Genomic DNA, 72,089 nt, shown 5'->3' on the forward strand with positions numbered 1-72,089 from the left:
CTATTTTTAGAGATTCTGATCTTTGGGGTTACTTGTGCTTGGTTAGATATTTGGGAGATACATTTAGGTACATGACTTGTATCGGAGTAGAAATGACTGATTAGCCGTATACCATTGTTGGCTTAGTCAATCTATAGAGGATTGATGTATCCTATTCTATGGGGACTTGATCATGGACTGTCTGTACCTAGTGGGATGACTGAGAAGGTACATTCGGATAGGATCCCCCACGGTATGGAAAGTTGAAGTTAGCTGCTTAACCTTTATGTGACCCGATACCACGTGAAGGAAGAAGCAGAGAATGCTTTTTGGAGATCAGGTCATCACTTAGTGATTTCCTTGAGGTGTTTGGAGAGAGAGTAGTTCTCTACTTCTTTCGGTAGCTTGATGGTTTATAAGGCGATGACTAGTAGACTCGCCTAACGCTGTTCCATGGGAGATCCTGACTCATGGAACTATTGGATATGATTAGATATCCTTGATGTACCTAGTGATCTATGACCTGTAATGATACGGAGGTAGTGGTATTAGTTAAGTAATACCTAGGAGTTCCGATCATAACTAGGTATAATTTCAGATGATGATCTTCGAAGGGTAGAGCGTCGATTGACAGATATTTTGATCAGCTATTTAGTTATAGCATTCCTCTATCTTTGTGTTTATTGCTCGATACTGGAGGTTTCTGAACCTCAGGGTGGAGCAATCACAGTATGATGAGGTACAAGACAATGATTAGATGACTCAGCTAACATTGTCTTTATCAGGTGGCTCAAGACCTTGACCATGTGATCATTTTACCAGATCTTGTAGTCTATATCTCAGATTAGAGAGTTCGACCTTTTATCGATATTTGTCGAGGGACATTTATAGGATGATTATGAGGGTTGTAGAGATATCTTCTTGATGGATAGGCTCTTAGTTAGCAGGTTGTGTGACCCTTTGACTTTGGATTGACATTCCTTTACTGTATATATTTGATTATCAGAAAGGATGAGATGATGAGATTTGACAGACTTTATGGATACATTTAGTTTGTTGGCAGTAGGTGTTGAGGGTTGGATGCTTTCATTTTTCTCTATCATTGTTTAGGAGACTATCTGGTATGATTGATTGATGTTGAGGATGATTGGAGATTGGTGGATATTGGGAGATCAGGTGTGGTGATAGGTTATTTGTTGATGATCTATTGGTGGATATTTGACTTGATGATCTATTATTTGGTGTTTGATGTTGATAATGACATGGAGTGTGGTATGTCTGTGATATATATGGATTTGTTGATTTGTAGTGCGTGATCAGATCACAGGTTTGTCGAGGATCTTACGGTTGGATCTGCCTGTTATACGGATATTATGAGGCTATGGTTTTATCATTTAGGCATACCCTGCCCTAGATGTTTTTATGGTCTCGATATATTTGGTATTCCTAGGGTGTTTGGATCAGTTTCATTGTCTTCATTGACGATGTTGTGATCTATTCCTGATCCGAGGTGGATCACGTGCACTATCTTCACATAGTTCTAGAGATGTTTCGACGGGAACGTCTATATATGAAGTTCAGTAGTGCGTATTTTGATTGTCTTCTGCGAGATTTCTGGGACGCGTTGTCTTTAGTAGAGAGATATTAGTGGATCCATGGGAGTTAGAAGTTGTTATCAGCTGGAAGTAGTCGTAGTCTATACCGGAGACTCGCAGCTTCCTTGGTCGGGCGGGATATTATCGGAGATTAGTTGAGGGTTTTCTCCAGCATTTATGCTGTTGACTGGACTGTTCAGGATGAGTATGGAATTTTCCTGGATAGACGCTTACGAGTTCAGTTTCAGGAGTTGAAACGAAAAGCTGATAACCGCACCCGTCTAGTGTAGACGGATTTGTACTTTACACAGATGTATCATACCCGAGGTTTGGTGCAGTTCTGATGTAGTATGAGCGGAGTAGTCACGTGCCATTAGTTTGAATTCTCATGAAATAAGAATTTGATTTTTATTTCTATGGGAGATTGTGTGTGTTTTCGAGTCACTTCTTATCTGGAAGGAGTTATTGCAGGAAACACATTGATATGGATTTACGATACATTCGGGTGACACCTGATGTATGGAGACTTGGAGGGTTCTTATTGGTGGAATGATATGAAGAAAGACATCGCAGATTTTGTAGCTTGATGTCTAGCATGTCAGCAAGTGAAGGTTGTACATCAGAGAATAGTTGGATAGTCTCCGTTGATTTGGATACTAGAGCGGAGTTGGGAGTATGTTCTGACGGATTTTGTTGTGGGATTATCAATGGACATGGAGAGGATATGATGCTTTGGGTAATCATTGCTGAGTTGACAGATTTACTCTTTAGTTATCGATTCGTAGGACGGATTCTTTGGATCGAGTAGCAGGATTACACTGCAGAGAGATTACCGGACCTTATGGTATATCTCTGAGTGCTGTATTGGATAGAGGTCGGTGATTTTTTCATCATGGTTTTGATTGTGGTTACAGTAGACTCTGGATTAGGAGCTTCGCTTTAGTATAGATTTTTACCTCGGACCGATGGATAGTTTGAGCGTCTTATACAGATGTAGGAGGATCTGATGATAGTGGATTTTGGTTTTCGGAGGTAGTTGATTTATCCCGTAGTTGGCTAGATTGCAGGGTGGAGCAGTGGATGAGGATGTTGTTTGGTTATTATACTTGGAGTGAGTGGTATATGAGTATGTGGTTTGGATGTTACCCTTGGATGAGGATCCCTGAGTTGACCAGTAAATTTGGGGACCAAATTTTTATTAGTGGGGGAGAATGTAAGATATCACAAAATTAAATAATAAATATTATTGGACGAAAAATCTTATTGGATTTTTCCAGAATTTTTAGAAATTTTCTGGAAATTTTTCGGAGCTCGTACGGAGGGTTATGAGGGGATCGATCGGCGGGCGCGGATAAAGCCTCTTTGGGTTACCCCATTTAAGTGAGGAAATGTTTTAATTATAAAATTCATTTTCTTTTAATTTTCTCTCTTTATCGCCGAAAACCCCCTCACCCGATTCCCTTTTTCCCCGATCTCCTCTCCCGAGCTCTCTCGCGCGATCTCTTTTCCCCGATGCCAGCGCTTTTCTTCCCCGACGATGGTAACGTTCAACGCACCGCCGGCCGAGCCTTCCTCCTCCCTCTTCCTCTCGCAGAGATGCCTCCGTCACACCTTCGTCGCTGATTAGCAGAGCACCCGTTGGCGCAGATCTAGTCGCTAATGGCTCTTATTCGGCCTCCGGTGAGAGCACTCGACTTCCCTTTGTGCGCCACCACCCGACGAGTAGATCGGCGCCAGCCCTAGTCATGGACATCCGGTGCTTGCCGGAAGTTGTGCGCGCGACAAGGGTAGGTTTCTTGGGCCTCTTTTCTGAATTATCTCTTTACTTGTGCTGGTGATGACTAATGAGCCCTAATGCCGACAGTTGCTAGCTCCGATCGCTGTGGTTAGCCGTCGCCCTCTTCCTTACGCACCTGGGCCCGAGATCAGACCTTTCCACTCCGGCCAACTGGTGCCGGTGATTGTGGCCTTACTCCAATTGTTCTCCCCTCGTCAAGAAGTTGTCTACAGATAGGTTTTGGCTACTTGTGGCTTGTTGCTTGCTGACATCTACTTTGACCATCAACCTATTCAAGATTCAGTATTGGACATCATTTGCTGGTTCTGGTATGAAGTTGCTGGGCATCTTCCAGACATCATCGTTTTGGCAAGAAATTAGGGTTCAACAGAGGGTAAGTTGGTTAGTTTCAGTTGATGGATTGAGGTTTAAATCTAATACTCATATGTTGAGATTTTGGTTATGTTTTAGGATAATTGTTTGGGAGTTCAGCAACCTCACCTTGCCCTAGCTTCCAATTTTCAGCAGCTACAATCGAAGGTTGGTGAACCTTGTGGTGGTGAGGGCAGCTGGACAAAACGAAGCTTTGTGCCCTAGTGTGGAGGTAACAAACAGTAATCGTTTTTCCATTTTTGTATTAGTATTTGATTAAGGGAGATCTTATTCCTTGGATGTAATGGATGGATCATTTTCTGAATTAGAGAAGTGTCCGTCTTGGAGTTTGTATTATGTTGTGGGTTGATTAATTAGGGGTTGGTTGCATTTGATGAGTTCATGATTATTATTAAGGATCATTGGATTGATTGTGATATAGTAGTCATTATGAATGTGAATTGGCAGAGGAAGGGGAGGTGAATAGTAGTATTGTGGTGATGGAGAATTGATTTTATGATAGGTTATTGTGGTTGATATCTTTATGTGATGGATTGTAGGAATTTAAAGTAGGTTGTATTGGACTGATTAGTGGATTTAGAAGGATTTATGATGAGTTTGGATTTAAGATGTGTTGATTAATAAGTTTTGGATTGATTAATAGATTATGGATTACGTTGGGGTCTAGAAGGAATGTGATAAAGGATTATTTGGAGGATTAATCAGATATCAGATTTGAGTGGAGTTATCCTAATTGGGTAGGGATTTTATTTAGCTATTTTAATTCATATGAATTTAGCTAAATAATATATATATATATATATATATATATATATATATATATATATATATATATATATATATATTGATTGATGTAGGACCTTGATATGGGATGATTATCACGACGTGGGATTTATTCTGGACACGATCTACGTATCAAGGCGGGTATTTCTTCCTTGACTCAATGTAGATTTTATTGAGCTTAGTGCATGGTTTTTTGTGATGGATTAGGCTGCTTTTCCTTATATCATATTTGTTGGTTGCCTTCCTGCTTGATACTTATGCTTGATCTTTGAGATGTCCTAGTTGTATCATATACAGTCTCTACTCCTGATTTCTACTCTGCTGTGATTACGCGTGTAGAGTATGTATTGTAGGGATTGTCGAGTGGTTGGATTTACCATGCTGATTTTGCATATAATGTGGACTGTACGTAGCTTGGTATGTGTTCTAGGAGATATCATGTTGACCATACATTTGCATGTTGTATGTACACACGTGTTTGGTTATGTACTTTTGGAGGAGTTATGTTGATTGTATGCTTGTGGTTTATACATATGTCTGATGTGTTTATTATTGGAGGATACATGTTGATTGTATTTACGATCTGTGCATATGTGTCCAGGGGGATTATTGGAGATTTTTGGTTGATTATACGTGTGTAGTTGTGTACATGTGTTCGGTGGAATGTGTAGATTTATCATGACGATTATATTCATGTTGTGGAGTGCTTATATGGAGTTAGAGTTTGCATGGATGATGACGGTGTCTGTATCATGATTATATATATATATCATGTTCATCATTCATTGCATAATGACGACTATCGTCTCCTTTGTAGTTGAGAGGGTTGTCAGTTTTTATAGCTGTCCACTCTACCGCTGATGGAGAGTAGTAGCTGGGAGTGGAGCTATGTCCTGTTGCGCTCATTCAGCCGCTCGTTGTTCTGTCAGCCTCGACCACTCTGGAGTAGTGGGTATTGAGGGTACAGTAGTCAGAGGGTTTGTCTTATGAGTGGTCAGGGACCCTTAGCTATGTAGTTATATAACTACTTAGCTGACCGTCCGCTTCGGCCGCCTATAGCGGTGCATGTACTGGAGGCTAGTACAGTTTGTCACGGACCCAAGCCTCTCGGCCATACAGGGGTCGTGGTGTCTAGAGAGGTGGCGGGGGTGACCATGGAGCATGCATGCACATTTGCATTTGATGCGCGGTGCATCATTGGAGATATATTTGCATACATGCCTAGTAGATACTAGTTGCATGTGTTTGTGGTATGTTGCATTTGTTTGCGATATGATTGTTGCATATGGTTGTCATACTGCATACATGTCATTTATTTTACATGTATTTGCAGTCGTATTTATATTGCACAGGTGTCACGAGTAGGTTTGTTGCAGATAAGGTGAGTTTACCGATCATTGTACCAGGTGTTGATTCCAGATTGGGTATGTATCTATCATTATGTCGGTTGTGGTTTGTATAGTATGTATGTCAGGTTAGTAGGTCTGATATGTTCAGATGCATTGCTTATGATAGTAGGATCATATTCTTTGATTCCCTACTGAGACTGTATACCTTTGATCTCTATGTTTATGTATAGACCATGCACTATCTTTTCTATTACCCGCTGAGTTACCTATACTCACCACCGCATGTATATCTTTATGTTTTCAGGTAGATGGTTGGAGTGTCGCTCGGAGTATCCTGTCTGCCAGGTCCTACGTCACATCCGAAGGTCGTTTCTGGTTTTGTATATGTTTTATTTATATTTGTTGTATTTGGTGGGTTGTTGTATTTGTTGTTGTGGTTGTTGTATAAAGCCTAGCCGGCTAGCAGTGTGTTGATTGTGTTGTATTGGGCTTTCCGTTTTCGTTTATCCGCTGTGTTGGTTTTTAGTACAGTCATGTGGGCTGTTTTATATATAACTGCGTGATTGTGATTGTTTCATTCCAGTCGTGTGAGCTGTTATTATAACTGCGTGGTTGTGTATATAAATATTCCAGCCGCATGTGGCTGATGTATTTTGCTTGTATTGATGCTTCAGATTGTCACCAGTACAGGGGAGATGCTTCCGGATTTTTGTCTGGCAGAGACTCCTTTGGGGGCGTGACAACTCACAGCCTCTATCTTACTGTAGTCTACCATAATACCATCCTTGGAGATGATGTGACCCAGAAAAGATACCTGGTCGAGCCAAAATTCACATTTCGTGAACTTGGCGTGCAATTGGTTCTGCTGAAGGGTCTGCAGTACTATCTTCAGATGTTCTGTGTGTTCTTCCTGAGTTCTGGAATAGATAAGAATATCATCGATGAACACGATAACAAACTTATCTATGTATTCTCTGAATACCCTATTTCTGAGGTCCATGAAAGTTGCTGTAGCTTTTGTCACGCTAAAGGGCATGACTACGAACTCATAATGTCCGTATCTGGTCCTGAAAGCCATCTTGGGTATATCACCTTCTTTAACTCTAACCTGGTGATATCCCGATCTGAGGTCTATTTTAAAGAACACTGCTGCTCCCTTTAACTGACCAAACATGTCATCTATCCTGGGAAGAGGATACTTGTTCTTAATTGTGACCTGGTTTAATGCTCGGTAGTCTATACACAGGCGCATGCTCCCGTCCTTCTTCTTCACGAACAATACAGGCGCTCCCCATGGTGAGTGACTAGAGCGTATGAAGCCCTTGTCAAGCAGCTCCTATAGTTGCTCCTGGAGTTCCTTCAGTTCTGCTGGAGCCATGCGGTATGGTGCTTTGGAGATGGGATTCGTACCAGGGATGAGCTCTATCTCAAATTCAGTCTCCCTGTCTGGTGCTAGACCTGGTAACTCCTCAGGGAAGACTGCTGGGTAGTCACATACAACTCAGACCTCTTCTAGCTTTTGGTCCTTGTTCTGATTGGTACTGACTACATGTGCTAAGAATCCCGTACATCCGGTATCAAGTAGTTTCTGTGCTTTCAGAGCTGAGAGAAACTTCTTGATTTTTCTCTTTGGTTCTCCGATGTAACCAAACTGCACTCCTGCTTCAGGTTGGAATACAACTTTCTGTTTACGGCACTCTATGGAGGCACCGTACTTGATCAGAAAATCTATTTCCAAAATGACATCGTAGTCAGTCATATCTAGCATTATCAGATCCCCAAAAAGCTCTCTGCCTGCTATAATGACTGGCACTGCTTGGAGCCAGTGCGTGGATGCCATGATCTCTCCTGAAGGTAATGTTGTCAAAAACTAACCACTAAGTGCATCTGGAGTTATTGCTACTTTTCAGCAAATGTCCTGGATATATAAGAATGGGTTGCCCTAGTATCGAACAAAACAGTTGCACTTTGTTGTAAAATACTAATCTGACCTGTAACAACTGTCGAGGCATTCGCTACATCCTCCCTGGTGAGTGAGTAGATCCTCGCGTTTGTTGTGGCTGAGGGGGCTTCTAGTCTGCCTTGACTAATGTGTGGACCATCTATAGCAGCCTACATCCAGTGTAGCTGTGCTGGTTTATCTCCATACTGAATCGGCTGTGGTGGAGGATTGTTGGTTTTGTTCGGGCATTGCTTAGCCATATGCCCTTCCTGGCCACATTCGAAACATCCTCGTGTGCCCTTGCGACAAACTCCGGGGTGGAATTTCCCACAAGTGGAACATTTGGGATAACTAGGCTGTTTACTAGCTGGTCCTCCTTTTGAGTAGCTCCCTGGCTTACGTTTATGGCTGGGGTTCCCTTTCCAGTTAGAGTTGTGGCCCTGGTGTTTCTGAATACCTGAGCCTCCTTGGCCTTTAGACTCTGGGAAGGCTTGCTTCTGTTGTTTGATGCTGTTCTGGTAATGTTCGATGGTCAGAGCACTGCTTACTAGTTCTTCTGTAGTTTGTGGCCTATGAATGCCGCTGGCCACGTTCATTGTTATCTCTGGCCTTAGCATTTTGAGCATCAACCGAACTCGTTCTATTTCATTGCTGACTAGTTCAGGGCATAAACGAGCCAGTCTGTTGAATTTCTTCACGGCTTCCTCTACTGTAAGGTTGCCCTGACGAAATTCAGTGAACTCGTCATAGTAGCGGTTTGTGACCCGCATGTGAAAGAACTCTTCAAAGAATTCTCTCTCGAAGTCAGCCCATGTCATCTGGTTCACTGGGCTCTTCGCTTTAATTCTCTCCCACCACATACGTGCGTCTCCTGTCAGGCAGAATGAGGCGCATTTCACCTTTTCAAACTCTGGCCAGTCCAGAAGCTCCATCGTACTCTCCAGTGTTTTGAACCAGGCTTGAGCATCCCATGGTTCACTAGTGCCCGAGAAATTCACTAGCTTGATTTTCTGCCACTGGATCATATAGGCTTCTCTTCTTGCCCCTGCTTCTGGGGCTACTGGTGCTGTAGGCTGGACTGGTGGAACCTCTATCACCACTGGGGTTGTTAAGTTAGGTTCTGGAGTGACAGTGGGAGTGTTCTGTTGGTTAACCCTTAGGGTGGCTATCTCCTGTTGCTGTTCAGCTAGCTGCTTCTGTAACTGAGCCACTACTGCTGTAAGGTCTAGAGGAGGCACTGAGCTACCTGCCTCATGCTGGGGCTCAGTAGCTGGTGTCTTTCTAGCTGGGCGCCCTCGTACTATTTTCTAGAGAAATAAAGGACATACATAACTGATACAATCATATATATCTAACTACTATTATCATATTAGATGTTATCATATATAACAAGCTTTAGTTACCTATGAACATGAAAGCAAAAACATAAATAAAGTGAGAGGTATTCTTACTTGGAAGCTACAGGTTCAATGCTGATGTGTGTGTGTAGGAAGTATGGCTCAGTAGCTGGTGCCCTCTTAGCTGGGTGTCCTCATACCATATTCTAAAGAAATAGAGGACATACATAACTAATACAATCATGCTTTCATAACTACTACTATCACATTAAATGCTATCATTTATCAACATGCTTTAATCATCTATAAATATGAAAGCAAGAAACATAAATAAAGTGAGAGGTATTCTTACTGGGAAGCTGCAGGTTCAATGCTGATGTGTGTGTAGGAAGTATGGAACTTTGCTCTGATACCACTCTGTAACGACCCTCCTCCTACTGATACTAGGCTACGAGGCCGGATCGTCACATTATGTTGCTGCTAAACTATTCTTAATGTGCAAAAAATTGATCTAATTTAAAATTTCTTTATGCTAATGCAATTTCTTTGTTCTACATGTGCTAAGGGATGGGATCTAAGGTATACATGACATATCTTTCATCCCCCATGGTCAAGGAGCTACAACTAAAGGTTTCTAGTCAAAATCCAGCTTCCCGATCGATTGAGCTTATCACTCAATCGATTGGAGCTATTGGATCGATCCACTGATCGATTCAGCTTGCTACTGTGCACGGAGGTCCCGTCTGGATCGATCGGCTGATCGATCCAGTCTGGCCAATCGATCCAGTGATCGATTCCAGAGCTCTCTGTTCGCGACAGAACGCTACCGGATCGATTGGCTGATCGATCCAGGAGCTTACTGTTTGCGGAACAAGTTGCCCAATCGATCAGCTGATCGATTGAGGAGCCTCCAATCGATCGGCTGATCGATTGGGGTTTCTGATTTCGTATCAGAAGTCTGATTTCGGCACTGTTTCGTGCTCAAATCACATATATCAACTCTATAAGCAAAAACAAATTTACCAGACCTATCATTACTCATGGATAGCTAACTAAGATCATGACAATCAGTAATCTAAGCATAACTATCGCAATTCAAGACACTTAATTAACTAAAAGTGCAGAAAAGTAACACTACAAGAAATACTAAGTTCTTAAGTTGCTAGTTTCTCCAAAGATCTTTATTCCAAGTTCCTATCCACACACATCTTCATTGCATTGTCCTCCAGCCTCTGCTAATCCATCTTTCCTTTACTTTTATCTGCAGTATAAGGAAAAAAGTATCTGTAAACTTGGGAGCTTAGTAAGAAACCATCTGCCTCACAAAAATATGCACACGATGAAAACATGTTTTTTTTAAGAATGCTATTTAAAACATATGCTGAACATGTTAAAGCATGGCATACTGAAATTACTAACATGAATACTAAAACACATCATCAAAACTAATCATGGGATATCATTAAGAAAGAGCTAAACTGGAACGTAAACTGAGCTGAACTGAACTCAGCTAATACTAAATTTAGAACATGTTCACATAACTGATTGTGAGTTTTTGAAAGCTATTAATCATAAATAGATGAAAATACTAATCATGCTGCTGATGGGCCCGACAATTGTACTTGCTATGTGCGCATCCCTAACTAGACCAGGGGTTGCAAGACCCGAATTTAGTAGGGTTTACTAGGTTATCTAAACCTAGGGACGACTGTGGGAGCCCAACCCAAGGACATCTAGACCAGTATAGTGCCACTGATAAAAGAAAAATATTGGATCATAAGCTAATTAATTTATCTTACTTTTACTAGGTTATCTGAACCTAGAGCTAGGTTATCTGAACCTAGAGGCGACTATAGGAGCCCACCCATTGGACTGTAGTCCCATATAAGCTGAAGCAAGACTAAATATGCTATTTTAAATGCTTCTACTGCATTTACTGAGCTATTAAAATGCCTACTGTAGCATTTTACTGAGCCAAACATTTTATCAACCACTTGGTGTGCACTAGAACACACCCTACGTACTGAAAATATGCATGCGACTAAACTAATGCATAAAAACATGCGAATAGCTACTTATACTGCAGGTGAGGGGTTTCTTATATCCTGCGCTAGATTTCCTTACGATCTGTTCGCTAGGTTTTCCGGAAGGACGATCTTCTCGACGATCCTCCTACGTCTACATGCTCTTCTCACGGAGAGGAGCGTCCTCGTGACGGAGTTGTAGCCGGAAGATGATCCTACGACCCTAGGGATGGAACCCTAAGTCTCTTGGGGTTTTGGTGGCCGAGAGGGTGCGGAAGAGAGAGAGAGAGAGGCGGCGTGAGGGTGAGGAGAGGAAGAAATCCCGATCCAAAATAAACCCTCACTTAATTATTTCCCTATTTATATTAAGTGGTTTATTCGGGCAACTTAAACTTAAATATAATTGCTTACCTATTCTTTCAGCACACCGTGCTGGGGCCTCCTGGTTACTAAGACACTGGGTCCATAGGTTGCGGGTTCAATTCCCGCTTAGGCTATTTAACGTTTCTATTTATTTTTGCTACTTCCGCTACTCTAAAAATTATATAAAAATATCCTAAAATTCCAGAAAAATAGTAGAATATTTCTAATAATATATTTGAAAATTTTCGGGCGTTACAATTTAAAACCCTAGGAAAGCTCAAACTCAAAACTAACATGCTTATGATCTTTCCCATGACATGATATGAATATTTTCATGTTGTTACATGCTAAGTATGTTGCTTGGAATTAGGTGAACCTCACCTTAGTGTTTCATCTATGAGAAGATTGAAAATATATGGAAGCTTAAACTCAAATCTAACTTGCTTAGGATCTTTCTTATGATATGATATGATATGAAGATAACTTGAAGTACTTATGATTGCATGTTGTTTTAAAACTAGGCTTTCATGTTTTGAACATTCGACCAAGATAGGATTAGAGGCTTAGGCAAGCTTAAACTCAACCCTAACTCTTCCCTATGATATGAGATGAAGTTAACATGATATTATTATGAGTTGTGTTTGGTTAGAGTTTAGTCCCACACTTCATGACTTTCGGGCACATCATGGGTTTTAGACCTAGGAAGCCTAGAACCTAAACTCTATATGCTTATGTTGTTCCTTATAATAGATGTTATGACAATTGTTTAGGGTTCACATGTTTATATGCTATTTAAACCTAGATCTAGAACTTGCATGTTTCGGCCACATCATGAATTTTAGGCATAGGAAGCTTAGAACCTAAATTAAACATGCTTATGAGGTTCCTTATGATAAATGTTATGAAATGGATCTATGGTTCACATGTTTTATGATTGCTTGCAACCTAGGTGACCCCTTGCATGTTTCGGCCACCCATAGTAGTTGATGATTGAGACCCAATTACAACTCATTATGTGTTTCACTTTGTCATGATATGAATTAGGAGATGATAGCTTATATTCCATACATGATTATGTTTCCCATGATATGTTATACACTCGTTTATGTATGCTTATGAATATTTTATGATAATGTCTCCTATGATATGCTATATGCTCAAGTATGTATGCTTTATGAAAGGACAAGTAAAGGCCTAAGAGATGCTTCCCTATTAGTGGGGACTAAGAGCACTCTTTATGATATGCTAAGTGAAAGGCCTAAGAGTTGCTTCCCTATCAAGTGGGACCAAGAGCACTCTTCATGCTATGATAAGTTATGAATGACATGAACATGATATGCTATGAATGACATGAACATGATATGCTAGGAATCACATGAACATGATATGCTATGAATGACATGAAAATGATATGCTAAGAATGACATGAACATGATATGCTATGAATGACATGAACATGATATACTATGAATGACATGAATATGATATGCTATGAATGACATGAACATGATAGGCTATGAATGATATGAACATGATATGCTATGATAAGTTATGTACATGACATGTATTTTACTTTGTATGACTTGTACCAAAAGGGTGGGCTCCTTATACGCCCCTAGGTCGATGGACTAAGAAACGGGCCTAGTAAAGGGTGGGCTCCTTACGTGCCCCTAGGTCGAGCTACGGGCCTAGTTTCCTAGTAGGTTCAAGACTAGCTACCTTGGGTCTACTTAGGATGCGCGCATTTATGTATGTATGTGGTACTAAGTCGGGCCCCCTCATGTTGAGATTATTTTTAAGTACTATATGATATTATTTTCAAGACATTTAGCACATGATATGAAGCATGTTTTGAAAAGCATCTTGCACATGACATTACACATGATTTTAAAGGACATCTTGCATATATGTTTATGATATGGAATGACAGGAGATGATACTCACTCACATGTTATGATAGGATGTTCTTTTTGCTGTAATATGATATGTCATGATGCTTATATTCATGTTATGATAGGTTATGATGTTTACGTTACGTTATGATATAATTGTCATTTATGCCATGATAAGTTTATGGCATTATATGATGATTACTTCATGCTATGATATGATACATTTATGCCTTGATATGATGCCATTTTATGCTATGATCTGATTGTCATTTATGCCATGATATGATGCTTATTTTATGCCATGATAAGATTTTCATTTATGTTATGATATGAGTTTCATTCATGCTATGATATGTAATATGATTACTCTTATATGAGGTGTACGGTTTTTGTGAGTAGGAAAGGATCTTACTGAGCCTTGTGTGCTCATAGCTTACTTTCCTTGTACCACAGATAAAGGAAAAGGATGGATAAACTTAAGGAGCAGCAGGAGGGGCAGTAGATGTGTGTGGTGGTGGCTTGGCAAGAAAGAAAGACCTGCTTATTTTATGTTGATGACTTGCATGATCACTTTTACTTACGCTTATGTTAGGAATGGATAATTATGACTTTTTAAGTTTATAACTATGCTGAGCATATTGGTATGATTAGTTGTGATTTAAGTGAACAATTACTTCCGCTGTTTTAAAAATCATAAAAACTATTATGTACGTACGTTATGTATAATAGAAGGTAACCCCGCCTCCACTAAGCAGGAGGGGGTGGGTGTTACAGTTTGGTATCAGAGCCAGGTTAGCCTTCCCGCTACACACACATCAAGCCTCTACTCTGCCGCTCAAAGTAAGAATTTCTATGCTTACTTTATTTCTTTTATGCATGATAAGTAATGTTTTTAATCTAATATGAATGTTTATTTTTTTTATGATTCACAGTTTTAGTCTAGGGATACATGAAGGTAGGATAGAATTGACTATAACATAGGCTAGGACTTGTTAAGAATAATAATCACCTTAGGTCAGGCCGAAGGAGGCGCATTTCACCTTTTCAACCTCTGGCCAGTCCAGAAGCTCCATCGTACTCTCCAGTGTTTTGAACCAGGCTTGAGCATCCCATGGTTCACTAGTGCCCGAGAAATTCTCTGGCTTGATTTTCTGCCACTGGATCATATATGCTTCTCTTCTTGCCCCTACTTCTGGGGCTACTGGTGCTGTAGGCTGGACTGGTGGAACCTCTATCACCACTGGGGTTGTTAAGTTAGGTTCTGGAGTGACAGTGGGAGTGTTCTGTTGGTTAGCCCTTAGGGTGGCTATCTCCTGTTGTTGTTCAGCTAGCTGCTTCTGTAACTGAGCCACTACTGTTGTAAGGTCTAGAGGAGGCACTGAGCTACCTGCCTCATGCTGGGGCTCAGTAGCTGGTGTCTTTCTAGCTGGGCGCCCTCGTACTATTTTCTAGAGAAATAAAGGACATACATAACTGATACAATCATATATATCTAACTACTATTATCATATTAGATGTTATCATATATAACAAGCTTTAGTTACCTATGAACATGAAAGCAAAAACATAAATAAAGTGAGAGGTATTCTTACTTGGAAGCTACAGGTTCAATGCTGATGTGTGTGTGTAGGAAGTATGGAACTTGCTCTGATACCACTCTGTAATGCCCTACCACCTACTGGCTACGCTGTAAGGCCGGGGGTTACATTATACTGAACTGGACTATAAAGTTGCGAAAAAAATGTACTAATTAAAACTCTCTACTATCCACTATACACTTCTGGAGTTGTACATATACTAAGGAAGGGAATCTACACTTTCTATTTGATCAAACTGAAATGAAACCCTCCAGCTGAAATCAGACACTCCAATCGATCAGCTGATCGATTGGAGTCATCTGATCTATCCACTGATCGATTCAGCGTGCTAGTGTGCACGGAAGAATTTCTGGATCGATCGGCTGATCGATCCTGCCTGGCCAATCGATCCGATGATCGATTCAGAAGCTCTCTGTTCGCGGGAGCGAATTCCCCGATCGATCGATTGATCGATCCATGGCCGATCGATCAACTGATCGATCCGTCAGCTTTCTGTTCGCGACAGATCGCTTCCCAATCGATCGGCTGATCGATCCCATAGTGTTCTGTACGCAGGGACTTCCTCCAATCGATCAGCTGATCGATTGAGGACTGCTCAATCGATCCACTAATCGATTGGGTTTCTGATTTCTACAGAAATCTCACCCGGACTTGTACAGGAACTTTCAGAAATAAACTAAGAGCATAATATCACTACTAGGTGTATCATTACACATGATTAGCTATCTAAGGTCATGAAAACTAACAATCTAAGTATAACTTAGTGCATACCTTCATAATTCAAGACACCTGACATCTAAAAGTGCAAAAAAGTAAATACTATATGAAGTACTAAGTTCTCAATTTGCTAGTTCCCCCAAGGATCTTTATTCCAAGTTCTTGCCCACACACATCTTCATCGCATTGCCTCCAGCCTCCGCTATTCCATCTTTCCTTTACCTTTATCTGTAGTATAAGGAAAATGCAACTGTAAGCTTGGGAGCTTAGTAAGAAACCATCTACCTCACAAAAACATGCATACGAAGAAATCATGCTCTTTAAAATATGCTATGTTGATATACGTAATGAGAATCATACTAAAAGTGCTAGGAGCATGGTATATGGACATGTATATCATGGCAATCAAGAACTAAACATAAAGCTGTCTGATATATCAGTAGAAAACTGAACTGAAGCTAATCTAAAATTCACTTATCTGTTTAGTGAAGTTTGAAAACTATTTTCATAAGTAGATAAAAATACTAATCATGCTGCTGATGGGCCCGACAACTGTACTTGCTATGCGCGCATCCCTAACTAGACCCGGGGTTGCAAGACCCGAATTTAGTAGGGTTTACTAGGTTATCTAAACCTAGGGACGACTGTGGGAGCCCAACCCAAGGACATCTGAGAGTCCAGTACAGAGCCTCTGTTAAAGTAAAATACTGTTTATAAACTGATTTATCTTAACTTGCTTTTACTAGGTTATCTGAACCTAGAACTAGGTTTTCTGAACCTAGAGGCAACTGTGGGAACCCACCCATTGGACTGTAGTCCCATATAAGATGAAGCAAGGCTAAGTATACTATTTAAATGCATCTACAGCATTTAACTAAACTATTAAAATGCCTACTGTGGCATTTAGCTGTGCTAACCATTTCATCGAGCACTTGGTGTGCACTAATTCACACCCTACGTACCGATGGATTTGCATATGACGAAACTAAAGCATAGAAACATACAAATAGCTACTTATACTGCAGGTGAGGGGTTACTCACTTTCTGCGCTAATTTTCCTTACAATCCAATCACTAGGTTTTCCGGAGAAGAGATCTCTTCGACGATCTTCTTGCGTCTAAGCGTTCTTCTCGCGAAGGGGAGCGTCCTCGTGTCGGAATTGTCGCTGGAAGGTGCTCCTATGGCCCTAGGGAGGAAACCCTAGGTCTTCTTGAGCTTGGCCGTCGAGAGGTTTTGGAGAGAGAGGGGTCGGCGGGTGAGGTTGAGGGAAAAGAATAATTGTCGTTCAAGAAATAACAATTCTCACTTAAATTCCCTATTTATATTAAGTGATAATTACACCCCAACTAAACCTTAAATATAATTGCTCTCCTTCCCTTTCAGCACACCCCTGCTGGGGCCTCCTGGTTACTAAGTCACCCTATAAGGCAAGGAGTTCACTAGGTCTCGGGTTCAATTCCCGCTTAGGCTATTTTACGTTTTTATCTAATTTTTGCTACTTCTGCTACTCCAAAAATTTCATAAAAATATTCTAAAATTTCAGAAAATTCATAGAATATTTCTAAAATTACTTTGAGAATTTTCGAGCGTTACATGCTATGATAGTTTAAAATTCCTCATTTTAAATAACTAAGTGGGAGAGAGATTTATTTTAATAAATTCCACGGTCTCCATTACTGGTTTGTAAGTGATGCAAGCAAACTTGCGCGTTGGCTCTGAGTACCTTCCTCCATATCGAATGAGTTTGTTTACGGATCACTAGATCAAACTTCCATTTAGGATGACTATAGGAAATTAATTAAGAGTGTGTGATCTTCCCCATCAGAAGGGGCACAATCTTATTAATGGACTTAGTGTCAAGTAACGATATACACTTAGGCAAGTCTAATAGTATCCTCCCCATCGGAGTCACTGCTATTATTTGTGTGACCGAAGGAAACCAACTATTAATTTTATTTGTCAAAAAGTTAGGTTGACAAGATAATAAAATTAATGGGTTACACCCTCCTTTTACAAATGAAGATTTTGTATACGTCCACACTATCGTGGCATACAAAATTCACGGTGTTTTGAGGTATTGGTTAATTTAAAATAGTATTGTTTGAGGAATCAATATTATTCTAAATTTAGACTCCTGACCAAAGTTATTTTTGTGATTCTTAGGATGACTTTCAACCCATTGGCCATTATATTGAAAGAGAACAAACTTACTGGTCCCAACTATATTGATTGGAAAAGAAACCTGGACATTGTCCTTACTGCAGAAAGCTATAAATTTGTACTGACTGAGGCTTGCCCTGATGCACCTGACGGTGACTCTACCCCAGAGGAGATTGAGTATCATAAGAAATGGGTAAAAGCTGATGAGATGGCGCGGTGTTACATTTTGGCATCTATGTCAAATGTATTGCAACATCAGCATCAAGATTTACCAACAGCTTATGATATAATGAACAATCTCAAAGAACTCTTTGGGCACCAAAGTCAGACTGCTAGGCAAGAGGCAATGAGAAAGCTAATGACAGCCACCATGTCTGAGGGGACACCCGTAAGGGATCATATCCTCAAAATGATTGCTTATCTGAATGAAATACAAGTCCTTGGAGGAGAAATCGATAGGGAAACCCAGGTCGATATAATTCTCCAAACGCTACCCAGAAGTTTTGAGCAGTTCCGCCTGAACTATAACATGAACAAAAGAGAGTATATGTTGGCGGAACTTCTGACAGAACTATAGGCAGCAGAAGGTATATTTCGTCAAAGTTCTCAGGTTCACTATGCTGAAAATGGTTCTACTTCTAAACCGAAAGGCAAGAAGAAGAAGAAACAGGTCTTTTCAGCGAAGACAGTGAATAATCCTAAGGGACAAAAAGCTGGAATGAAGAAGCTGAAAGTCAAGTGCTTCATTTGCAAGCAAACAGGGCATTGGAAGGCGGACTGTCCTCGTAGGAATCAGAACAATAAAGGTATATCTCATACTCTAGTTGTTGAAACATGTTTAGCGGTGTTATCTACCAGCACCTGGTGTGTAGATACGGGAGCCACTGATCATGTCTGCAATTCCTTGCAGGGGTTCTAGGAAACCCGACGACTATCTGCAGAAGAGATTACCGTCTACATGGGCAATGCTACTGAGGTGGCGGCTGTTGCAGTGGGAGACGTCTACTTATCTTTTGATAGGAATAGAAATTTGGTTTTAAGAAATTGTCTTTATGTACCCAGTTTTAGAAAGAATTTAATTTCAGTTTCTAAACTGTATTTGGATAGATATTCAGTTTCTTTTAGTAACAATGTGGTTATAAAGAGAAATAAGGTGATTATCTGTTATGGTGCATTGGTTGGCAATTTATATACTTTAAATCCAATTTCTCCCACAAAGCAAAATATGAAAATTAATAACACATCTTCTAACTCTAATAAGAGAAAAGAACCTTCAGAAATAAACCAAACACATCTTTGGCATCTAAGGCTTAGTCATATTAACTTAAGTAGGATTCAAAGGCTTGTAGCCGATGGACTCTTGGGTCCATTAGAGTTGGAAAACTTTCCAACATGTGAATCTTGCTTGGAAGGTAAAATGACCAAGAGGTCTTTTAAGGCCAAGGGGTATAGAGCCAAAAAAGCGTTAGAATTGGTTCATTCTGATTTGTGTGGTCCTATGTCTATCCAGGCTAGAGGTGATTTTGAATATTTTATCTCTTTTATAGATAATTATTCAAGATATGGATACATTTACCTGATGCGCCACAAGTCTGAATGCTTTGATAAGTTCAAAGAGTACAAGGCTGATGTGGAGAAACGTCTAGGTAAAAGTATCAAAACACTACGGTCTGATAGTGGTGGCGAATACCTCTTAGGAGAGTTTAGGAATTACTTATCAGAGGTCGGGATTTAATCCCAATTGTCTGCACCTGGTACACCCCAACAGAATGGTGTGGCAGAACGAAGGAATAGGACTCTTATGGAGATGGTTAGATCGATGATGAGTTATTCAGAATTACCAAATTCGTTTTGGAGGTACGCTCTGGATACAGCAGTGCACATTCTGAACTTAGTACCTTCTAAATCAGTATCTTCTACTCCCACAGAATTGTGGAATGGGTGGAAACTCATTCTAAGACATATTTGGATTTGGGGTAGTCCAGCACATGTGCTGAAACCAGATGCTGATAATTTAGAATCTCATACAGAAGTTCGTGTGTTTGTGGGATATCCCAGAGGAACGAAAGGTGGTTTATTTTATAGTCCTAAAGATCAGAAGGTCATTGTTAGCACCAATGCCTAGTTTTTAGAAGACTATATAATGGATCACAAGCCCAGTAGTAAAGTTATTCTAGAAGAACTTAGAGAGGACACATCTACTTCAGTACCAACAGTACAAGATGAAGTACCACAAGAGACTGCAACACGTGTTACACATGATACACAACCACAGACAGTGCCTCGTCGTAGTGGGAGGGTTGTAAGGCAGCCTGAGAGATTCATGTTTTTAGGAGAGTCTTCGGACTTGATCCCGGGTAAACATGAACCTGATCCCCGGACATATGATGAAGCACTCCAAGATATAGATGTAGTATCTTGGCAAAAGGCAATGAATTCTGAAATAGAGTCTACGTACTCTAATAAGGTCTGGGAGCTTGTAGAACCACCTGATGGTGTAAAATCCGTTGGATGCAAGTGGATCTACAAAAGGAAAAGAGGGACAGATGGGAAGGTAGAAACCTTCAAAGCAAGGCTTGTTGCGAAAGGGTATACTCAGAAAGAGGGAATCGACTATGAGGAGACTTTTTCGCCGGTAGCCATGCTTAAGTCTATCCAGATACTCTTGTCCATTGCCACTCATATGGATTATGAGATTTGGAAAATGGATGTCAAGACAACTTTCCTTAACGGAAGTCTTGAAGAAAACATCCATATGAAGCAACCAGAAGGGTTCATTGAAAAAGGTAAAGAGCATCTTGTAACACCCACAAAATTATAAGATAAGTATATGGGGGTTAGTTGCTTTAGAACATAGGGGTAAAAAGAATCAAAAGAAGAAATAAAAAGAAGAGGTGAAGGTTTGAACCTTGAACCTCTCACAAAGGATAGAAATAAAACTATGTATGATAACCACTAGGATAATGAATAATATGTGAATGGGAAATGATGTGAATTGTAGTTAAAAGTAAAGATAAAAATTTAGTGAAGAAACAAGATAAAATCAAGTAGCCTTCTTCCTCTTGTTTACCTCTTGGTTAAGAAAAGGAGTAACAAAAGACAAGTTGTCTTTCTCCCTTTTTCTTCTCTATTTTCGTGGGGTTTAAGGGGATAATGAAGAGAAGAGTTAAGGGGAAGGAATGAAGACATATTCTCATTATAAAAATACATGCATGTATTAAGGAGGAGAGGAAGCAAAGTTCACCTTTGTAACTTCCACCCACTTAGCATAAAAAGGAAAGGAACTAAAGGATTTCATTTTTTTTCCTTCTCCCTCACCCTTGCCGAGACTAGAAGCCTCCTCCCTCATCTCCACAAGCCAAGTTTAGGTTTCTCTCTAAGAGAAAACTAAACTAAAAGAAGGAGCCTTCAAGGTGTACCCTTCCAAGCAAGATAAAAATCAAGAGGAGTGCTAGAAGAAGAAGCTCCCTTCTTCCTCTTCACCAAGGGTACAAATTCTTTAAAGATTAACAAGTGAACACTAGGTAAGCTTCCCCTCACCTGTGGTACAATAGTTTATACGGTTTTTCCATGGAGATAGATCGCTTAAAAACCTAGGACTTGCTTTGAGAAAATTCGGCCAAAAAAAAAAACAAGAAGAAGAGTCTAAGAAAGTTGTAATTAGATATGCTTACTATTTTTCTTGTGACATGTATTTTATGTAAGAGGTTAATCTAAGTTTTCCATGCTAGAATAAATAATGAAAAACTAGATCCATAAGCCTTAGACTCTCGGCCAAGCATGAACAAGAAGACTAGGTAAGTTAAGACTCAAACTAAGCATGTTTCCTTATTCTTTTGTTATGTACCCTATGATAATGAGGTTGTTAACCTTTTCTCTTACTTGTATGTTGTTTGAAACTCCATTTCCATGCTCATGAATATTCGGCCACATAAGAAGTAAAGGCCTAGAAGAGTTTTAAATCTAAGACTAAGCATGTTAAGATTTTTCCTAAGACAAGATATGAAGCTAAATGTTATGACATGATTGTATGTTAGTTATGAATCTTATTCCATGCCTATGAAGGTTCGGTTATGATGAGATTTGAATGTCTAGGAAAGTTGAAACCAAGGCTAGGAGGCTCATGACTTCTTGATTAAATAATATGAAACTAGTTGATGATTTTATGGTTGCTTGTTACATAGAATTTTGGTTATATAAAACTTTCGGCCACACCAAGTTTTAAGGCTAGGATGTGTAGATTTTTAAACTAAGTTTACCCATGTTGTTCCTTGTTATGATGCCATGAAAAATTGTGTAGGGTTTCCATGCTTTTAGGCCATATGAAAAACAAGACCAAGCTCATATGTTTCGGCCACCTTTGGATTAAAGGCCTAGGAAAACTTAGAAACCAACCTATATATGTTCATGATGTTTCTTGTGGTAAACACTATGAAAGGTAGTTGTGTTTTCCATGCTTTTATGCCACTAGAAATTTAGTTCATACTTGATAGGTTTCGGCCAAGACTAGAGTAAGGCCTAGAGAAATTTTGAAACCAACTTACATATGTTCATGATGTTGCTTGTTATAAGTACTATGAAATGTAGTGTGGTTACCATGCTCTTATGCCACTAAAAACCTAGTTCCATGAGTTATAGGTTTCGGCCACCTTGAGTTAAGGGGTCTAGGAAGTTTGAAATTTTAAACAAACATGATTATGTTGTTCCTCATGAAAATGTATAACATGTTGGCTTAAGGTTCAACACTTCCATGCTACTTGTAACCTAGAATGAGACAAGCTAGGGTTCGGCCATGATAAGATTAGGAGCTTAAGAAACTTAGAACCCAAACTAAATATGCTTAAGTAGTTCCCTATGAAATATGATATGATATGAGTTTAGGGTTTACATGTTTGCATGTTGCTTAGAACTTGATTTCCCTTCATGAAAGGTTTCGGCCATGAAATAATTGGAAACCTAGGAGGGCTTAAAATTTAGGTTAGCATGCTTATAACCTTTCTTATGTTAGTATGTGAAGATACCATGAGGTTTTTATGTTTGTATGTTGTCTAGAGATCATGTGGACCTTTCATGACTTTCGGCCATATGGGTTTAGTGACTAGATATACCTCACATGCTATGAAGAGATGATATTAAATGATTCCATGAATGGTTATGTCTTTTTATGATATGTGTTATGCTCTTTCATGTATGCTTATGACCCATGTAGGTGCTATGTGCTCAAACATGCTTACTTTATGACATGATAAAATGATACGTTCGTTATGCAAGCCTATGATTCATGCATGTGTTGTGTGCCCAAATATGCATGCTTTATGATAAGTGATATGTTCATGATGTATGTTATGATTCATGCATGTGCTGTGTGCCCAAATATGCATGTTTTATGATATGTTAAGAAATATGATATGCATGAAATGATAAGAACTATGATATGTAAGTCATGCTACTTTACTTTATGTATGGCTTGTACCAAGGGTGGGCTCCATAAGCGCCCCGGGGTCGATGGACTAAGAAACGGGCCTCGTTAGGGATGGGCTCCTAAGTGCCCCTAGGTCGATGGACTAAGAAACGGGCCTAATATGTATGCCTTGTAGGGTTCAAGACTTGCTACCTTGGACCTACATAGGACGCGCACATTTATGTATGTGGTACAAGCCGGGGCCCTAATCATGTTGAGATTATGTTTAAGTATATATTGTATAAGTTTTCTAAAGACATGTTGCATATGTTGCATGATATATGTTTAGGGATTTACCATGCTTATACTTTATGATTATGCCATGCTAGTTATGATGATGTTATGCTATGACCGGATACGTTTGATGATCATGTTATGTTATGCCATGATACTTTATGTTATGTTAAGATATGCCATGATATACTCTTGACATGATACAATTGTCTTTTTGCATATGACTTGTGATTTTAATATGCTTGTCGGTTTTTGTGAGTAGGAAAGGAACTTACTGAGCCATGAGTGCTCACAGCTTACTTTCTTGTACCACAGATAAAGGCAAGGAATGGATGTACTAGCACTACAACAAAATCGCTCATAGACATCAGTGGAACAACAACGGTTTTAGGCTAAAACCGAAGTCTTTGAGTATTTTACACCGGTTTTTCTAAAAACCGGTGTCTATGAGCGCAGATTTTAGCTCATAGACATCGGTTTTTTAGGCGATGTCTATGAGCGCCCTTTTTTTCGTTAATAGACACCGATTTTAACTTCGGTTTTTAAAACCCGGTGTTAATGAACCAAAATAAAATATTTTAATATTCCCACCAGCCAAAATTTGCAACACTATGATGTTCCCTCCAAACCTAAATCTATATCGCGCCCCTTCCTCCGCGTGACCATCTCCCTCACCTAAACCTAAACCTAAACCTCCGACCATCCGACCATCTCTCTCAGTCTAAACCTAAACCTCCGACCATCTCTCTCAACCTCATCTCCCTCTTCCCCCTTCCTAGATTGACGCCCCTTCCTCTCCCGATCAGGATCAAGACACGACGCCCTTGCTTCTCCGTCCAACCACACCACATCTCCTCCAACTCCTCCATTTGGTTGAGAAGAGGAGGCCTTCTTCGTATTCCGGCCGGTAGGCCCTTCTGGGCCGCGAAGACGGCGGAGACGGCGGAGAGAGGGAGTCTGGGGATTTTGTTTGGGATGAGATTAGGGGAAAAAGAGGACGCAATGGAGGAGGAGGAGGAAGAGGAGGAGGAGGAGAGGGGTTCCGCTGCGGCGCCGCTGCAGCTTAAGCTCCTTCCTCTCTTGCCTCATTCCGCGCAGCCTTCGTTTTCCCAGCTGCGGTTCCCATGGGCGTCCGAGGCCGGTAAGGGATCTGTCGGAGTTTCGGAAATTTTTAGGGGTTGGACGATTTGGGGACGGTTTCTGCTTGTTGTCTTCTCGATCGTTTTCCGAACGAGGGTTTTGAGATATGAGATATCTTTGTCTATCAACATCTCTACTGCGAGAAATGGTGATGGATACTCGACTCGTGTTTTTTTGTGCCGCAGGGAACGTGGAACTGTCGATGCGAGGCTTCGATGTGAACCGGGCGCCGTCTGCCGGGGAAGCCGAGGAGGTGGCGACGGCGGCGTCGTCGTCGCCCAACAGCACTGTCTCTTCCTTCCAGATGGAGTTTTCTGCCGGGGGAGGCGAGGGCGGAGCGCTGCCGGTGGAAAGGGCCTGTTCGAGAGCGGTGTGTTCTTTTTCCTTCCATTTTCTTAAAAGTTTGTTGCTTCGCGTCTAAAGCCGTGTGTTCAGATAGGGACGTTGTCGACTTAGTGGGTACTTTGTAGAGACGCTTGTGGTGGGGGACAAGCTAGGCGTACTTCCGCACACTATCCGGGTCTCCCTCGAGGGGGAGCTCTTCGCAGTCGACGCCACAAATAACAATATAGTTCGGATCACTCCGCCTCTCTCCCAGTGTAATTCCCCCGTTCCCTTCACTTCCTAGTTTTTCTATTGCGATCTACCATAAGAGATTGGAAGTTGTATCAGGTATATGCCATCATTTTCCCTTATAGCTTTTTGTGTCTATTTGGAGATCTTCACTTTATAAAGTTTTGCGAGCTGGTTTCGACAAAAATCGCGTTGCAGATAGCAGAGCAAGATTTGGTTGCCGGGTCATTTAAGGGATTCTCTGGACATGTAGAGATGGTAAACCTGCAGATGCTCGTTTCTATCGTCCAAAAGGTGCCGCTATGGATGACAAAGGGAATGTGTATGTTGCTGATATCTCCAATATGGCTATTCGAAAGATAACTGAATCAGGTACAACACTTGAGCAAATTCCTGTATTTAGATTCAAAGAAATGTAAAATTAAAGACCACAATTCTGCAATTGAGTCAAAAAGTCTGTTTTTTACTTGTGATGGCTTCTTCAGGTGTGACTACTATTGCTGGAGGAAAATCAAATATAGCAGGTTATAGAGATGGCCCGAGTGAGGATGCTAAGTTTTCTAATGACTTTGATGTGATATATGTTGGAAGAACTTGTTCTCTTCTAGTCGTGGACAGGGGTAATGCTGCTCTTCGCCAAATTTCTCTTCAGCAAGAGGACTGCCAATACCAGTATACTTCAGTATCAACATCAGGTTACCTGAAGCTTCCCAGTGATGTTCTTTGTAATTCTTTTTGTACACAACAAACATGGAACTATAACATATTACAACCTTACAATATGGCACCATCGGTCCAATATTTTCTGTTATCTTACATATCTTATATGGTTGCATCTACATATGTAGAAGACCAGGAAGAAAAAAGTTGACAACAGACAAGAGAAGTCACCAGCAGCCGATACTTCGCTGCAGCATCAGTGCACGGATGCCACTAGCAGCCTGACCCCCTGCATGGACTATGGCAGCGGCAGCAGCGACCGACCCAACAGCGACTGCTGCGACACCGTGAGGAACATCCGGGGCACAAACCCCGTCTGCCTCTGCTACGCCGTACAGCAGAAACACAACTGCTCCTCCCCCTGGAGCGCCTTAGGGCTCAAGGTCGAACGCCTGCTCATGCTGCCCGGTGCTTGCAACCTCGACAACTCCAATGCTAGCAATTGTAACGGTAGCTGTTATTTGTTTCCTTCTTTTTATTTTTATTTTAAAAAAATATTTTAAAATATTGAAATGTTCTTGCTGCTGCATTTGGCAGCCAGAGATCCTATTGAAGGGTATGATTATCTCTCTAGTCTAATCAGTTTCTTCACTAAATTTAGGAACTACTGTGTTTCTTCTTCTGCTAGTGAAGAGAAACATCTTGAGGAAGAAAGAGCTGAAAAGGATAAGAAACGGAGAGTTGAAGCTTTGTCGGTTTTTTTTGAGATGATAGAAAATGATCACATGATGGATTCTTACTGGTCTGACTTGATATCTAATAACCGCCCTACTAAAATCGAAGTCGAAGTTCATGCTCCGGCTCAAAGGAAAAAGAGGAAAACTTCAAGACAAACATCTGCTCTGATTTCTGTTCCTGTTGTACAAGCCACAGAACATATTCAAATTGGAATAGCTTGTCCCACTATGAAGCAAGTGCTATCCTCAGATAGGCCCATAATCAGTGTCAATGCAAAGATAGTCGATAGGTGTATGCCTACAGCTTTGGTTTTGAATTTCAATAAATCCAGTCCTCTTCCTTCTGAAGTTGATCTGATTAGGATTTTCTGTCGCTATGGGCCCATAGTGGAAGTAGCAACAGAAGTTCAACAGGAGAGCAACAGCGTCAAACTAATTTTTAAGCGGCTTACTGATGCCGAGATGGCTTTTAGTAGTGCCAGAAAATATGGATGGTTTGGGCCATCACTTCTCAGTTATCATCTCAGATATCTATCGTCAACACCAGATACTTTTGCTGACATCCAACAATCAGACAATTATGCTGCACTACCAGAACATAGCAACTTGGAAACTCCAGGTAATATCTGTTTAATTATGTCTAATGTTTTTCTAGAAGCCAATGTTTTAAGATACAAACAATATAGCACTCATCAAAAGCAGCAACATAAACATTCTTCATTCATTGCCAGGGAATGATTCTGAACAGTTACATTCTTGCTTATGAGATTTGGAAGATGGCATCAGAGGTAGTACAATAAATAGTATATCTCTTCATTTGCTTGTTAACTATGAACATTTTCTTTGTTCTTCTATGCTTCCTTCACTGTTATATTCGTTATCTTCCACAACAGCCTTTAAAAACTCAGTATTCTATTTTATTTGATACATGCACACATTTGTTTTAGTTATTTGACATATGGTGAATTTATGTGTTTTTACAGTTTACAAATCTCAAGTACTCCAGAGTTGAAATTGATGAAGTGCGGTTCGAGTGGGCTGAATGCATGCTAGATTACATTTGAGACAGTTGTACCTTAATGTGTTAACAGAATGTTATACTTTGATTTTGATATCTATTAGCTAGCTTTTGATGTAAAAAGAATGTTTGGGTATTTTATGAATATTGTTGTAAGAAGATTATTTATATAATTTGTGAATATTTGTGTATTTTATGGATATTATTGAATGAAGAATATTTGTACAATTTGTGAATATTTGTGTATTTTTTTTTGTTATTGTCGGTTTTAAAATCAAATCTGTGCTGTTAGAAAAAATACATATTACATCGATTTTCCACCGATGTAAAACCGGTGTTATAAAGTAATATTACATTGGTCATTTACCGCTGCCAAAACTGGTGTTATTAACAAAAGCTATTACATCGGTTTTACACCGTGTATGAAACGGTGTCGTTAAGTGATACTACACCGGTTAATAACCGATTCGAAAACCGGTGTCGTTAAGTGATACTACACCGGTTTTAACCCGATGTCTAAAATAGCAGACTTTTAACATCGGCTTCATAGACATCGGTCGAAAATCAAATAGACACCGGTGGAAAACCGATGTCTATGAGCGATTTTGTTGTAGTGTAGGGGAGCAGCAGGAGGGGCTAGAAGGATGTGTGCGGTAGTGGACTGGCTAAGAGAAATGACCTACTTTTGTTTAATAAGAAATTTGCCTTGTTGATGTTTTTACTTTATGACTCCATGACCTTAAGTATGTGTTTGGGTATTAAGGCCCAAAATTTATGATAGGTATGCTATGTGGATCTTTTATGTCTATTGTGATTTTTAAGTAAGAAAATGTTTTTAAATTCTCTAAGTAAGACTTCCGCTGTGTTAAGTATGTATGTGTGACAAGGTAACCCCCGTCGCCTTAGCAGGAGGGGCGGGGCGTTACAGTTTGGTATCAGAGCCAAGTTAGTCATTCCACTACACACATGTCAAGCCTCCATCCTGCCGCTCCAAGTAAGATTTTATATGCTTAATGTAAATTTTATTTTTGATGCTTTAATATTATGCATGTTTACTTATTCTTGATTTAGCTAATTTAATTTTTGATGCTTTAATATTATGCATGTTTACTTATTCTTGATTTAGCTAATTTAATTTTTGATGCTTTATTATTCTGCATGTTTACTTATTCTTGATTTAGTTAATTTAATTTTTGATGCTTTGATATTATGCATGTTTACTTATTCTTGATTTTGTTAATTTAATTTTTGATGCTTTAATATTCTGCATGTTTACTTATTCTTTGATTTAGTTTAATTTAATTTTTGTTAATACTCTAATATTCTACATGTTTAATTATACTTTGAATTAGGATAGATATGCATGATGGTAGGATAGGAATAGTAATAACCTTATGACGGCAAATAGGGATAATAATAATTTGTTATTGTTTAATGAAGATAAACATGGCTAGGAGACGTACTACCCGAGCAGACGAGGCAATCACTCCACCAGATCTGACTCAGGTAGTCACCGATCTTCAACGTCAGATCACGGAACAACAACAGTTGATCACGACCTTGATGGGTCAACAAGGAACCCCTACCACCCCACCAGTAGTTTAGAACGCTGTGCCCGTCGTACCAATAGTTGCACCAGTACCACCGGTAGCCCCTGCCCCAGTGGTTCGACAAGAGACTTACTTAATACAGTGGTTGAGGCTGAAACCGGTGAACTTCTCGGGTACTTGCGAGCCGTGGGATGCCCAGGCCTGGTTCAAGACAGTGGAAAGCACCGTGGAACTTTTGGACTGGCCTGAATCAGAGAAGATCAAATGTGTATCTTTCTTCTTCTCCGGAGATGCGAGAATGTGGTGGGAAAGAGTTAAAGCGAAGAGGCAAATTAATCTGATGAATTGGACGGACTTCGAGACAGAGTTCTTCGAAGAATTCTTTCATACGCAAGTGACGAACCGGCATTACGACGAGTTTACCGAGTTCCGGCAAGGTGACTTATCAGTGAACGAAGCAGTAAAGCGCTTCAACCGTCTAGCACGCCTTTGTCCTGAATTAGTGCGTACAGAGAGAGAAAGGGTCAGACTAATGCTGAAGATGCTTCGACCCGAGATAGCACTGAACGTGGCCGGCGGAGTTAATAGACCGCAGACTACAGAGGAATTAGTCAGTAGTGCACTGATTACGGAGCACTATCAGAAAGCAATGAAGGAGAATAAAGGTCAGACACGAGCCGAGGGACAGAAACCCCAGAATACCAAAACAGGCTGGAAAGGAATTTCTACCGGAAAAAGAAAGCAGTGGGACAATGCAAAAAGTGGGTCAGTAAATAAGCAACCGATATATCCCCAGTGTTCTATTTGTGGGAAGCTGCATTTCGGATTGTGTCACAAAGGTACAAGAAAGTTCTATAATTGTGGACAGGAAGGACATTTGGCCAGAGACTGTTCTACTCAGATGCAGGCACCATTCCAGCAGAACAACCAGAACAGGGGTGCTCCTTCACAGCTACACCAGATGCAAACGGCTATAGAAGGGACTTCGATCAGCCAAGGGAGGTTGGAAGCCCCGCCAACGACAACGAATGCCAGGGTTTTTGCGATTACTAGTGAAGATGCAGCGAATGCCTCTACCGTCGTTACAGGTTAGCTGCGTATTTTTAATCAGCATGTTTTAGTATTATTTGATACTGGGGCGACACACTCGTTCGTCTCAACACCATTTACAAGGAAATTAGACATACCACCTAAAACCCTAAATGGTACATTCTTAACAACCCTACCATCTGGGGAAGTTATGCCATCGGATCAAATGCTGCGGGTCGTACCTATTCGAATCGCAGACAGAGAACTCTACTGCAATCTGATAGTACTTGACATGCGGGATTTTGACATTATACTGGGCATGGACTTCTTGAGCAAGTATGGCGCCTCAATTGAGTGTCGTAATAAGAAGGTAGTCTTCCAACCTGAAGCTGAACCGATGTTTGAATTTATTGGGGAATTTGGGAAAGAAACTGAAAGATTCTTATCAATGGTAAGGGCACAAAGTATGGTAGACAAAAGTTGTAATGGATTTCTAGCACACATGGTTGACACAAGACCAGCCGGAAGCCATAAACTAGAAGAGGTCAGAGTAGTATACGACTATCCGGAAGTATTTCCTGATGAACTACCGGGATTAGCACCTGATAGAGAAATAGAATTTATGATTGAAGTAGTTCCGGGCACTAAACCAATTTCTAAAGCACCTTACCGGATGGCACCAACTGAGTTGAAGGAGCTTCAAGAACAGCTATGAGAATTACTTGACAAGGGACTTATTCGCCCTAGTCACTCTCCATGGGGAGCTCCGGTATTGTTTGTGAAAAAGAAGGATGGGTCTATGCGAATGTATATAGATTACCGAGCACTAAACAACGCGACAATCAAGAACAGATACCCCCTTCCGCGGATCGATGATCTGTTTGACCAATTGAAGGGAGCAACTGTCTTCTCAAAGATTGACTTAAGGTCCGGCTATCATCAAGTAAAAGTGAAACAAGAGGACATACCAAAGACAGCCTTTCGAACAAGATACGGGCATTATGAGTTTGTAGTTATGCCCTTCGGAGTGACAAATGCCCCTGCTGTGTTCATGGATCTGATGAATCGGGTATTTGCGGCATATCTCGACAAATTCGTTATTGTCTTCATTGACGATATTCTCATCTACTCGAGAACTCAAGAAGAGCATGCCGAACACCTGAATACAGTATTGCAAATTCTTCGAGAAAAACAACTATATGCAAAATTCTCCAAATGTGAGTTCCGGCTCGATCAAATATCATTCTTGGGTCATATTATCTCCAAGGACGGAGTAATGGTAGATCCGAATAAGATTGAGGCTGTAAGCAACTGGAATAGGCCAAAGAACGCTAGTGAAGTCAGAAGTTTTCTCGGGCTAGCGGGCTACTACAGGAAGTTTGTAGAGGACTTCTCCAAAATAGCAGCCCCGATGACCATTCTCACCAAGAAAAATAAAAAGTATGAATGGACGAATGACTGCGAGAAAAGTTTTACGGAACTGAAACGGAGACTGACCAGTGCTCCGATTCTTACTCTTCCGGAAAGCAACAAGGACTTTGATATGTATAGTGATGCTTCCTTCTTAGGACTCGGAGCTGTACTCATGCAAGATGGCAAAGTCATTGCCTATGCCTCTAGACAACTCAAAGAACATGAAAGGAATTACCCCGTTCATGATTTAGAGCTAGCAGCGGTGGTCTTCGCTCTAAAGACATGGAGGCATTACTTATATGGGGCTCAGTGCAGGATTTATACAGACCACCAGAGTCTAAAATATTTCTTCACGCAGAAAGACCTAAATATGAGACAACGCAGATGGCTCGAGCTAGTCAAGGACTATGATTGCGAGATCTTTTATCACCCTGGTAAAGCAAACAAGGTAGCCGATGCACTCAGCAGGAAGTCCGGCACTACCTGACGAAGCTATTTTAAGTTCGAGGATGAACTTTCTATGAGGTATGGGGTACTGTAACACCCACAAAATTATAAGATAAGTATATGGGGGTTAGTTGCTTTAGAACATAGGGGTAAAAAGAATCAAAAGAAGAAATAAAAAAAAGAGGTGAAGGTTTGAACCTTGAACCTCTCACAAAGGATAGAAATAAAACTATGTATGATAACCACTAGGATAATGAATAATATGTGAATGGGAAATGATGTGAATTGTAGTTAAAAGTAAAGATAAAAATTTAGTGAGGAAACAAGAGAAAATCAAGTAGCCTTCTTCCTCTTGTTTACCTCTTGGTTAAGAAAAGGAGTAACAAAAGACAAGTTATCTTTCTCCCTTTTTCTTCTCTATTTTTGTGGGGTTTAAGGGGATAATGAAGAGAAGAGTTAAGGGGAAGGAATGAAGACATATTCTCATTAGAAAAATACATGCATGTATTAAGGAGGAGAGGAAGCAAAGTTCACCTTTGTAACTTCCACCCACTTAGCATAAAAAGGAAAAGAACTAAAGGATTTCATTTTTTTCCTTCTCCCTCACCCTTGCCGAGACTAGAAGCCTCCTCCCTCATCTCCACAAGCCAAGTTTAGGTTTCTCTCTAAGAGAAAACTAAACTACAAGAAGGAGCCTTCAAGGTGTACCCTTCCAAGCAAGATAAAAATCAAGAGGAGTGCTAGAAGAAGAAGCTCCCTTCTTCCTCTTCACCAAGGGTACAAATTCTTTAAAGATTAACAAGTGAACACTAGGTAAGCTTCCCCTCACCTATGGTACAATAGTTTATACGGTTTTTCCATGGAGATAGATCGCTTAAAAACCTAGGACTTGCTTTGAGAAAATTCGGCCAAAAAAAAAACAAGAAGAAGAGTCTAAGAAAGTTGTAATTAGATATGCTTACTATTTTTCTTGTGACATGTATTTTATGTAAGAGGTTAATCTAAGTTTTCCATGCTAGAATAAATAATGAAAAACTAGATCCATAAGCCTTAGACTCTCGGCCAAGCATGAACAAGAAGACTTGGTAAGTTAAGACTCAAACTAAGCATGTTTCCTTATTCTTTTGTTATGTACCCTATGATAATAAGGTTGTTAACCTTTTCTCTTACTTGTATGTTGTTTGAAACTCCATTTCCATGCTCATGAATATTCGGCCACATAAGAAGTAAAGGCCTAGAAGAGTTTTAAATCTAAGACTAAGCATGTTAAGATTTTTCCTAAGACAAGATATGAAACTAAATGTTATGACATGATTGTATGTTAGTTATGAATCTTATTCCATGCCTATGAAGGTTCGGTTATGATGAGATTTGAATGTCTAGGAAAGTTGAAACCAAGGCTAGGAGGCTCATGACTTCTTGATTAAATAATATGAAACTAGTTGATGATTTTATGGTTGCTTGTTACATAGAATTTTGGTTATATAAAACTTTCGGCCACACCAAGTTTTAAGGCTAGGATGTGTAGATTTTTAAACTAAGTTTACCCATGTTGTTCCTTGTTATGATGCCATGAAAAATTGTGTATGGTTTCCATGCTTTTAGGCCATATGAAAAACAAGACCAAGCTCATATGTTTCGGCCACCTTTGGATTAAAGGCCTAGGAAAACTTAGAAACCAACTTATATATGTTCATGATGTTTCTTGTGGTAAACACTATGAAAGGTAGTTGTGTTTTCCATGCTTTTATGCCACTAGAAATTTAGTTCATACTTGATAGGTTTCGGCCAAGACTAGAGTAAGGCCTAGAGAAATTTTGAAACCAACTTACATATGTTCATGATGTTGCTTGTTATAAGTACTATGAAATGTAGTGTGGTTACCATGCTCTTATGCCACTAAAAACCCAGTTCCATGAGTTATAGGTTTCGGCCACCTTGAGTTAAGGGGTCTAGGAAGTTTGAAATTTTAAACAAACATGCTTATGTTGTTCCTCATGAAAATGTATAACATGTTGGCTTAAGGTTCAACACTTCCATGCTACTTGTAACCTAGAATGAGACAAGCTAGGGTTCGGCCATGATAAGATTAGGAGCTTAAGAAACTTAGAACCCAAACTAAATATGCTTAAGTAGTTCCCTATGAAATATGATATGATATGAGTTTAGGGTTTACATGTTTGCATGTTGCTTAGAACTTGATTTCCCTTCATGAAAGGTTTCGGCCATGAAATAATTGGAAACCTAGGAGGGCTTAAAATTTAGGTTAACATGCTTATAACCTTTCTTATGTTAGTATGTGAAGATACCATGAGGTTTTTATGTTTGTATGTTGTCTAGAGATCATGTGGACCTTTCATGACTTTCGGCCATATGGGTTTAGTGACTAGATATACCTCACATGCTATGAAGAGATGATATTAAATGATTCCATGAATGGTTATGTCTTTTTATGATATGTGTTATGTTCTTTCATGTATGCTTATGACCTATGTAGGTGCTATGTGCTCAAACATGCTTACTTTATGACATGATAAAATGATACGTTCGTTATGCAAGCCTATGATTCATGCATGTGATGTGTGCCCAAATATGCATGCTTTATGATAAGTGATATGTTCATGATGTATGTTATGATTCATGCATGTGCTGTGTGCCCAAATATGTATGTTTTATGATATGTTAAGAAATATGATATGCATGAAATGATAAGAACTATGATATGTAAGTCATGCTACTTTACTTTATGTATGGCTTGTACCAAGGGTGGGCTCCATAAGCGCCCCGGGGTCGATGGACTAAGAAACGGGCCTCGTTAGGGATGAGCTCCTAAGTGCCCCTAGGTCGATGGACTAAGAAACGGGCCTAGTATGTATACCTTGTAGGGTTCAAGACTTGCTACCTTGGACCTACATAGGACGCGCGCATTTATGTATGTGGTACAAGCAGGGGCCCTAATCATGTTGAGATTATGTTTAAGTATATATTGTATAAGTTTTCAAAAGACATGTTGCATATGTTGCATGATATATGTTTAGGGATTTACCATGCTTATACTTTATGATTATGCCATGCTAGTTATGATAATGTTATGCTATGACCGGATATGTTTGATGATCATGTTATGTTATGACATGATACTTTATGTTATGTTAAGATATGCCATGATATACTCTTGACATGATACAATTGTCTTTATGCATATGACTTGTGATTTTAATATGCTTGTCGGTTTTTGTGAGTAGGAAAGGAACTTACTGAGCCATGAGTGCTCACAGCTTACTTTCTTGTACCACAGATAAAGGCAAGGAATGGATGTACTAGGGGAGCAGCAGGAGGGGCTAGAAGGATGTGTGCGGTAGTGGACTGGCTAAGAGAAATGACCTGCTTTTGTTTAATAAGAAATTTGCCTTGTTGATGTTTTTACTTTATGACTCCATGACCTTAAGTATGTGTTTGGGTATTAAGGCCCAAAATTTATGATAGGTATGCTATGTGGATCTTTTATGTCTATTGTGATTTTTAAGTAAGAAAAGGTTTTTAAATTCTCTAAGTAAGACTTCCGCTGTGTTAAGTATGTATGTGTGATAAGGTAACCCCCGTCGCCTTAGCAGGAGGGGCGGGGCGTTACACATCTAGTGTGCAAGCTTAATCAGTCCATTTACAGACTGAAGCAAGCTTCAAGATCTTGGAACATCCGTTTTAACGAGGTAATCCAGTCATATGGATTTATTCAGTGTCCGGATGAGTCTTGTGTATACAAGAAGTGTAACAGAAACGTGGTGGTATTTCTTGTACTATACGTAGATGATATTTTGTTAATTGGCAACAATGTCAAGGTATTATCGGATGTAAGGGTATGGTTGTCCAAACAATTTGATATGAAGGACTTAGGAGAATGTGCACACATCTTGGGATCAAAGTTATAAGGGATCGCAAGAAAAAATGTTGTGCCTATCCCAAGCTTCATATATAAATACAGTCCTTGCTCGTTTTAGCATGCAGAACTCCAAGAAAGGTTTCTTACCTTTTAGGAATGGAGTAGCCTTATCTAAAGAGATGTCTCCGAAGACATCAAAGGAGATGGAGGAAATGAAGGCAGTCCCTTATGCTTCAGCTGCAGGAAGCCTTATGTATGCAATGCTATGTACGAGACCTTATATCTATTTTGTCGTGGGCATGGTCAGTAGATATTAGAGTAACCCTAGACAAGGACATTAGATTGAGGTAAAACATATATTAAAGTACCTGAGAAAGACTAGAGATTATATGCTAGTTTACTAAGCAGACGATTTGCTCCCTGTGGGTTACATGGATTCGGACGTCCAATCAGATAGGGACAACAGTAAGTCTACATCAGGCTATGTGTTTACTCAAGGAGGTGGAGCCATTGCATGGAGGAGTGTTAAGCATAAATGCATCTCGGACTCAACCATGGAAGCTGAGTATGTGGCAGCCTCTGAGGCAGCCAAAGAAGTTATATGGCTCAGGAACTTTCTAATGGATTTAGATGTGATTCCTGGTTTGCCCAAGATCATCACAATTTATTGTGATAATAGTGGTGCAGTTGCAAACTCAAAGGAACCACGAGCTCATAAGGCAAGTAAACATATAGAGCGCAAGTACCACCTGATACGAGACATTGTCAAGCGAGGAGAAGTTGTCGTCGCCAAGATTGCATCAACGGATAACCTGGCAGATCCTTTCACTAAGGCTCTTCCGGCGAAAGCATTTGATCGGCATGTGGAGGGGATGGGAATCAGATGTATGGCAACAGATATGACAGCTTAAGTCTTTTAGTATAAGTGGGAGATTGTTGGAGTGTATACTAAAAGCCTAGATTTTGTAAACATTTATTTTAGAAATAAAAGAATCACATTGGTCAATATCTGCATTTATTTGTTAAATGTAATTGTTCAATTAATTTATATAGTAGATAACATGGAGAGTGGTGTCACACTCAGAATATCATGTTGTCAGTTCTCTATAAATTATAAACAGTTGCTCATGATTAAGATGGAAAGGAACAAATCATCAGAATAGTCATAGTGTAATTAAGTATTAGTGTATCTTGACTAATAAATTACATTGATACATTCTAAGCGTATTGAGTAGGACCATTTAGGTAAGTTCTTTTTGTACTGACTTAGTAAAAGAACTAGACCTTAGTTATTATGGAAGTGTGTGCTCTTAATCCTAATATAATAACAAGCACATATATTTAATATTTATTTATTTGACTTATCAAAGGGTGAGGTTTAGCTCGATAAATCAATATGCCCGATAAGTTGGGAAATGATATTACTTATAGTGTGTATTGTTGATTATAGAAGGAATCTGTGTCCTAGTTATCTAGGTTGAGAATGTCCCCAAGAGGAGCTCATAAGGATTGACATGTTAAACCCTACAGGTGGACTTAGTCCGACATGACAATGAAGTTGAGTGGTACTACTCTTGGAGCTAGATATTAATTAAGTGAGTTGTCAGTAACTTTCTTAATTAGTGGGCATTCGTAATCTTAAACACAGGGAGACTAACACACTCATGATAAGAAGGAGCCCATAATGTAATTTAGGATTGGTGCGGTAGTGCGGTAATAACTCTCAAGTGGAATGAGTTATTATCGATGAACTTGAGTTGTGAGTTCGGGGCAAGCACGGGATACTCAAGCTCACCGGAAGGCCAAACCCAATTTCTCATCTAGGTCCCTGTCGTAGCCTCATTAAAGCCTCAAGTCCATCCAAATGTAAGGCTCTTCTTGGTGTCCAAGAAGGGGGTCGGACCATTGCTTGGTGACCATGCAATGGCCGGCCACATCCTCTTGTAGGGGCCTGCCCTATTGCTTGGTGACCAAGCTTGTAGGGGCCGGCCAAGATTAATTCAAATAGGAGGGTTGTTTTGAATTTCTTAAAATCTTCTCTTTGTAGAAAACTATAAGTTTTAAAAGAGAGATTTTAATTTTTAAAACTTTCCTTATTTGAATTAGGCCACATGTTTTAATAGACAGTTTTAAAAGTTTTAAAACTTTTCTTTTTAACCATCCTCATGGTTTAAGAAAAAAAGGAAGATAAGTTTTAAAATTAAATTTTATATCATCATGTTAAAAAAGAAAATTTTGTAAGAGAAGTTTTAAATTTTAAAACATGGTTTTAATTTTTAAAACTTTCCTTTTTTAACTCTAGGAGAGAGAGCTTGTAAAATTTTATAAGAGTTTTTTCTCTTGTAAAATTTTATAAAAAAAATTATTATTTCTTTCCTAATTATGGTGGTCGGCCACCTTGCTTGGTGCCTAAGCAAGGGGCCGGCCAAAACACAATCCTAAATCAAATAGGATTGATCACAACCATTGATTGGTGATTGATTCAATCAAGAGGAAAGAAAAGGAAAAATAAAAAGGGAAAAGGAAAAACTCTTGGATGATTTTATTTTTGTAAAAAGTTTTTCCTTATTTGCCTTGGGCAAGTAATATAAAAGAAGGGGTGAGGGGGCTTGATGAGATAACAACTCTTATTCTCTTGCTTGGAGATCTTTTGGTGGTCGGCCCTCTCCCTTCTCCCTTTCCCTTTGCTCTCTTCTCCTTGGTGGTGGTGGTGGCTGAATTCTAGAGGAAGAGGAAGGTCTCTTTTGGGTGGTGTTCATCTTGGAGGATCGTCGCCCACACGATGTCCAAGGCGAGGCGAGGAATACTGCAGAAGATCTCGAGGTCATTAGCTTACAAAGAGAAGGTATAACTAGTAATTTTCTTCCGCATCATACTAGTTATTTTCTTTGTAAGAATTCTAAATACAAGAGGCAATTAGATCTAGTTTATCGAATTTATTTTTCGAGTTTGTGTTTTCTTCTTTTTCGAATTTGTGATTCGATTGTTCCTTTTGGTTAACCTAGAGTTATTTAAGGAAATAAATATTAGCTTTCGTTAAAAGACTTTGCCTAAGCGGTGGTGGTTGCTCCCATATCCAAGAAGGTCATGTGCCTCGCCATGCAGTCCTGGAAGCCAATTTTGGAAATTAATATTTATGGAATTAATAACTTAGGTAGATTTGAATCAATAGTGTTAAGTTCCGCTTACGATTCAAATCTAAACCATTAAGAACAGATAAGTTAAATTTGGAATCAATGATGTTAAGTTCCGTCTGCGATTCCTAATTTAACTTCTAAAGAACACAATAGGTTATTTAACGAAAGGTTCGACACTTGTACAAAAAAATTTTTGTACAGTGGAACCAGTACATTTTCCTAGGATTAACCAACAATTATTTCATAGGCTTCCTCTAAGCTTTTCTTCATAAATGATCCTCCAGATGCTATATCTAATTGATTTTTGTTTGAGAAAGAGAGCCCAACATAGAATAAATGCATTGTTAACCATCTCTCAATATCATGATGTGGACATAACTGCAAAAGAGATGAATATCTTTCCCAGGCTTGATGCAATTCTTCCCCAACAAGTTGCTTAAAATTTAGGATTCAACTTCTCAAGTAAATAGTCTTCTATGGAGGAAAATATTTGTCCAGGAACCTCTTCTCTAACTCATCCCATGTTTTGATACTTTGAGATTGCAGAGAACTAAACAATCTCTTTACAGCATCTTTTAGACTAAAGGGAAAAACCAATAGTTATATAACATCATATAGAACTTCCTCATATTTCTGAGTATAACAATATCTATAGAATTCCATGAGATGTGAATAAGGGTTCTCAATTTCCAGGCCCCCAAACTGAGCTTGTTGAATCATTGAGATAAAGGATGGTTTAATCATAAAATTTCTTGCTTGAATCTCAGGGTAAACAATTGTCCCTAATTCCTTTGCAGACTTTGGAGCTCCATAATCTCCTAATGATCTAAATACCATGTTTAACTTGCAAAAGAAAAAAAAATAGGAGATACAAATGCAATTACAAAGATAAAAAAGAATTATTAAGAAGTAGTAAAGCAGACAAGATGAAAACAGAATTCTAAAGATTAGTTACAATTATGCTAATGAAAAGAAAAGTTATGTTTAGTCTAACTTAATTGATAATCTCTAATGTTATAGTGCAGTCCTCTACAACGCCACCAAAAAACTTGTTAACGATCCGCAAGTGTACGGATACGTCGTCAGTAATAAAGAAAGATATCGTATCCACAGGGACTGGTATAAGCACTAAAGATATCTCAACGTGAATTAGCTAAACAACTAATCAATTGATTTATCAAAACTAATGCAACTATGAAAAGTAAAGAATAGAGATAAAAGAATAGAAACAAGAATGAAGGCTATAATAAAAGGGTTGTTCTAGGAGTTTTGGTTTCTTTGTAATGTCATTCAATGTAGCTGATCTACTAAATCATATCCCTCAATTGTTCATCATTTGTAGAAGGTTGCCGGTTTTCTCTTGCAATAGACAAACGGACTAGGACTGAATTCTATACCTAAATGCGATCAATTAGGAATAATTCCTATGTTGTCCTTACACGGGCTTGCCTGTCACGTGCGTCCCTCAGAAAATCAACATAGAAATTCATTTCTTCTCAACCTCATCAAGATATGAAAGATTAATGCATCCAATCTATCCTACCCCCTTGAATACCCTTGTTTCACCCTCAAGATCATCCCTCAAACATCCTTACACGGGCTTGTCTGTCACAAATGTCCCTCGGATAATCGAGTGAGGAATCACCTCTATAAGATCCAAAAGATACCTAAACATTCAATCAAGTATGGTAATTAAGCCCAATCACAACAATCCACACAAGATCAAATAGATACAAACAGGCTAAAATCATAGAAATAGGAAATTGGTAAATCTACAAGAGTTTACATCAAATTCACATTACAAATACTCCCTCCACTACAACAAAAACCTTCATAGACATCGGTTTTCCACCGCTGTCTATTTCATTTTCGACCGATGTCTATGAAGCCGATGTTAAAAGTCTGCCATTTTAGACATCGGGTTAAAACCGGTGTAGTATCACTTAACGACACCGGTCTTCGAATCGGTTATTAATCGGTGTAGTATCACTTAACGACACTGTTTCATCAACGGTGTAAAACCGATGTAATATTGTATGTTAATAACACTAGTTTTGGCAGCGGTAAATGACCGATGTAATATTAGTTAATAACACCAGTTTTACAGCGGTGGAAAACCGATGTAATATGTATATTTTTTAACAGCACAATTTGATTTCCGAAACAATGAAAAATCGACAATAACAAAAAAAAATACACAAATATTCACAAATTATACAAATATTCTTCATTCAATAATATCCATAAAATACACAAATATTTACAAATATCCACAAATTATATAAATAATCTTCTTACAACAATATCCATAAAATACCCAAACATTCTTTTTACATCAAAAGCTAGCTAATAGATATCAAAATTAAGGTAGAACATTCTTTTAACACATTAAGGTAGAACCGCACTTCAAATGTAATCTAGCATGCATTCAGCCCACTCGAACCGCACTTCATCAATTTCAACTCTGGAGTACTTGAGATTTGTAAACTGTAAAAACACATAAATCCACCATATGTCAAATAACTAAAACAAATGTGTACATGTATCAAATAAAATAGAATACTGAGTTTTTAAAGGCTGCTGTGGAAGATAACGAATATAACATAGAATCTAAAACTTTCATATATGACACTTAGTATATGCTGCTTAGAATATAACATAGATAATTTGCTCCTTCTAATTCAAGTGTACAGATTGATAAGAACCGACAGCATCATACAACAACTTACTAGGCATGATAATGGTTGAACAAAGAAATATGACTACACAACAAATCCAGTGAAGGAAGCATAGAAGAACAAAGCTACCTCTGATGAAGAGATATACTATTTATTGTACTACCTCTGATGCCATCTTGGTATCCTGAATATCCTCCAGGCAGAGATAATCCTCCAGAACTGATGCTTCTTCCCATGTTACCACTGCCAACAATGTTGCCTACAGAGCTTGTAAGTCTTGGCCCTACATTACCCAATACCGGAGAAACTCCCAAACCAAGAACAGAACTACGATTCCCAGAAGCTGAACTTGAGGAAATACCAGTTATTGACCCAGTGACTTCATTAATATTACTACTACTAAAAGCATGATTTCCCCTCTATTTGTGACACCAGAGCCATGAGGCATCTACATGAAAAAAAATCCAGAATCAATACTATAAAACACATTCAAAGGACCATATGATGCAGTGAAGTAATGTGGAAATAAACTCATGCCAGACCTAAGATAATGCAACTAAAAGATTGTTTGATGAGAACCGTCCACTAGGAATGCTTCCTCCTGGTTGCTGAACACCACCTGATGGTACAACACCCATTGCGGCCTCTCTGGATGCAAGCGAACCAGGCACATTTGGCAGGTTGAAGCTTCCATGAATATTATGCAATCCTTGAAGACCACCTATTTTTTTACAAACCGTAATCAAAATTCCACATACAAGCAAAATTTCACATGAATATGTTAATAAAGTTTATGTAGGAATGTCTAACCAGAAGGTTGGAACCCAGGCACTGCCGCAGACTGGCCAGAAAACAATGTGGTATAGGGTCGGCCTGAGGAGTCCGCAAGATTAGATGTTGAACCATTAAGAGTTGACTGTACCAAGAGACCCAGTAATTTGATCTGCAAAAGCAAGACTAGTAAAAGCACAGGGCATGGGCTAGGTGCTAACAAACTTGGTATGCTAACCAACAAGAAAGAAACAACCGCATCAAGTTAGTATTTACATAAACTGTATTGAACATCTGCACCAAACAACAAAAGCTACTCATCTCTAACAATTGAAACTCAGCTAAGAATAAGGAATTATATTATTAATACCAAGAGTAAAATTACATCAGATACAAATCCCATACATAAAATAACAAATAGGTAATTTGGGATGAATATTGAAGTCTATAACTATTTATTCTACTTCTCTCCATCAAGCTAGAACATAATGAAGCATAGACATTGATGGTGCTTAGTTTGTCAAGTTGTACTCAATAAAGATTTGAGTAGCACTTTAGATATTAAGTTAGCAAATCATATGAAGTGGCTACACTGGTAGCCGCTAGAAGAATAAATGATGCTAGTCATACTATAAATACTGAAGACTTGTTTAAAGTACTACTAAAAAATTTCTTAGAAATAAAGATTATAATGCAATGTTTTTATCTTCAAAGGAGAAACTGTAACCATAAGATGTAAGTGATTGGCTTCAGAGCCCAATTACAACCTAACCAAAAGTGATTCCTTCTTCCTTTTTTTTTCCCCCATGAAGAATAAATTAAGCGAGTTAGAAAGACAAGATTTTATCTGGAAGCACTCCCAAAGTAAAGCAGGCATGCATTTGTATTAATTTAAGATGGCAATCTATGGCAAGCCCAAAGACAACTAACAAATAAAGGTTTTATCCTATACTCATGCATTATCACACTCCATGAGTCTAACCTCTGGCTTTTATACTCATGAAGCCAACATCACTAATGAACAAGATATCAAATATAAAAATGTCTCTAAAACTTCAAGCATACCAAGATAAAACCCTGACGAAGGGTAAGGTAGTCAGCCCGTACGACCAACTTTCCAAACTGACGAAAGAAATAAGTCTGCATAATGTGATGTGACAATATTAATAAAAGAAACAAGTAAGATACATTCCTAGGCTCTATAAGATCATTTAGGCAAAGAGCATTTACAACTATCATCCATAAACTGGAGTTAGGTGTTACCTTTGATAAGGAGTCTTATGTTGCTAGAGATTCTTGTATGCTTTTCCTAGTGTATTAAAAGTTCATACAAAATTTTGGATTTAAGGAACTTACCACCCAAATGACAAAGCTATTTCTGCTCCAAGAATTTGACGAGTGGAACTTCATAAAGCTTGACTACCTTCTCATTGTCAATGCCTGCATCAACACTCTTATTAAATGTTTCATTTGCTTGACAGAGCACTAGAAGAAAGATACTTTCTTTGAAGAACAAAATGGCTTAAACTAGAGATGATTAATCACCTTTAATCGCTGATTTAGTTTTCCTATAGGCAAGTAGTAATTAGGCAAGCAACCTACTGAATAAATCACATTCATTCTACTTTACTGCAGGGCTGAAAAACTCACACTGCCTTATATCCTAATTCAATAATCAAAGTAAAAAACTGCAAGCCATCATAGCAAAAAAAAATTAACAAGGTTGTGTAATACCACAAACTTGGTGAAGGATCAATACACACAAGAGAAGATATAGAAACAAATTATTCAAACCATACAATTGGAAGAAGCGATTCTAACTTAAAAAATATGGGCATCAGACAAGTATTTGAGGAACAATAAAAGCAACTAAGCAAGATTCATCAAGAGGCTGAACTAATAATCACACTCACCTAAGGTCCTGAACAACTAAACTAAAATATAGAAAGCCAAGTGAATCCTCAGGCAGCAGTCCTTGGCAAAAATTGCCAAAAAAAGTACGAATATTCTCGGTGCACCTCATCATACTGTCCTAGTTTTTTCCTCTACCTTCATGTAGCTAACTCTTCAGATTAAATAATCTAAAAGAAGATTGAAGGAATAACTATAAACTTGATTGTTCTTCAGTCATTTCTTCTTCGTGGGTGGAATTCAGTTCTTAAGAGAGATTTCACTACTATATTATTTATATATGGTAGATCCAACTCAACAGTCAAAGTTTTCTAGTTCAACATAAATCAAAGAAGATCAGATAGAACAATTTAATTAGATACCGCTAATATGCATTTTGATCAAATGAAATCACTGGCATAAATATATAAAATGGCGAGCATGTAAGAAAGCGCAACGATCGATAGTGCTAAAGAGATAAGGAAACAAACGGATTCGTGTGATCAGGATGTCAAAAGCAGAGAATCGTGGATTGGATGTCGTCATCGGGGGAAGGGAGAAGGTTAAGATCAAACGGAAGTGTATGCCGGTATGTGGAAGCGATGTCACGCTCGTCGTCAACGACGGAGGCCGATGACCCGCAGTCACTGTGGCAGTTTTCGTCGTTGTCTGGAATTCTTTGGGGAAGTGGTTTGGCCTTCTTCTCTAGCTGCGACACACATCGGCGGCTCAGCGTTGCTAATGCAGGCGCAGGAAGACGTGGCCTGCCGAAGTACTCCACGGTGCTGCTGTGGCTGCTCGACGTCGGCCGTTGCAGAGAGGACGACGGGGGGTCATGGTGGTCGTCGCAGAAGGGAAACCGGGCGGAGGGAGGGCAGCGAAATGCAGGAGTAGGGGTGGGAGACGCAGCAGCGGCGGCGGCAAGGGAAAGTTGGTCTTGGCCTTGGAACCACGGAACGCGCGAGCGGCGGAGTCGTAGGCCAGGGCGGCAGCCTTGGCCGAGTCGAAGGTTCTGAGCCACACCCTGACCTTCTTCCAGGGGTCCCTGATCTCGGCCGCGAACCGCCCCCACGGCCGCTTGCGCACGTCGCGGAACCGCGTCTCCGCTACTGCCGCCGCCGGCTCCACCAGAACTCGGCCTTTCTTCATCTGGCCAACAGATCGACGGAATGAAAAGGAACAAAAGAAGGGGGAAGAGGGAGCGAGAGATGGGATCAAAGGAAGAGGAGTGCTGATTTCGCCATGTCGAATTGTTCAAAATTGGGGAGATAAATTGGCTGGTTGCTTCATCCACACGAACCAGTAGACCGCGACAGCGCCGACGACGGCCGCCGTCCACATCGCCGTCGAGAGATCCATTACTCGTCTTTCAAATGGTAACTCCTAAAAGGAGGATGTCGGAGGATTAGGGTTTCGATTTATGGTGGGCGAGGAGAAACCCAAAAGAAAGGGCGCTAAGAAAGTCCGCCAGAATTTTGGTTCATAGGCACCGATTTTAAAAACCGCGGTTAAAATCGGTGTCTATTAATGAGAAAAAAGGTGCTCATAGACATCGGCTAAAAAAACCGATGTCTATGAGCGAAAATCTGCGCTCATAGACACCAGTTTTTGGAAAAACCGGTGTAAAATACTCAAAGACATCGGTTTTTGCTTAAAATTGTTGTTGTTCCACTGATGTCTATGAGGGTTTTTCTTGTAGTGCTCCATCTTAGAACATAAAGATCTAATCCATAGAACAAGAAAAGAAATCCAAAGACAAAAAGAATACAAGCATCTTGATCCTAAATCCAAGAAGATAAAGGAAGAAAAGCTTATCTACGATGAAAAACCGTCTTCAGATCCAATCCTCGTTCCCCGGAGTCGATTCGTTGAAGATCTACCCTTAGATCGCTAGAAAATCCCTTCAAGAAGGTGGAGGAATGCCCTAAATCTTGATTTCTCCCAAAATGGAGATTCCCCCCTTTCAAATGAGGAATAAACCCTTATATAGAGCTTGGGTTTGGGCGCCACACGGCCCTGAGACATGGTCGTGTGAAGCTCACACGGTCTGGACCATTTCCTTCACTGCCCAGGTGACACGGCCGTGTGAAGCTCACACGGTCGTGGTATGCTCTGCCACTGCCCCCTTGCACGGTCGTGTAGATCTACACGGCCTGCTCTGCCTCTGGCTCTGGAACTCCTGCACGGCGTGTCTGGGACACGGCCAGGGCATTCTTGGCTTCTGGTGATGTTGGATGGCCGTGTGACACACACGGCCATGCACTGCTTTGCCTCAGGAAGGCTTGCACGGCCATGTGAGACTCACACGGCTTGGACACTCCCTCATTCTGCCAGTGCTACAAAGGTGAAGATCACCACAAGGCCTGGGCAACTCCCCATGACAGGGTTGTGTGGCACATAAGGATGGTGCCTTCCTCATTCGTTTAATTGTATAATTCACCTCGAACATCAATTCTTCTCCAAAATCGACTCCTACGCACAGAAAATGCACAAAAGTAGATCTCCGAACAAAAAGAGTAAATATGCTAAAAGCAAAGCTGGAAGTACGAAAATGCATAGATAAAGCATGCACAAAATATGTGAATGTGCGTCAAAACATACTAAACAAGTGTATACAATCTACGCACATCACACCCCCAGACTTAAACTTTTGCTTGTCCTCAAGCAAAAATGTCGCAATCTTAATTCATATACTCTACAATGCATTCATAATCCCTAATGTACTTTCGTAACTCTATCAAAAAGTTTCATTAACAAGCATGATCATGGAAACAAGTTAAGTATGGCTCAAGCATAAGTCTCTTGTGCACAGTGCAAAAAGTGACCCAAACTTTTCAAGTTTCAATCTATGTCTTAGTCAAGTTGTCATCCAAATGAGTTCCTAATGTTTTCGGTGATAGACATGTAACCGGTGATAGGCACTTACCTGCCACACACTTGGTTCATCTTTCTCAATCAACCCAAGGTCTCAAAGGCGTGCTCAATCTCAAGAGAAGCTAAGTAGCATTTCCCCAGTAACCTAACTCGGTCTCAAAGGGGTGACTTATTGGATTCTACTCACGACAACTATTTTTTATATCCCTTATTCATTTTTGTTTGTTTTTTTTCATAAGTATTTGCATTGTGCAAAGCTTATTCACAAGTGTACTTTTAGCACAAATGTTGGAATATTTTGATTTTTTCAAATGAGCTTACATGATTTGAGCATCATCCAGTAACCAAAATAAAGTTTGAGAATTCACCATGGAAACCAAGTACTAAACACACAAGATGAATCATGACTATTTCAATGATATCAACTATCCAAGCTCAAGTATAGTGAAGGTAAGATCCTTAAGGTCAAGACAAATCTCAAACTTATCTCCATATGATACTTATCTTATTTCATGCTACCCAAGATAGGGAAAAGAAGTACACTAAGCATACTACTAGCATCACTTACAACATCATGAATCAAGATAATAAATGTGCTAACATTTTTACTAGAAAGACAAGAAATCATATAAGTGAAGTTTGATGTTCTCAAACTGTATGCCACAAGATTTTTCAAAAGACAATCAAATGACTATAAAAACAATCCAAGCAAAACAAGAACAAATGCAAAACAAAATAAACTGCAGACCAAAACAGAAAAATGCAAAAATATTTCATGTTTGCAAACCCCCCCCCCCCCCCCTAGACTTAAACTTTTCATCGTCCCGATGAAATCAATATGGTGGAGGAGGTGGTAAATCAGTCAAATTCAGGAAGGGGAAAAGGAAAGGCCTTAATAAACCACATTACTTCATCTCTAAAAAAACTTATGATATTCAAACAGTTTATCTATATCATCCTGTAAAAATTTCATAAAGCCTCTAAAATCTTCATGAAATTCCATTTAAACCTTATAAGAATTCATAATTCTAGAAATCTTTTCACACAATTCTCTTTCACTTTTAAAACATTCTTACAATTTTTTAAATTGTTCCTCTTCCATGTGTTCTTTACTTGCAATAAAATTGCTAGTCGAATCCAAATCATTATGAACATTGTCCAAAACAGAATGAAGTTCTTTGAAATTAAAACCATGAACATCACGACTAGTCGAAGAAACATTTCTTGAAACACAATTTGACAACAATTTAGATTGTTGACTTGCTAATTTTAACAGCCATTCTTATTATGAATAGTAGTGAGATCATGATTGGGCAATCTTAAAGGGAAATTGTTCTTAATAAGAAGACTATATCCATGTTCTTCACGCCGTATCATCTTTGTTGTTAAACATGAATTCAAGTCTAATCTACAAGAATTATCAATCATTTCTAATTCACTCAAATCACACCCTGACACCAAAGCTTTTTGAGTTAACAATCCTCCTAAAAAAATGGGTGTAGTAGAATCAGATTTTCCCAATTTTACCAAATACTTAAGAAAGAAATAACCAAAATTAATTTCAACATTTTCAACCATTGCCCACAAACAATACAAGTCCACAAGTCTTACTAACCCCTCTTTATCCTCACTCCCAAATATAGTATTTTTCATAACTAAATAAATATATCTAAAAATGGGATTAATAATATGAGGAGCTCTAGAATTGTGAGGGTTAAAAGGTAATTGTTCAGAAATTTGTTGCCAAAAATATGAATTCACAAATTTACGTAAAATCATACACACACCATCCCTTGGTAATTCATAACTAATATTAAAATCACTTAACATCCATTCATAATCTTCATTAAATAATCAAAATTTTAGTTTCCCCCACCTTGAACATTATCGATTGTTATAGAGCTTAAAAATTCAAAAATAATTCTAGGGTAAGTAGGATATTTCATATTCATTAACTCACTCCAACCAATTCATCCAAAATAACCAATCTATATCATCCTTAAACCCCAATGTTTCCAAAGTTGTATCATCCACAAATTTAGTACTCAAAAGAGGGCGTTTACATAAAGAAAAATATCTAAGTTGTTGTTCATCATTGGAAAAAATGATATCAAAGTTGTTAGAGATACCATTAAAGCATGAGTTTCTTTCTTTCGTTGCAATCATCTTTTCCTTCCCTTTTCTTGTAGATGAAATCTCCTTCATCATATTTGCCATGGTAGAAAAGATTGAGTCTTTAAAGGAAAAATGAGAGGAATAGATTAGAAGAGGTAGTTTAAAACCCTAGAGAAAAGGAAATGAGGAAGGAAGAGGAAGAAGAAGGGGTGTGCGGCGGACACGGCCGTGTGTTGCCCACACCCCCGTGCCCTAACCCCTTTTAAGGGCATGGACTAGGCGTGTATTATCACTACTTATTCGCACGGACGTGTGTGAGACACGGCCACATCCTTCCCCTTGTCGGGTCAGTCTACAGGGTCGTGTCTGAGACACGGCCACAGCCTTCTTCTTCTCGGTTCAGCTCACACGGCCGTGTCAGGGACACGATCAAGATCCTTTGCTCCTCTGGAATCACCACACGGTCGTGTCTGAGACACGGCCTGGCTCCTCTTCTCCTCAGAATTCCTTACACGGTCGTGTCATATAGACACGACCCTAGCATCCTTCCTTTCTGCAGGATGTACCTGGCCGTGTATGGCACACTGCCAAGCTCTGTTTTGCTCTAAATGATAGTTTCACTCCTTCCTTGCTTTCCCAATACTTCCATGCCCATGAAGGAGTCATGGCCAGCTCACGAAAGTGAAATTTCAACCTAAAAATAAAAGTAAAAGCAAATTTTAAATGAATCAACTAAGAGAAAAATAAAACTAACCAAATCAATCTGGAGGGCGAGGTTTAGAAAAATACAACCTTTGTTTCTCCTCTAAATCCATACCATGCACATATTCCTTCAATCGTTGGTCATTTACCTTAATCATCCCAAGCTCCTTATTCCAAATATCTACAGCTCCGAAAGGATAAACCTTTTTAACTTCGAATGGACCCGTCCACCTTGATTTAAGCTTCCCTAGAAAAAGCTTTAGTCTTGAATTAAACAATAATACTAAATCTCCTTCATTGAAATTTTTGTGGAGAATGTGCTGATCATGTCATTTCTTTGTCCTCTCCTTATAAGATCTAGCATGCTCATAGGAATCCCATCTTAATTCATCAAGCTCATTTAACTGGATTTTCCTTTTCTCTCCCATCTCTTTGAGGTTCATATTTAGATTTGTAATTGCCCAATAAGTCTTATGTTCTAGTTCTACTAAAAGATGGAAAGACTTTCCATAAACTAGCCAAAATAGAGTCATTCCAATAGGAGACTTGTAGGCGGTATGATATGCCCATAAAGCATCATCTAGCTTTAATGACCAATCCTTTCGTGAGGTAGATATTGTTTTCTCTAATATGGCTTTAATTTCACGGTTAGAGATTCCAGCTTGCCTATTAGTTTGTGGATGATATGGTGTTGCTACTTTGTGGCTCACTCCATACTTCTTGAGTAACTTTTCAAACTGTCTTTCTATAAAATGCGGTCCACCATCACTAATGACTGCTTTAGGCATACCAAATCTTGGAAAAATTATACTTCTAAACAATTTGATAACTATTTTCGCATCACTTGTAGGTGAAGCTATAGCTTCTACCCATTTGGATACATAATCCATTGCCACAAGAATAAACCTATTCCCATATGAAAGAGGGAATGACCCCATGAAATCTATTCCCCATACATCAAATAATTCGACTTCAAGTATGTAATTCAGTGGCGTTTCATTCCTCTTGGTAATGTTTCCAGTTCTCTGACATTGATCACAAGACTGTACAAATTTTTTAGTGTCTTTGAACAAAGTTGGCCAGTAAAACCCCGCTTGAAGAATTTTTGCAATTATCTTAGAACTACCCAAATGTCCTCCATAAGATGAAGAATGACAATGAAACAAGATATCTCTAACTTCTTCTTCGGGCACACATCTTCGATAAATCACATCATTGTATTTCTTATAAAGGAGAGGTTCATCCCAAATATAATTCTTGACATCTGAAAAAAAAAATCACTTCATTACCAAGATGCTGCATCTTTATCTTGGAGTGCTTCATCATATGTCCAGGGATCAGGTTCATGTTCACCAGGGATCAAGTCCGAAGATTCTCCCAAAAACATGAATCTATCAGGTTGACTAATAACCCTCCCACTACGATGAGGCACTACTTGTAATTGTGCATCTCTTGTGACACATGTTGCAGTTTCTTGTGGTATCTCATCTTGTACCATTGGTACTAAAATAGACGTGTCTTCTCTTATTTCCTCAAAAATAATTTTACTCATGGGCTTGTGGTTCATTACATAGTCCTCTTCTAAAAATCGGGCATTAGTGCTAACAATGACCTTATGATCTTTAGGACTATAAAATAAACCACCTTTCGTTCCTTTAGGATAACCCACAAACAAGTGAACTTCTGTACGTGATTCTAACTTATCAGTGTCTCCCTTCAGCACATGTGTTGGACTACCCCAAATCCGAATATATTTCAGATTAGGCTTACGCCCATTCCACAATTCTGTGGGAGTAGAGGTTATTGACTTAGAAGATACCAAGTTCAAAATGTACACTGCCATTTCCAGAGCATATCCCAAAATGAATTTTGTAATTCTGAATAACTCATCATTGATCTAACCATTTCCATAAGAGTCATATTCCTTCGTTCTGCCACACCATTCTATTGGGGTGTACCAGGTGCAGACAGTTGGGATTGAATCCTGGCCTCTGATAAGTAACTCCTAAACTCTCCTAAGAGGTACTCGCCACCATGATCAGATCGTAGTGTCTTGATACCTTTACCATGACATTTCTCCACATCAGCATTGTATTCTTTGAACTTATCAAAGCACTCAGACTTGCGGTGCATCAAGTAAATGTACCCGTATCTCAAATAGTCATCTATAAAAGAGACAAAATATTCAGAATCACCTCTTGCCTGGATAGTCATAGGTCCACACAAATCAGAATGAATCAATTCCAACACATCTTTGCCTCTATAGCCCTTGGCCTTAAAAGGTCTCTTGATCATTTTTCCTTCCAAACAAGATTCGCAGGTTGGAAAATTTTCCACCACTAATGAACCCAAAAGTCCATCGGCTATTAACCTTTAAATCCTACTCAAGTTAATATGACCAAGCCTTAGATGCCAAATATATGTTTGGTTTATCTCCGAAGGTTATTTTCTCTTATTAGAATTAGAAGATGTGTTATTAATTTCCATTTATTGTATCGTGGGAGTTATTAGATTTAGAGTATACAAATTGCCAACCAATGTACCAAAATAGATAACTACCCTATTTTTCTTGACAACTACTTTGTCATAAAAAGAAACAGAATATCCATCCATATATAGTTTAGAAACTGAAATCAAATTCTTTCTAAAACACGGTACGTAAAGATAATTTCTCAAAATCAATGTTTTATTTCTATCAAAAGATAAATAAACATCTCCCACTGTAATAGTCGCCAATTTTGTAGCATTGTCCATGTAGACGGTAATCTCCTCTTCATGTAGTCGTCGAGTTTCTTGGAACCCCTACAATGAATTACAGACATGATCAGTAGCTCCCGTATCTACACACCAGGTACCGGTAGATAATACCACTAAACATGTTTTGACAACTAATGAATAAGATACACCTTTATTGTTCTCATTTCTGCCAGGGCAGTCCGTCAAATGAGCCATCATCTTGAGGATATGATCTTTTACAGGTGTCCCCTCAGTTATGGTGGTCGTCATCAAGTTTCTGTTAGTATTAACCCTAGTACCAATTATGAGATGATTGTAAAGGGCACATTTTGTATAATATATCACTATTAATAAAAGGTAAAGGTTTTGGTTATGATATTTATTTCAGTTCAGTGTCAATTTAATAAGTATAATAATGTTCTTGGGTAGTAGATTTTTATCTACAATATATAATTGGTTGAATTGATAGTGAGATATTGTAGAGAACACTACTCTTAACTGTTCCTAATCGAGCATTAATATACAAGGACAATATTAATGCGTTGAGACTAGCATGTAGGTCAATGGATGACTTGATCTCACAAGTTATGGATATGAGATATCAAGTTGACACATAGGTATATATTAGAGAATATATACTGAATGACCCGCAATGAGAATATTTCATGGATCGTCGTATGAGTGTCATAAACATTCTCATGTGACTATTGGTATGAATAGTCCTTAGACCTGAAGTCATTATGGTTCCCTACATAAGGAGTTGTATACTTTGGTATCGTCAAATGTCACTCGTAACAGAGTGGACTATAAAGTCGATCATTGGGTATACAATGAATTATGCGGAGGGATGTGAGTGATGTAGATGGGATCTATCCCTTCCATATGACAGAAGCGATATCTGTGGGCCCCTTGATTAGTAGGCCACAAGAAAATATGACCATGCGTAAATGAGTCAATATGAGATATTGAGCTTATTTGATAAGTGTGTCTACTTGGAGATCAAGAAGCACAAAGATTGATAAGAGGATGACACAATCTATGCCTCATTAATCAATCTAGATATCAAGGATCGAGGGACCAAGTCATACATGATGATAGTCATGGATAGGTTAGGTCGGATCTCAACTTTCTCGTCACTTGGGTATCAATGATGCCTTGCTAGATGACACTCATTGTTTATGTATTGCAAAGATTGATTTGGGTGCATTGCCAACGTTACGAGAGCCTAAAGGGTCACACACAAAAAATAAGTTGATATGGAGATAGGTTCATGTGATGAATCTATGGATTAAGTGTAATCCGAATTTTACTCATTGAGTTAGACTCAAAGGGATCCAATTGTTGGATTGAGTTCAATTGTATGGGAATCAATGGGTTAGACTCATTGGGTGAACTTGAGTTCACAAAGGAAGTTGAATGGTCAAAATTGAACCATTGGATTGAATGGTTAATTTTAAGCCATTAGATTAGAAGATGAAAGGGTGATTAGAAGATGTAAGGGTGGAGACTCTTGGTATACCATGAGATGGTTATAAATATCATTTGGATGATATTTTTCATATGTTTTTCTTTGCTTGAGAAGGTAAAAAGTCCCCTTGATCTTCTTCTTCTTCCTTCCCTTTTCTTGGTCGAGACACACATATAGGTTGCTAGCACAACCTTGTGTGTTTTCCCTCTACATCTTGCTTTGTTTGTGAGACAATCAAAGACAAGGCTTGTTCGTGTGGATACCGTAGAGGCGCGCACGCTTGAACGCACTGAGATCTGCATCTAAACAAGAAGAGGTTGCTGTCGGGATTATGAAGGGCACGCAATAAATATATAATCCTATCATGTAGCTTAGTATAGATTATGAATAGAAAATATTTCTTCCCTTCGCATGAATCTACTGGATAAGAGGATCTAGTAATTTTTTCGCTGCGTTTCTGCGTCTTTAGCGTGCTAGATCCCAACAACTTCTCCACAAGGAAGTAAGAGACCAAACCAAACCCCTATCTCTATCCCTAATGATACTAATTAAATTTGTATTCTTGTGATCTACCGAGGTTCCCTAGTGACAGGGGTTAACCATAATAGGATTTCACAGGAGTCTTCTCTGATTAATACTTAAGGATAGTTGCTTTAACTTCCGGTAAAGTTATGTTGATTGACAATGAGTAAAAGATAGAACATGATGCATCAGGTTCCACCAACGAAACCAAAATCCTAGAATCCATTTCCCAAAGCTCAAATCCCTCCAAGATCACTTCTCTCATCCTTCTCTTTCTCTCTTCAATCACTCTCATTAGTTTGCAAGCGCCAAAGCCAACTTTCGACCGTCTAGATAACTTACTTTGTGACATCTCTAGAACTTAATCAACAGTCCTTGTGATTTGATAATCTTATATAGTACTGACGATGAATTCGTGCACTTGTGGAATCGTAACAGGGAACAAACTCATGTTTCTGAATCAATGATCACCCAGTTCGCGGGGTTGCGAACTAAAATGCGCTCAGGACAAGGAAGGGGTAATGGGAAACCATCATTCCTAGGAAAAGCAAACACATTCTCATCCCGACAGATCATCTTCATTGCAAGGCAAGAATCGATGTCGATCTTATCATTTCTATGAATGACCTCCAGTCTATCAAGCTCACAACCCAGATTTATTGATATTTGGGTGATTAAACCACCAAACACTATCATCCCCGAAGATGCTTTACCTGCTCTCAACAAATTTTGTAAGAAATGAAACCCAGAATCAAAGTCGACTTTATTTAGCATCGCCCAAAGTGAATAAAGCTCCACTTTCCTAACAACCCCATCACTCTCACCTCGACCAAAGATTGTTTTGCTCATCACACGGTGAAGGTACCTAAAAGTGGGGTTTTGTATGCGGGATGTCTTTGCTCTAGAGGGTTCATAAGAGTTGTTTGATCCAGTGATTGAGGTCCAAAATTCATTCCAGTTAATATTACTATCAAATCCACGGGCACCACCAACCAGTAGGTAAACCAAAATAGGTATTAAAATCACTAAATGTCCACCGAATTTCTTTGTTCATCAACCTAAAAGTTATGACTCATATGTAGTCATCCTCAGAAGAAAATTTAACATAAATTGAACTTAAAAACTCAAGGACTAGGCGAGGGTAAGTTAGTAAACATGTGTACATAATGTCATTCCATTCTGAGGAGCTAATCATCCAATCTATTTCATCCCTAATTCCTAATCTATCCATGGTAGTTGGATCCATATATCTAGTGCACACGATTTTTCTAACAACAAGCATATCATATCTAGCTTTATGTTCTTGATTTCTAAAAATAATATTAAATTCATTGTCGTTACCTTCGTTGCGTGCCACCCTTTTGCCTTTGCCCTTGGAAGAAGAAGCTTGTCCTTTGCCTTTATCTCCTCCCGGCGCATCTCCTTCACTAGATCCGTCGCTTCCTCATCGGAGTCTCTTTAGGATTTGAGACATGATATGCAAGGTGAATTGGGTGGAGGTGGATCTTGGGGATAGAGGAGGTGAATCTTGAAGATGGAGAAGGAGAAAGAAGAAGAATATTGGAATTGTTCCTCTCTTTTCAGATTTGGGGTTCGAAGAAAACTTAGATCTAGATCTAGATCTAGGTAAAGATGAGTCTTAGATAAAGGTAATGAAGGTTGATGAGGCGTAGTGGGGGGAGAAAGTTTTTTGAGAGAGGAAGAGATGGGAATTAGAGCTTTTTAAGGTAGTTGTCGGCGTACACGGGTAAGGCACAGCCGTGTGCTAAAGACACAGTCTGGTGACTAGGCCGTCGAACAGTCGTGTCGGTTGGCACGACCCCTTCTTTTCTCCTCTCGGCCGAGATCGCACGCCGTGTCAATCGACATGGCCCGTTCATTCTTCTCCTCGGGTGGCTTCACAAGGGCTTGACAGTTGGCACGACCCCTCCTTTCTTCCTCTCGGCTAAGAACGCACAGCTATGTCAATTGACAAGACCCGTGCATTCTTCTCCTCGGGTGGCTTCGCACGACGTTGTAGAATCACACGACTGATTCCCTTGCGCGTGTAGTGACTCAGCTTTCTCCTTTTTAACCCCTCAGACGCCCCCACATCCATGAAATGATCATGGCCAGCTCGTGGAAGCTAATGCACACCCTGAAAACAAAGACCTAGCAATAAAAATACTCGATTGAACTAACTAAAAAAAAATATAGAAGGACAATTGGATAACAAATTAAAACAAAGCCCTTGGGTTGTCTCCTAAAAAGCGCTTGTTTTAGGTCTTTAGTGTTGGTGCAACCTTAGGTCAAGGTTGACCTGGTTGACCAGACTCGAGTTGACTTGACTCGAGTTGTGTTTTGATGTTTGACGAGTTATGTTTGACAATGTTTGACGTGAACAGAAAAGTTGTATCTTGATGTTTTACAAGGATACAAGCTTGGGAAATTGTAGGTGCAACCCGTGGTCAAGATTGACCTGGTTGACCCGAGGTGAGTTGACCTGACTCGGAAAAGTCCAAGCAGGGAGCTTGGCACGGGAAAAGTCCAAGCAGGGAGCTTGGCATGGTGAAAAGTCCAAGCAGGGAGCTTGGCACGGGAAAAGTCCAAGTATGGAGACTTGGCACGGAGAAGTCCAAGTATGGGAACTTGGCAAGTGGAAGTCGGAGAGGGCTCGGTAGCTCGTTCTCCGGACTGTGGTCAGAGAGGGCTCGGGAGCTCGTTCTCTGGACCGGATGGAAGTCGGAGAGGGCTCGGTAGCTCGTTCTCCGAACTGTGGTCAGAGAGGGCTCGGTAGCTCGTTCTCTGGACCGGATGTGGAAAGTCCTGGTGAGTGAAGCCAGGCAGACGGATAAGTCCTGGTGAGTGAAGCCAGACAGTGGGAAAGTCCTGGTGAGTGAAGCCAGGCAGTTGTGAAAACCCTAGTGAGTGAAGCTAGGTGAAAGTCCTGGTGAGTGAAGCCAGGCAGTGGGAAAGTCCTGGTGAGTGAAGCAAGCAGATGGAAAGTCCTGGTGAGTGAAGCCAGGTGAAAACTCTGGTGAGTGAAGCCAGGTGAAAACCCTAGTGAGTGAAGCTAGGTGAAAGTCCTGGTGAGTGAAGCCGGTCAAGGGAAAATCCAGATGGATCAAGGGTGATCGGACATCTGGTGTTGAGAAGGTCAAGTAGGTCAAGGGAGTGACCGGATACTTGACACGAAGAGAAAAGTCCAAGTGGGTCAAAGGGATTGACCGGACACTTGGTGGGGAGTCTTAGCAGGTCAAGGGAGTGACCGGATGCTAAGCATGATGTACCAACAGGTCAAGGTTGACCGGATGTTGGTTTGGAAGGTTTGGGACTTGGTTTGGGCAAAAACCAAGCTCTGGATCGATCAGTGAATTGATCCAGTGTTACACTGGGTATCTGGATCGGTCTGGTGACCGATCAGTAACCAAACAGTAGCCTACTGAGTGTTATCTGATCGGTCTGCAGACCGATCAGGAAACAATGATCAGAAGGCAAGAAGTTCGGGAGAAAAGGAAGGGACATACATGTTGATCGGTCCCAGGACCGATCAGAGGAAGCTCTGATCGGTCCCCAGGACCGATCAAGGAACGCACAGAGAGTTGGGTAACTCTCTGTGAAGCGTTCTGATCGGTCTGGGGACCGATCAGCATAGAGCCTGATCGTTCCCCACGACCGATCAGATCAGCCCCAGACCGATCAGGGTGATGCCTGATCGGTCTGGCCCTAGCTGTTGTGACTCAACGGCTAGGTTATTTCGGGCTTCTGTGTTCTGGCCTTTTTTTCTTGCAGGTTCGCAGGTTGGCTCAGGATATCAGAGGTTATAAAAGGAGATCAAGGGCCACTACTTCCTTTTTATTCTTCCTCTCTGTTTCTTCTTGCTGCTGCAAGTTCTTCAGCGAGCTTCCACTCGGCTGGGACCAACTGATCAGTTGCTGTTGCTGTTGTGGTTGGATCCGAGAAGCTACTGCTTCATCCAGTCGAAGAGAAGGCAAGTAAGCGAAGGTGTTTCATACATTTGTATTGTATTTTGCTTCTTGCTGCTTTCTACTCCTGTATTGGTTTTGCAAAACATTGTAGCGAGGTTTCTCCACCCAGAAGGAGTGTTACACTAGCCGATTTTCCGGGGACTCATCCACCGACGAATTGATAGGCTTCGTCCACCTTACGGACACGCCGAGGAGTAGGAGTTTCATCTCCGAACCTCGTTACATCGACGAGTTTGAGGTTTGCTATTCTCCGTTGTCGTTTCTATTGTTTATTTCCGCTGCGCTAACCTTGATTTGTAGAAAGAAACGAACGATTTGGGGTGGCTATTCACACCCCCCCTCTCTAGCCGTGATCATCGATCCCAACATTTAGCTCGACCCGGTATCAGTTAATGTGGACTAAACCCATGGAGGCACGACTCTCCTCCAAGAGTTAATGCTCCAGTTTGCTCCTTCAATTTCGCACGTGCAGGACAAATATACTTCTCATTGCTTGTTGGAGGCAACCTCTTAAGCTTTGCCGAATCACGCATGATGTCCGGCGGCCTCCCATGGAAACTGTATTCCTCAGCTTTGTGAATATTTGATTTGTTGGAATTTCCCTGAGAAGAAGAGATGTAGTCAGGAGAATCGGATAAATCAAATTCTAACCTCTTTTTACCGATCAAATTAACAAATATATATTTCACTGAACCCCTTAATTAAACAATAATGTTGTAGTAACGAGCCCACGATCGATCCGAGGAACCAACGGTAGAATGTAATTTAGGATTATCTTTTATTCCTATTTTTGGGGTTTTCGATATAAAGATGGAATTGGGGGAATTTAAGCTTTGAATCTTAATCTAACAGAGGAAAAACACAGCAATAAAGAGATTAATCTAAAGCAAGAGTAAAACCTAACTATGTGCCAATAATCAAACCTCAACGTATTGTCACTCTACGTTGTGATTAAACCATCGACACACACTTAAACTAAAGATAAAATAGCAAGACACAATTAAATCTGATCTAAACAGAAATGAAACCCTAACTTAGAATTTAAACACTAAACAAGTAACCAAGCTTCAAAGAAGTCTTAAACTAAGCTTCAATTAAGTAAAGAAATGCTAAACTACTTGCTAAAACATAACAACCACTAAATAAATCTATAAAAATCTGTTGAACAGTAAGAAAAAGAACTAGAATGAAATAAAAACCAATCCTCTCACAATCAACTCACAAACTTCATACTCTTGTCGTCACACAAGAGTACCAAAATCGAAACCACCCAATTTCGGACCTCAGTGGAGATTCTAAGCTGCAAATCAGTTCGAGGAATGCTCACAAGTGCCAACGGACCACCCCCGACACGCTGGAAACAACCCGAACCCAAGAAAATGCCGAAAATGCTGGAAATTTGCTACCGGAGCTCTCTGGATCTGAAGTGAAAATGTGGACTGCGGATGAGCGTCGAATGAAGCTCAATAACGCCGGCGGACCACCTCCAAGCGTCACTGATGGGAATCGGGGCGCAGATTTGGAAGACCACCTCCAAATCTAGCGAAAATAGAGAAGTCGCCGTGAGCAGATTTTCCGCCGGAGAGATCACTCGCCGGTGCTCCAGATGATCGGGATGAGCTGCTAAGAAGTCTTCCACCAAGGTAGAAGCTCGGGAGGATGATCGGAGAAGGAATGGGGCCGGAATCCAGAGAAATGCCGCGAGGACGAAGCTGTTGTGTGTGGAGGATTCGACGAAGGCACTGTAGCTACTGTAGCTTCTATTTAAATCAGATCTGGATCTGAACGGACGGCCAAGAGCAATTTGGAGCTAAATCAACGGTAAAAGCTTGCCCAAAATCCTATCCGAAGGTACTGATCTTGATCTAGAGTCTGGATCTACCCTCCCTTAGGTCGGATCGATCAGATCATCACTGGATGGCCCAGATCTGCCGATCTTCAATGAACGGCCCATATTAATCCGGCTGGATCAATGGCTGGATGAACTCAGATCTGGATCAAAACTTCTGGATCTTTATCAATGGCTTAGATCTGATCCCCATTAGGTTGGATCGGCCAGATCTTCAATGGATGGTCCAGATCTATCCTATTCTTGATGAACGGCCCATAATGCTCCAAAGCTTGATCTTCTTGTTTGAACTCCGATTTGAGCCCAATTTCGGTCCAAATAGATCCAAATTCAAGATCCTTTGATGCCTACAAAATAATAATCAAATATTAGCATCAAATAATATAAAAATAAAGTAATTTACAATTAAGTCAAAAAATACACACAATGCACAAAATGTGATGTAACCATGATTTTAACCTATGAAATCAACATCAAACCATGCATATATGAATCAAAATAATGCAGTAAAATCATGGTTATCAAATCCCCCACACTTAGTCTTGAACGTCCCGTGCAAGTAAAGAAAACTCAAAATCATCTCCATAGAAAATTCCCTAGCAATATCTAAAAGATAGTAAAAAGAATTTAACTAAAACCATCTAAAGATCACAAACAATCATGCATACCATTCAAAAAATAATCAGTAGGTACGGTAGTTTCAATCCAATTGAAAAATTAAGCAAGTTGCATCTCACAAGGAATTTACCTAATCTAACTCTCACACTCAAACATGTGTATATGTGGAGCTCACTCAATACAACTCACAACATTTCACTACCATAAGCTTGCTCATTTTCTAATTCTCCACCACTATAAACATAGCATACATGAATCAAAAGGATTTAATCATGAAGAATTGAAATGGAAGCAAAAAGAACAATGAAAGTGGATGAAATAGGCAAAAGAAAAGTATTTAATGAAGAAAATGAGAGAATGAGAGTATTGGAGGAATATACTTGATGAGTTGACAATTTTGATGTAAAAAGAGATGAATACCATTTGTTTTTAACAATTCAACATATCAAGCTAACATCCCCTTCAATTTGATGGCAAACAAAGAATCTTGATACTCTTCCTCCACTTTTGATACACTCTTGATTTGCCAAAAAAAATTTCTTTTCACTGTTTTCCACTTAAATTCCATCTGTTGAAGACTCAAATAATTTCAAATCAACTTATGGAGAAGAGTTCCCTCCCCCACACTTAAACTTTGGCCGTCTCGGACAAAGAAAAACATCATGCTTTTCAATTCATAACACACCATATGTCACTTCCTTTTCCTTTTTCTGCAGATCCAAACTATTGTTTCCCCTCCAACAGCAACCATCTACCCTTCGAACTCAAATTTTAAAGCAAAAATTGATCCATTCTTAAGCACTTCAACTTCAGAAATTCACTATTAATACTTTCATTAATAAGGGAGCTTTCTCTGATGGAAATCCTTGTTTGCATTTCAACAGTTCAACAATAAACAGATTTAAAACAAACAAATGTTCAGATAATCAATTCAAAACTTCAGTTTCAAGCATTGGATTGCAAGATGATAAACTCAATACTGATTGAGCAGCCAAGTTTCAAAATTTTCATGAACCAATGGCCTCTACTTCCATTGTTTATGCCAAATGCTTGTAACATATCTTGGTACACCAATTTAATACTACAATTCTGCACATTTCGCAAAATTCCAGCAGTTCAAAAGATATTCAATTAATTAAGCTGCAAATCAGAACTTCAGAAATAATTTCAGTAAAGCTATCCAATCAAAATCAGATTCAAGAAATTCAGCAATATGGGTTATGAACTTAGAGATTTACAGAACTGATATAAACTTTTCAGCCCTGCTCTTCAATTCCTGCAAATTTCCACAGCCTTTCTATTGTGTTATAGTTTCAGTCCCTTGCTCCTAATCAGAAATTCTTATTACTTCAAGACTGCAAATGAGAACTTATCACATAGATTTCATACTTCTAATAGAAATTGACCACCAAAGACCAAATTGATACTTAAAATTCAGAACTGAATTTCTATAGAAAAACATTGCTGGTCAATCAGATGCAACAACAGTCAACAAAATCAGAACCAAAGTAACAACTTAGGTTGTCAGCTTGTGTATCACAGTTGGATCTGTAGAGCAGCAAATTTCAGAACAGAATTTTAGAAACTTCCACAGCAATAACAATCATTCTTCTGACGTTTTAACTGCAGAAAATAGAATAAAGGATTGGCACAAAACTAGTATCAAGCATGTCATTGTTCAAGATTTTGGTCCTGTAGCCTTTTATAGATTTAAATTAGTAAGCTTCAGAAACTGAGGGCTCAGTTTCCAGATTCATAATCAAGAACCAGCAGCAACATAATTCAGATTCTCAGATTAAACAGAAATCAGGTTCACAGAAAAATGTGTTTTTTTACATCAGCAATCCACACTTTTATCAGCTGCAGTTCTTGTTTATTCTCCATAAATCAATTCAGCATCAGTTTGTTGCTTCTATTGTCAAATTCCTGAAAGCATGCTCCTCAAATCTGCATCACAGCTACTTAGGTTCCAGAACTGTTTAGACTCCTTTCTGATTTTTTATTATAACTCTAAGGATTCAAGTAACCAACACTTTGAGAAACATTCCTTGGAGTTTATTTCATGTAAACATTCTTAAGAATAGGTCCTTCTGTGCCAAAACTTGGTGCCACAGCAAAATTTGGTGTTACAGCAAAACACTTCCAGAAATCAGATCTGCCTATAGCTGTTGTCATTGCCCTCTTTGAGTGTCATCAATTAATTCAATGTATCCTATCAGGTTTTCTTCAAAACTTCTTCATCATCAGCTACATCCTCAATCAGCTGAATTCCAGTATCTCTGCAAGATTTGTAAAGTGCTGCCAAGAGATTCCAACTTATCAAGTAAATAATTTAGTTACACACATCGACACCATTTAACATTTGATTGCATAGTGTATCAATCCTCCGAATGTAACAACTCAGCTGGAATGCATTCTAGATGTGCCATTACATTCTGAACATTCTGAATTCTGCACATTTTTACAAAATTTCAGCAGTTCAACAATTGTTGAACATCCACTACTCTTTTCTTACAGATGAACGTGAGCTTGAAGGAACTCAAACTTTGAATTTGAATAAAACTTTTAACATCATATTTGGATAGAACTCTTGGAATTGAAACAGAAATCTAATACAATAAGCCCTGTAGAAATCATTTTCAGTTCTGGCAGCTGAATTTCTGCTTCCAAATGCTAATAGAGCTCCACAAATATTAACTCTCCACCTCAGATTTATTGCGTGAATTCATTGAATTCTCTTAATTCCATTCAACCTTGATCAACAATAGCCCATCTTTGACAACTCTTAACATGAATCTGTTCTTAAATTTTTCAGATCCTTCCACATTGATATTTCAGCATTCTTCATTAACATTCTGAAATATTATCGCATTGCAGCATCCTTTTAATTTCTGCACAACAACTATTTGACAACATACATCAGTTTCAACTAGATTCATCTCCAGCACTTTCTGAGTTCAGAAATCACAAATCAGTTCCATTCAAATTGTTGAAGATATGGAAGTAAATGAACCCAATTTGTTACTGTGAATGCTAGAGCTCTTCTATTTTTCCTCACTGTTTTGAGAGCTGGTGATACAAAATTGATACACATTTGATACATCACCTAAAACAGAATTCCTATGCTGTCTTACTGCATTTCTGAATCTAACTCCCAATTACAACCTCTAAAACTTGTTTCTTCATTGCATTTAACTCCTGCTTTTCGGTTAGTAGAAGTTCCCTTAACTTGTAATTTGAAACCCCTCAAATCTGCAGTTTTCTTGCTTCAATTTCAACAATTCCTGAACAGTTTGGCACAGAATTGCCACATTCATTTCCCTGCAGAATTCTACATTTTGTAGCTACATGCTCTGTTCTGTGATGTATTTGTTAGTTAGAGTCCTAGAGCCAATCATTTGATGATTGTATGGACTCATGTATATCATATTCTTGTATATTAATAAAGGCTTTTGTTTGGTTATTATACTTATTTATATTAGTGCCAAATAGACTAAGTATAATAGCGTCCTTGAGTAGAAGGTTCATACCTATATCAATCGATTAGTTGAATCGATAGTGAGATGATATAGGGAACACTACTCTAAATTATTCTTAGTCGAGTATTAGCATTCAGGGACAATGTTAATACAATAAGACTAGCATGTAGGTCAGCTCGATGACTTGATCTCACAAGTCATGGATATAGAGATATCAAGCTGACACATGGGTATGCATTAGAGAATGTATACTGAATGACCCGCCATGAGAAAGTATCATGGATCGTTATATGAGTGTCATATACTTTCTCATGTGGCTATTAGTATGACTATTAGTCCTTAGACCTGAAGTCACCATGGATCCCTACATAAGGAGTTATGTACTTTAGTTTCGTCAAACGTCACCCGTAATCGGGTGGACTATAAAGGCGATTACTGGGTATATAACGAATTATGTAGAGGATGTGAGTGATGTAGATGGGATCTATCCTCCCATATGACGGGAGCGACATCGGTATTCTTGATAGAGTGAGACCACTAAGTGCATGGCCATGCCCAAATGAGTCAACATTAGATGTTGAGCTCATTTGATCGAGTGAGTCTACTTGGAGTTCAAGATTTAGATTGATTAGAGGATGACACGGTCTATGCCTCACATTGATCAATCTAGATGTCTAGGATAGAAGGACACTTGTCATTATTTTGTGAGTAGTCACAATTGGTAGTCACAAAGTGATGTCGGATCTCGACATTCTTGTAACTTGGGTAGTAATGATGTGTTGCTAGATACCGCTCATTACTTATGCTCCTAAATGGGTTTAGGGCATTGCCAACGTTACAAGAACCTATAGGGTCACACACTTAGGACAATTAGGTGGAGATTAGGTTCATTTGATGAACCAAGAGGTTTAGATTCATTTGATGAATCAAATTGGATTAAGAGTAATCCTAATTGGGCTAACTTGAGTTCGACTCAAGTTGATTCATGTGTTAAATGAGTCTAATTTAGATTTTGACTCATTGAATCAATTCAATTTAATGAATTAGATTCATTATATTAAGTTGGCTCGAATCAAATGGTTGGATTAGATCCACCATGGTAGAGATTGAGTCAAGTTTGACTTGACTTGAGAAGGAAGACCAAAGGTCAATTTTGACTTGACCTTTTGCCACCTCATTGGTGAGTTGGCATTAGGTGGACCAATAATGATGTTCCACATCATCATGGGTGCCACCTCATGGAAGTTACAAAGCCACTCTCTTAATGGTTTCATATTAATTGCAATTAATGCAATTAATTGGTAATGGTTTCATATTAATTGCAATTAATGCAATTAATTGGTGAGTTTTTGAAAGTGGCCGGCCACTTGGTTTTTGGGTGTGAATTTCATTTTTCCCATTCAAGTGGTGTAACTTCTTCTTCTTCCTTGTGTTCTTTCTCTCAAGCTCTCCCTCTCCCTCTCCTCCTCCCTTGGCCGAACCACATAGGTGCTAGCACACTTTGGTTTTTGGTCATCTCCATCTAGTGTGTCCGTGTGGATACTTCTAGAGGACCGGCGCTTGACGGTCTTGAGATCCGGCATCATTTGGACGAGCGGGAACGCGAAGGGCATCGCTACAAGGGTAAACATTTTTCTCGTAGATCTAAGTAGTAGATCAGTTTTTGAACTCGTACAAGAAATAGTTTTTCGAATTTTGTATACGAATCTTTGCACGGATCTACGGCTTTGGGTCCTTCGGGGTTTTCGCGACGCGAAAAAGCGGTTTTCGCGGCCAGAGAACCCAACAGTGGTATCAGAGCCACGTGCAAAGACTTGTACGAGTTAGTTTTTGGTTTTTGGAAAACAAAACTTCTGTGATTTTCTGTAAAAATTCAATTTTTATGTTTTATGGGTAATTTTTCCTTATAGGCGAAGCACAAGTGTCTCGGCACTTGTAGGCTTCGGCTATCGGGAAGAATTTTCCCAAACGGCTTCGTTTCGACCCAAAATCTTTTGGGACAGCGGACTCGGGTGCCTTTAGATCGCAACGGAGCAACTCACAATGGTTAGATCGTGGGTAGGGGCGCTGCCCCTAACCCCGCAAGGGGATTTGCTCCGCGATCGCACCCGAAATCGCTAAAAACGAACCCGTCGGGAAGATTTTTCCGAAACGGTAATGTCTCGGCCCAAATCGTTTTGGAACAGCGGGTTTAGGGGCTGTTGGATCGCAAAGGAACCCTCGCGATGGTTAGATCGCGGGTAGGGGCACTGCCCCTGGGCCCCGCAAGGGGATCCGTTCCGCGATTACGCCCGAAACCGCTAAACGGGACCGCCGAGAAATTTTACTTGTAAAATTGTAAAAAAAAATATTTTTAAAATTACAGAAAATAAGAAAATATATAATTTTGAATTATATATTAATTTTGTGATAGTCATGGCCCAAAACCCAATATGATTGGTTGTGTTGTAATTCATAATACGGCCTGCGTGCCGTGATGTGTTTTCGCGTGTTGTATTTATTTTATTATTCGCGACCTGCGCGTCGTGCCTCGTCTTTTATTCTTGTTGTAAATTAGATTTAGACTCGAATGTAACTCGAGTTTCAAATTGTAATGTACAAATTGGAGCGGTGGCGGGTGTTGGTTGCTACTCGGAAAGCCTAGAGATTCCACTGTACAAAAATTTTGTACAAAGGTCTGAACCTTTTCCTAGCTACCATGTGTTCTTTTAAATTAAATTTTTGGATCGCCTGCGGAACTTAACACGTTTGATCCAAAACTTAATCTATTTGTTCTTTTAGGTTTTGACTTGGATCTCCTGCGAAACTTAACACGTTCGACCCAAATCACCTTAAGTTATTAATTCCATTAAATATTAATTTCCATAATTGGTTCCCAGTACTGACGTGGCGAGGCACATGGCCTTCTTGGATATGGGAGCAACCACCACCGACTAGACAAAACCTTTTATAGAAATCTAATATTTAATTTCCTAAAATAACTTTAGGTTAACCGAAAAGAACAATCAAATCACAAGGAAAAATAAAACAAAAGAACACAACTTCGAAAAACATATTCGAAATACTAGAATCGTAAGCCTCTTGTATTTGGTATTATTTCCAAAAATAACTAGTATGATGCGGAAAGAAAAAATACTAGTTATACCTTTTAGAAAGACCTCTTGATCTTCTACCGTATTCCTCTTCTAACCTCGGACGTTGTGTGGGCAACGATCTTCCGAGATGAGAATCCACCAAAGCACCTTCTTCTCCTTTCTTCAAGTTTCGGCCAAGCACAAAACTTCCAAAAGATGAAGATCTTTTTCCACCAACCAAGATCCAAGGGATACAAGCTTTCTCTCCTTCTTCTTCTTCTTCTCCAAGTAGTATCCGGCCACCACAAGAGCTCCAAGCAAATAGAGAAGGTTCGGCCACCACCAAGAGGAAGAGAGGAAGAGAGGAAGAGAGGTTGGTCGGCCACAACACCAAGGAAAAGAGGGAGAGAAATAATAGAGGTTGTTCACCATGAAGCCTTCTCTACCCCCTCTTTTATAATCCTTGGTCTTGGCAAATAAGGAAATTTAATTAAAAACTTCCTTAATTCTTTTGCCATGAAAAGGAAAATTTTATTTAATTAAAAACAATTTTCCTTTTCTCAATTTACATGGCCGGCCACCATCAAGCTATAAACAAGGAGAGTTTTAATTAATTAAAACTTCCTAATTTGTCTCCAGAAATTTATAAAATTTCTCCAATAATTTAATCCCTTCATGATTGGTTTATAAAAAGGAAATTTAATAAATTAAAATCTTTCTTTTAAACATGTGGATAAAAAGAAAGTTATCTCTAAAATTAAAATCTCTTTTAATCTACAAATAAGAAAAGATATCAAATCTTTTCTCAATCTTTTGTAGAAACTAATAAAAGAGAATTATTAATTTTTAAACTTTCTTTAAATCATGAACATGGTTAAAAGGAAAGTTTTCTTAAAATTTAAAATCCTCCTTTAATCAACAAATAAGGAAAGATTTCAAATTTTAAACTCTCTTTAAACATGTAGATGATTTACAAATAAGGAAAGTTTTTACCAAAATTAAAACCATCCTTTTAATCTACAAATAAGGAAAGAGATTAATCTCTTCTCTTAATCTTTTGTAGAAAGTTATAAAAGGAAATTTTAATTTTAAACTCTTTTAAAATCATGATATCCACATAAGAAATAATTTTAATAAAATCCTTTTAATATTCTAGTGGCCGGCCACCTAAGCTTGGGACCCAAGTTTTGGCCGGCCACCTACATGGCTTATCCACTTGGTCTTGGTCGGCCCTAGCTTGGGTTCCAAGCTAGCTTGGCCGGCCCCATTGGATGGGTAAGAAGATGGGTATGCGGTGGGTATAAATCTCTATATACTAGAGGCTACGATAGGGACCGAGAGGAGGAATTGGTTTTGGTCTCCCGATGAAATTAAGCATCACGTGTTCGCCCCAAACACACAACTTAATTTCATCAATAATAATTCATTCCACTAAAGAACTATTATTGAACTACCGCACCAATCCCAAATTACATTTTGGGCTCCTTCTTATTATGAGCATGTTAGTCTCCCTGTGTTTAAGATATCGAATGTCCACTAATTAAGTGAGTTACTGACAACTCATTTAATTAATATCTAGGTCCAAGAGTAGTACCACTCAACCTTATCGTCATGTCGGACTAAGTCCACCTGCAGGGTTTAACATGACAATCCTTATGAGCTCCTCTTGGGGACATTATCAACCTAGTATCTCTAGGACACAGTTTCCTTCTATAATCAACAACACACACTATAAGTGATACCATTTCCCAACTTATCGGGTTTATTGATTCATCGAACTAAATCTCACCCATTGATAAATTAAAGAAATAAATATCAAACATATGTGCTTGTTATTATATTAGGATTAAGAGCACACACTTCCATAATAACTGAGGTCTTTGTTTCTTTATAAAGTCAGTATAAAAGAAACGATCTCTAATGGTCCTACTCAATACACTCTAAGTGTACTAATGTAATTATATAGTTAAGATAAACTAATACCTAATTACACTACGACCTTCCAATGGTTTGTTCCTTTCCATTATGGTCGTGAGCTACTGTTTATAATTTATAAGGTACTGATAACATGATCCTCTGTGTGTGACACCACACACCATGTTATCTACAATATAAATTAATTGAACAACTACATTTATCATAAATGTAGATATTTGACCAATGTGATTCTTATTTCTAGATAAATGTTTATACCAAAAGCTAGGCTTTTAGTATACACTCTAACAATCTCCCACTTATACTAAAAGACTAAGCTGCCATATCTGCTGCCATACATCTGATTCCCAACCCTTCAACATGTCCATCAAAAGCTCTCGCCTTAAGGACCTTAGTGAAAAAATCTATAGGTCATCATCTGATGCATTCTAGGCAGCAACAACTTCTCCTCGTTTATACGATTTCTCGTATTGGGTGGTACTTGCGCTCTATTGTGTTTACTTGCCTTTATAGACTTATGGTTTCTTCGAGTTTGCTACTGCACCAATATTATTACAATAAATTCTAATAATCTTTGGACAAACCAGAAATCATATCTAAGTCTATCTTAAGGTTATTGAGTCATTCAGCTTTTATGGCTACCTCAGAGGCTTGCCATATACTAAACTTCTATGGTGGAGTCCAGAAAAACACCTATACTTATCACTCTTCCATAGTTATGACTTTACCTCCTAAAGTAAACACAAAACCCCGAGGTTGACTTATTATTGTCCCTATCCGATTGGAAGTCAAAATCCATGCAACCCACAAGGACCAAATTAACTGCCTTGTAAGCTAGCATATAATCTCTAGTGCATCTAAGGTATATGCTTTACACGCAGTCCACTGTCCTTGTCCAGTTACTTTGATATCTGCCAACTATGCCCTTGCCAAAACAGATTTCTTATCTCGTGCATAGCATTCATTAGGCTTCCGACAGCCGAAGCATAAAGAACTGCCTTTATTTCCTTTATCTCCTTTAATGTCTACAGAGACATATCTTTAGATAAAGTTACTCTATCCTGAAAAGGTAAGAAACCTTTCTTGGAGTTTTGCATGCTTTAAAACGAGCAAGGATTTTTCCGATGTATGAAGCTTGGGATAAGTAAAATATTCTTTTCTTGCGATCCCTTATTACTTTGATCTCAAGAATACATACATTCTCCCAAGTCCTTTATATCTAATTGTTTGGACAACCATACCCTTACTTCTGACAACATTTTGATATTGTTTCCAACTACCAAAAATGGTATCTACGTATAGTACAAGAAATACCACCACGCTTCCATCACACCTTTTGTATACACAAGACTTATCCGGTTACTAAATAAATCCATAGGTCTGAATTACTTTGATAAACCGGATGTTCCAAGACCTTGAAGCTTTGCCTCAGTAGACTGATTGAGCTTTACACAAGATGCTCTTAGCCCTTTGCAATGAACCCTTATGGTTGCTTTATATGGATGCTTTCTTCAAGACTTCCATTAAGGAATGCTGTCTTGACATCCACTTGCCAAATAGATAAAAGAATCCGAATAGGCTTAAGCATGGCTACCAGTGAAAAAAGTTTCCTTTTTCATCAAGCCTTGCTTTGAAGGTTTCAACCTTCCTGTCTATCCCTCTTTTCCTATTATAGACCTTTTACACCCAAAGGCTTTTACACCACTTGGTGGTTCTATAAGCTTCCAGATTTTATTAGAATACATATATTCTAATTCTATTATTCATTACTCTTTGCCAAGATGCTGCATATTTATCTTGTAGTACTTCGTCATATGTCCGGAGATCAGGTTTATGTCCTTCAGGGATCGAATCCAAAAACTCTCCCAAAACATGAACCTATTTAGGTTGCCTAACAACCCTCCCACTATGACAAGACACTTTATGCAATTGTGTATCATTTGTGATACGTGTTGCAGTTTTCTTGTGGTATCTCATCTTGTACAGTTGGTACTAGGTTAGACATGTCCTTTATTATTTCCTTAAGAACAAATTTACTTATGAGCACTTGGTTCATTATATAGTCCTTTTCTAAAAATCAGTCATTGATGCTAACAATGACCTTCTGATTTTTAAGACTATAAACCTACTTTTGTTTATCTAGGATAACTTACAAACAAGTGAACTCCTATCCAACTTATCATTGTCTCTCTTTAACATATGTGCTGGATTACGAATCCGAA

At 39.2% G+C, this 72,089-nt stretch overlaps 2 protein-coding genes and 1 pseudogene across 6 annotated transcripts; 2 read left to right on the top strand and 1 right to left on the bottom strand.

Moving 5' to 3' along the window:
* Positions 1–25,058: 25,058 nt before the first annotated feature.
* LOC122045666 lies at positions 25,059–26,464 on the top strand. Of its 5 annotated transcripts, none has more exons than XR_006130063.1 (5): positions 25,068–25,114; positions 25,201–25,343; positions 25,516–25,689; positions 25,803–26,012; positions 26,169–26,464. XR_006130063.1 is itself a non-coding variant. In XM_042605988.1 (5 exons), exons 3-5 carry the CDS (start codon positions 25,620–25,622, stop codon positions 26,186–26,188), a joined length of 303 nt encoding a protein of 100 aa, XP_042461922.1. In that variant the 5' UTR covers positions 25,068–25,114; positions 25,201–25,343; positions 25,516–25,619; the 3' UTR covers positions 26,189–26,464. The 5 variants fall into 5 exon arrangements, 4 of the variants coding, with proteins under 4 accessions (XP_042461920.1, XP_042461922.1, XP_042461919.1 ...); XM_042605988.1 differs by having other exon boundaries at positions 26,166–26,464; XM_042605986.1 differs by having other exon boundaries at positions 25,059–25,114; positions 25,215–25,343; positions 25,803–26,464.
* Positions 26,465–26,504: 40 nt separating this feature from the next.
* Positions 26,505–27,508, top strand: LOC122045668. Its single transcript, XM_042605989.1, has 2 exons — positions 26,505–27,333; positions 27,446–27,508. The coding sequence occupies exons 1-2, from the start codon at positions 26,550–26,552 to the stop codon at positions 27,478–27,480; spliced, it is 819 nt and encodes a 272-aa protein (XP_042461923.1). The 5' UTR covers positions 26,505–26,549; the 3' UTR covers positions 27,481–27,508.
* A 17,530-nt stretch (positions 27,509–45,038) lies between these two features.
* Positions 45,039–45,813, bottom strand: LOC122048291 (annotated as a pseudogene).
* Between the last annotated feature and the right edge of the window lie 26,276 nt (positions 45,814–72,089).

This window comes from Zingiber officinale, chromosome 2B (genome assembly GCF_018446385.1).
Source record: "Zingiber officinale cultivar Zhangliang chromosome 2B, Zo_v1.1, whole genome shotgun sequence".
Taxonomy (NCBI): Eukaryota; Viridiplantae; Streptophyta; class Magnoliopsida; order Zingiberales; family Zingiberaceae; genus Zingiber; species Zingiber officinale.

What these genes read in the sequence shown, in the direction of transcription:
- LOC122045666 (XM_042605986.1), top strand. Translation starts at nt 25,620, where the DNA reads ATGGATGACAAAGGGAATGTGTATGTTGCTGATATCTCCAATATGGCT. An exon ending in TCGAAAGATAACTGAATCAG is followed by an intron (nt 25,690 to 25,802) that starts GTACAACACTTG and finishes TGGCTTCTTCAG; the next exon opens with GTGTGACTACTATTGCTGGA.
- LOC122045668 (XM_042605989.1), top strand. Translation starts at nt 26,550, where the DNA reads ATGTTCTTGCTGCTGCATTTGGCAGCCAGAGATCCTATTGAAGGGTAT. An exon ending in TAGCAACTTGGAAACTCCAG is followed by an intron (nt 27,334 to 27,445) that starts GTAATATCTGTT and finishes ATTCATTGCCAG; the next exon opens with GGAATGATTCTGAACAGTTA.